We start from the raw sequence: 72,089 nt of genomic DNA, 5'->3' as shown, positions 1-72,089 counted from the left end.
GCTCCATCGCAGTCTTTAACACTGGTAGCATGCCGCGACAGCGTGGACGTGAACCGTATGTGCAGTTGACGGACTTTGAGCGAGGGCGTATAGTGGGCATGCGGGAGGCCGGGTGGACGTACCGCCGAATTGCTCAACACGTGGGGCGTGAGGTCTCCACAGTACATCGATGTTGTCGCCAGTGGTCGGCGGAAGATGCACGTGCCCGTCGACCTGGGACCGGACCGCAGCGACGCACTGATGCACGCCAAGACCGTAGGATCCTACACAGTGCCGTAGGGGACCGCACCGCCACTTCCCAGCAAATTAGGGACACTGTTGCTCCTGGGGTATCGGCGAGGACCATTCGCAACCGTCTCCATGAAGCTGGGCTACGGTCCCGCACACCGTTAGGCCGTCTTCCGCTCCCGCCCCAACATCATGCAGCCCGCCTCCTGTGGTGTCGCGACAGGCGTGAATGGAGGGACGAATGGAGACGTGTCGTCTTCAGCGATGAGAGTCGCTTCTGCCTTGGTGCCAATGATGATCGTATGCGTGTTTGGCGCCGTGCAGGTGAGCGCCACAATCAGGACTGCATACGACCGAGGCACACAGGGCCAACACCCGGCATCATGGTGTGGGGAGCGATCTCCTACACTGGCCGTACACCTCTGGTGATCGTCGAGGGGACACTGAATAGTGCACGGTACTTCCAAACCGTCATCGAACCCATCGTTCTACCATTCTTAGACCGGCAAGGGAACTTGCTGTTCCAACAGGACAATGCACGTCCGCATGTATCCCGTGCCACCCAACGTGCTCTAGAAGGTTTAAGTCAACTAGCCTGGCCAGCAAGATCTCCGGATCTGTCCCCCATTGAGCATGTTTGGGACTGGATGAAGCGTCGTGTCATGCGGTCTGCACGTCCAGCACGAACGCTGGTCCAACTGAGGCGCCAGGTGGAAATGGCATAGCAAGCCGTTCCACAGGACTACATCCAGCATCTCTACGATCGTCTCCATGGAAGAATAGCAGCCTCCATTGCTGCGAAAGGTGGATATACACTGTACTAGTGCCGACATTGTGCATTCTCTGTTGCCTGTGTCTATGTGCCTGTGGTTCTGTCAGTGTGATCATGTGATGTATCTGACCCCAGGAATGTGTCAAAGTTTCCCCTTCCTGGGACAATGAGTTCACGGTGTTCTTATTTCAATTTCCAGGAGTGTATATGGTTTCACTAGTATAACTGAACTATACATATTTCCTTATACGTTTGTGCTTTACTCGACGTAAGTGATAAGCTATTCTTTTAGCGGTTGGTTTTCAGCAAAAAATATGAAAGTATGGAAAAGCATTCGTAATTATATTTATTATATAGTTTTAATATTTTGCTGGTAACACCGGCAGATGTAATCTCACTTGGTTCAGTACTAGATAAGTTTGCTTCATAAGAGTTGCTGTCGGTATTAGGACTTCGTATATTTAGGTAGGTGATATTATAACATTTTCTTTATGTAGGGCCATGACGATGCTGAAATGGCCCACCGAAACGTATCACTTTTTCAACTGGCTCTGAGCACTATGGGACATAACATGAATGGTCATCAGTCCCCTAGAACTTAGAACTACTTAAACCTAACCAAGCTAAGAACAGCACACAACACCCAGCCATCACGAGGTACAGAAAATCCCTGACACCACCGGGAATCGAACCCGGGAAACCGGGCGTGGGAAGCGAGAACGCTACCGCACTACCACGAGATGCGGGCAAACCGATCACAATAAGATAAATAGTTAACACTGATACATAGCTCACTGTGATTTTTATTGGTTCAAACATATGTATAAAAGTCCATATATCTCATAAACATGAACATAAACTAGTGATTTACACGGACTATTTTGAAATTTCCTGGCAGATTAAAACTGTGTGCCAGACCGAGACTCGAACTCGGGACCTTTGCCTTTCGCGGGCAAGTGCTCTACCAACTTAGCTACCGAAGCACGACTCACGTCCGGCACTAACAGCTTTACTTCTGCCAGTAACCGTCTCCTACCTTCCTATCTTTACAGAAGCTCTTCTGCGAACCTTGCAGAACTAGCACTCCTGAAAGAAAGGATACTGCGGAGACATGGCTTAGCCACAGCCTGGGGGATGTTTCCAGAATTCTGACGGACTATTTTTATTTTCAGACACATACCAAGCTTAGTTTCGAAACCCATCAAACCAGTCTCAGGACTGAAGACCACAACAACATGCAGTTTAAAAAAAGTATTTATGACTATTTCACTCTTCTGTTTATGTATTTTTATGTACAATCAATCAGTCGTCAGCCACATCGAATGGAAAACTCATGCACTCTGTCTGCGACTTCATATTTTCTTATAATATTTTCTTCTCGATGTTCTGTTCAAAAATGGCTCTGAGCACTATGGGACTTAACGTCTGAGAACTACTTAAAACTAACTAACCCAAGGACATCACACACATCCATGCCCTAGGCAGGATTCGAACCTGCGACCGTAGCGGTCGCGCGGTTCCAGATTGAAGCGCTTAGAACCGCTTGGCCACACCGGCCGGCGATGTTCTGTTACAATTATTGTTTTAGCCTTATTTTAGCAGATTTTCGTGCTTACTTTCAATGTGCTGTATCAAGTTCCTCCATTATCTCTTGACGTTTATGTGAACTATTGTCAGACAGAGCAGTGTCATCATCGACAGGGAGGTACTGCAAGCTCCCAATTGCCCAGGTAGAGCGTACGCGAGATGGCGCCTGATATCTGAAGTACTCGGATACTTGAGATACAGCTTTCCTTTACTTCTGTTTAACGTACCCACTGTTTGTATGCTACTCAGTAATCCAGAGAAAGTTGTACAGTAGATATGCCTTTTCTAACTTATGTAGAAATTCTAGTTTATTTTCGGTCCCTAGAACAATATTTCTGTGCTTATTTCTCATCTTCTTAACACATGTAAAGCGCCCATTACTCCAGCAACAACCTTGAACGTGATATGGATTAACAACCATGGTCATTTCTCCATTTTAGAAGCTACAGTGTTACTGAGATCTCTCGGCAACGAGAAAACTACAAACAACATTGTAGTCTTCGGTAAGTGCCTTAACAGCATGTTTTCTTTTCGCATCAATACAGAGAAACAAAGCAAAACTAAACTGTCCCATGAGCAAAGAAGATCATTTGTTTTACTACCGGCTTTATGTTAATCAGAATGTATTTAAAAATATTGGAGGTCACTGTGTGCAAGGGCTACAGTGAGATTAAGAGGCTGACACCGGAGAAGATACCACGTCCTGATTACGTTTACCGTGATTTCCCTAAATCGATCCAGGCAAATGCCGGGATGGTTCCTTTGAAAGGGCACAGTCGACTTTCTTCCCCGTCCTTCCCTAATCCTATGAGACAGATGACCTCACTGTTTTGTCTCTTCCCCAAAACAACAACAACTTGAGAGGAAGTCGTGGCAGGCTGCCTGAAACTAAGGACGTAGCCAGAGCTGGAGTTAAGATGGTCACGACTCCCCTAAATGAAATTAAACACACCCTAAACGCCGTTAGTGAAACTGGTAGACCCAAAGGGTAACCCAAAATCTTCAGTTTGAGTGCGTCGCAGAAACGGAAACGTTACGTAGCGCGTCTCCGATGAAGGCGTATAAGGATCGACTTGTGGGCAGGGGATCTGTGTGTCATTCGCGTCTTTCCCACGTGCATGCGGTATCTACATCTACATCTACATCTACATCTACATCTACATCTACATCTACATCTACATCTACATCTACATCTACATCTACATCTACATCTACATCTACATGACTACTCTGCAATTCACATTTAAGTGCTTGGCAGAGGGTTCATCGAACCACAATCATACTATCTCTCTACTATTCCACTCCCGAACAGCGAGCGGGAAAAACGAACACCTAAACCTTTCTGTTCGAGCTCTGATTTCTTTTATTTTATTTTGATGATCATTCCTACCTATGTAGGTTGGGCTCAACAAAATATTTTCGCATTCGGAAGAGAAAGTTGGTGACTGAAATTTCGTAAAAAGCTCTCGCCGCGACGAAAAACGTCTATGCTGTAATGACTTCCATCCCAACTCGTGTATCATATCTGCCACACTCTCTCCTCTATAACGCGATAATACAAAACGAGCTGCCCTTCTTTGCACCCTCTCGATGTCCTCCGTCAATCCCACCTGGTAAGGATCCCACACCGCGCAGCAATATTCTAACAGAGGACGAACGAGTGTAGTGTAAGCTGTCTCTTTAGTGGACTTGTTGCATCTTCTAAGTGTCCTGCCAATGAAACGCTACCTTTGGCTCGCCTTCCCGACAATATTATCTATGTGGTCCTTCCAACTGAAGTTGTTCGTAATTTTAACACCCAGGTACTTAGTTGAATTGACAGCCTTGAGAATTGTACTATTTATCGAGTAATCGAATTCCAACGGAGTTCTTTTGGAACTCATGTGGATCATCTCACACTTTTCGTTATTTAGCGTCAACTGCCACCTGACACACCATACAGCAATCTTTTCTAAATCGCTTTGCAGCTGATACTGGTCTTCGGATGACCTTACTAGACGGTAAATTACAGCATCATCTGCGAACAGTCTAAGAGAACTGCTCAGATTGTCACCCAGGTCATTTATATAGATCAGGAACAGTAGAGGCACCAGGACGCTTCCCTGGGGAACACCTGATATCACTTCAGTTTTACTCGATGATTTGCCGTCTATTACTACGAACTGCGACCTTCCTGACAGGAAATCACGAATCCAGTCGCACAATTGAGACGATACCCCATAGCTCCGCAGCTTGATTAGAAGTCGCTTGTGAGGAACGGTGTCAAAAGCTTTCCGGAAATCTAGAAATACGGAATCAACTTGAGATCCCCTGTCGATAGCGGCCATTACTTCGTGCGAATAAAGAGCTAGCTGAGGGGACGTGAACTATGGCCACGTTATTACCAAATGGACCCAAACGGGATCAACGTGCCGATTCTTTTCTTGACTGCCGAAGAATAAATGCTGGCAGACATCTATATGAGAATGAAAAATGTGTATTGGGGACCATCTATATAGAAAAGCACCGTTGTGAAATTGTGTGGCAAGGGGTGCAGCTGCTTCATGGTAACGCACGTTCGCCTGTCGCAAGTGACGTAAAGCAGAAGTTGTGCAAACTCAAGTGAGAGACACTCGAGCAACCGCTTTAATCTCGCCTCATGCGATAATCGCGGCTTCAATTCGCCCCCCCCCCCCCCTCCCACACACAAGAACAGGATGCCTTGAAATGTAGTCGTTTCCTGTCGGACGAGGACTTGAAGCAGGCAAGTGTGGACTTCTTCACGCAGCGGGGCATGGTGTTTACAAACTGACTCTTTCAACCGGTGCGTCGGTGGCATGGGTTGCCTCTACGACCACGGCGATTTTGCTTGAGTGGCACACCAGTTTTAGACTGTACTTTGATCATACCTTATTTTCTGATTTTCAGTCATATGGCAACAAAGCAATATGCACTATCGATTGTCAACAAGGTCAACGATATCTTAAACTATCGATATCGACAGCTTTTTTGGAAGTCTTCTATTGCGGCTTTAACCAAGACCAACTACTGTTGCCCTTACCTGAGTTCAGTTATTGTTTTATTAATTAGTTACATTCGTACTTGTAGTTGAGTATAATGAAATGCTGCCATTTATTGTTTCAGTGCTGTTCAGATTCTTTCTAATTATGGATTGCTTTCTAACATGAAATAAAAGATAAACTTATTTCAGGTCGTCCACTAGCGTTATGGTAACTTAAAAATATATATGCACTAATATGCCTAATTGCCTATCTACATCTACATCTACATCTACATCTACATCTACATGACTACTCTGCAATTCACATTTAAGTGCTTGGCAGAGTGTTCATCGAACCACAATCATACTATCTCTCTACTATTCCACTCCCGAACCGCGAGCGGGAAAAACGAACACCTAAACCTTTCTGTTCGAGCTCTGATTTCTCTTATTTTATTTTGATGATCATTCCTATCTATGTACGTTGGGCTCAACAAAATATTTTCGCATTCGGAAGAGAAAGTTGGTGACTGAAAATTCGTAAAAAGCTCTCGCCGCGACGAAAAACGTCTATGCTGTAATGAGTTCCATCCCAACTCGTGTATCATATCTGCCACACTCTCTCCCCTATAACGTGATAATACAAAACGAGCTACCCTTTTTTGCACCCTTTCGGTGTCCTCCGCCAATCCCACCTGGTAATCCGTCTCTTTAGTGGACTTGCTGCATCTTCTAAGTGTCCTGCCAATGAAACGCAACCTTTGGCTCGCCTTCCCGACAATATTATCTATGTGGTCCTTCCAACTGAAGTTGTTCGTAATTTTAACACTCAGGTACTTAGTTGAATTGACAGCCTTGAGAATTGTACTATTTATCGAGTAATCGAATTCCAACGGATTTCTTTTGGAACTCATGTGGATCATCTCACACTTTTCGTTATTTAGCGTCAACTGCCACCTGACACACCATACAGCAATCTTTTCTAAATCGCTTTGCAACTGATACTGGTCTTAGGATGACCTTACTAGACGGTAAATTACAGCATCATCTTTGGACAATCTAAGAGAACTGCTCAGATTGTCACCCAGGTCATTTATATAGATCAGGAACAGCAGAGGTCCCAGGACGCTTCCCTGGGGAACACCTGATATCACTTCAGTTTTACTCGATGATTTGCCGTCTATTACTACGAACTGCGACCTTCCTGACAGGAAATCACGAATCCAGTCGCACAACTGAGACGATACCCCATAGCTCCGCAGCTTGATTAGAAGCCGGCCGCTGTGATCGAGCGGTTCTAGGCGCTTCAATCCAGAACTGCGCTGCTGCTACGGTCGCAGGTTCGAATCCTGCCTCGGGCATGGATATGTGTGATGTCCTTAGGTTAGTTAGGTTTAAGTAGTTCTAAGTCTAGGGGACTGATGATCTCCGGTTTTAGTCCCATAGTGCTTAGAGCCATGTGAACCATTTTTTGCCTATCTACGTTAGCACTGGAGTCGGTATTTGAGACGGGAAGAGCACTGTTGTTGTGATATTTCAGTATTTCACAAAGCAGCGGAGCATTAAACGTCATTACAAATAACATTAAAATAGAGTCAGGTCATGACACCTACAACTAAGGATAAAGTGACGTAAGGCGGAAGATTAGGGCCCATGTAACATCATGTGTCATTTCCTGTCACTACCTTATTGATACACATACCTCTGAAACAGTTAGACCTTTGGCAACCACAATTTCAGTTAATTACAACACAGACTAAGTAAGAACTTACATCTCAATAATAGGGCAATAAAAGAGGGAAGGCCTTGATTAATAAAAGTTTTAGCTAACCCAAATCATGAAGTATCTCTTAATTTAATTAAAAGGGAACAGGCACTCTATCAATAATAACAGCTACAGTTAAGTAAAATTACCAAATATAAAACAGGCAGGCCTTCAGTAATAACAGCTCCAGTTATGTAAAATTAACAAAGAGAAAATAGACAGGCATTAAATGAGAACAGCTTCAGTTAAGTGAAATTACCAAAAAGAAAGCAAGCAGGCCTTCTTTAACAACATTTTCAGTGAAGTAATACTACCAATTAGAAAACAGGTAGCGAGAATGAAAATGCTGTATTGTGAAAACATGCAATTTGGTTTTTTTTCAGTCAGTTTTAACTACCATAGTGACACATTTATTCAATTACACAAATTGTTCCTCACTTATATATTATTTCTCCTTTATATAATTTTAAACAAAAATTGTTTACACAGCAATAAGCTGTTTTGCTTTCTTCCCCGCAGTTGGTTTTAACAGGAGACAGGAAAATTGTAATTATGGCTCACTGGCTTATGAGTAGAATGCTACTAGGGAATCAGGACCGTTCTAAACTTTATCCTATCCTTTTACAGATTAAAACTATCCTCACAGATGCAGCAACTGGAGAGGTCTTTTTCATACCCCGTATACCAATTATCCCAACCTATTTGCCCAGCGTTTAAAGAAATTTCCAATGAAGGTTTTCGTTTTTAATGACAACAACAAGCATTAAGGTCAGGGAGATGGGACACGAGGAGATGGACGGAGAGAAGGAGGAAAAAATGGACCTATGGAAGTGGAAGGAGGAAAGAAAGAAAGAAAGACGATGATGGAAGAGATGGACAGAGAGAGAAGATAATGGACCAAGAAATGGGGGAGGAGGAGATGGGCAGAAAGAGGGGAGAAGGATATTAGGACGTATATCCAGTTCCCGTAACATATTTAGCAACAGCTGAGCCCCGCCAGTACTAATGGAATACATGAAGTCCATGTATGTTAAGTAAAATTAGCAAATAGAAAACACAGGCCTTCAATGATAACAGCTTCAGTTAAGCAAGACTACCAAATATAAAACAGGTCTTCATGACTGCTTCAGTTAATATACCAAGAGTTTAATTTACCTCCTCACAAGGGGTGCACTAGAATTCTTATACGCAAGGATCACAAGAATACCCCAAATAGGAAGGCTAAGTAAGTTTATAACGAGAAGACTAACCTTCCCAGTCCTTTTCGCTGGGTACAGATCGTGAAAAGAAATATTGACATAGCCAGTTTAAGTATGTGAAAGCAACAATAACTAGCCGAACGGTATATTCACGTCACTGCAAGACACAACATGGCGAAACGCCTAAAAGAAAACTAGACTTTCAAATCTAATTACATAGCCTCAGAAACTGCAGATTTGAAGACACTGGCACCCCCTAAGCCAATATAAGTAACATGGCGATGACGGCTGATATGCCCGAAGGTATCTCGAAACTGGCACCCGACTGTATTACAAGAGAAAGGTACTTATCTGGGAGGTCGGCTAAAATCATCTAGATATTGTGGGACGATGGGAGGGAGGGAGCAGGAGGGCGAGGATCCGACCACAGCATAGAAGAAACGCGTTCGGGCTCCGGATCAGGAAGCACCACCGGCTCACACAGCTTAAGATATCCTGTTAAAAAAACAACCAAGGCCAGTATCGATCCAAAAACCAACTGACAGTGAAATCGACCAGCAAAGAAATCATGATGATCGCAAAAGATCTATATGTATCAATAAGAAAATAATTGTTAAGACCACAAAATCCAAAACTTACCTGAAGCTCACAAATCGAAGCTGAAGCTTTCCAGTTCCAAAGGGGGCCCAGAATTCAGCACAGCGAAACTGGGTTCAATTCCCTCATCAGTGTGCCACGTCCCAGAGCAGACTGGCCAGGCCAAGTACGAAGACGGCACTCGAGGTCAGCCATGGATTCAAATCGGCCCACAAATATGCCCAGCAACCACTCGTCGGATTCCGTGCCCAAAACGCTTGCGCAACTGGTCGCCTTAGCCGCCGGGCAGACCTCTCACACGTCCGCCTCGCTCCGTTACCACTCCCCAACTCGCCACGCCACAACACGTCTCGTCTCCGTCAACAACCTCGAGCAAAGATCTTTGTGGCCTCAAACAAGAGGGACATCATACGACAGATCGACCCAGGAAAACTGCGTAAAAATATATTTGGATTGCCTGTGACACCTAAAAATCGCGTTTATCAACAGAAATATCATCAGAACTGTGGCGGTTGTTTTCTTTAACAGGTTTGCTGAAAAATTATTATTAACCCAAGAGGCAAAATATCGCGAAACCTGGTCACCCGTAGGTTGTTAAATAGTGAAAAACAAGTACAAGATGATGGGGAGCGCTTTCTGGGGAGCTAAACAGGTATGTGATGACAGTACTTTCTATAGCTCTTGCGTTTCTAATAGATCTTCTTAGTGGGCTGCTTGAATTCGTCCGAGCCTACTCCGTCGTGCTTCCCTCACTCCTCCCCCCTTTGTGAAAAATCTACTTACTTTTTTTAATACTAAAATAACCAAGACCATGAGTTCCTTGTACAATAAATCTTAAAATAAGCATCCATTTATGCACTATCAGACGACGAAAATACACAATTAAAGTAAAAACATGCAATTTAGTGATTCCATCCGATATTGTAATGCATTTTATTTTATTTGGAAACAATATACAACAAACAGTTTTTCCAAATTCATCACCGACAGGGGTATCTCTGCACCATGAGGCGCTGAGCTAGCAGTCCCTGGATTCGAGAGGCGAGGTGGTTAGAATCCATCCGCAGGCAAGCTTGGGAATGGTATACTGTGGTTTCCCATTTTCAATTTAAGCAAGTTCCGACGTTGGTTCCTTAATACAGGCCTCAGAAAATTCCTTCCGAGTGCCTTTATTTCCTGACAGATTCCGGTTCCCTTAAAAATGCAGCCTCTCTGTTTAAATGAAAAGAGCTACATCGAAGGAGAGACGAATACCTCTTCGGAGACACCCGATGCTGAAAGCCACATTTATATTAGCAGATTACTAGAAATTGTCATTTTGTACCACGAATCTGTGCATAAAAATGGCTCACTTGTAAAACAGCAATATATTACGTCTTCAAGTTTTACTTCACGTACGACGTTCTACTGTGAAACGTATTGTTTGAAATATCCTCAGAACAGACTGACCACCCGTCACAACTGTAATGTATTTGTAAATAAACGTCAGCGTATTTTGAGGATAAATTTATTATCATCAAAGGCTGTATAATCATATTATCGTCGATAAATTCAATCTTATTTATGAGGTCACGTACGTTAGAAGTGTAGTTGAAATGCATGTATCAGTCTTACGATTCCAAAACTGTAGCTCGTATTGAACTACCTGGCAGAATGAAACTGTGTGCCCGACCCACAGCATTTTCTCGTGTAAGGCAATGTTGCCGAGCTCGAGTCTCGGTCTGGCACACAGTTTAATATGTCGGGAAGTTTCATATCAGCGCACACTCTGATACAGAGTGAAAATTTCATTATGTAGCTCACATTATTAGTGTATTCTGTTTTGTTTTACAAAAAAATTTCGCTGCTATAATTTCAGTTTGACTGTTGAAATAATATTTGTAAAAGAAGTTTTCATCACTTAGGGAAATTGAAGAATATTAATGAAATGAAAGGTACTTTACTACAATTTGCGATTTAAATGAAGAACTTGGGATGCTTCGATGTGCTGAAGAAATGATGATTTGGTTTCAGATATGTCGTAAATTTAAATATAAGATTGTAGTACATCTACATCTACATGGATACTCTGCAAATCACATTTAAGTGCCTGGCAGAGGGTTCATCGAACCACCTTCACAATTCTCTATTATTACAATTTCGTATACCACGCGGATAGAATGAACATCTATGTCTTTCAGTACGAGCTCTGATTTCTCTTATTTTATCGTGGTCATCGTTTCTCCCAATGTAGGTAGGTGTCAAGAAAATATTTTCACATTCCGAGGAGTAAGTTGGTGATTGGAATTTCGTGAGAAGTTCCGTCGCAACCAAAAACCCCTTTCTTTTAATAAACCCAAACCCCTTATCATTTATGTGAGACTCTCTCCTCTATTTCACGATAATACAAATAGTGCAGCCTTTCTTTGAACTTTTTCCATGTGCTCCGTCAGTCCTATCTGGTAAGGATCCCACATCGCACAGCAATATTCTAAAAGAGGACGGACAAGCGTAGTGTAGGCAGTCTCCTTAGTAGGTCTGTTACATTAAGTGTCCTGCCAATAAAACGCAATCTTTGGTTAACCTTCCCCACAACATTTTCTGTGTATTCCTTCCAATTTAAGTTGTTTGTAATTGTAATACCCAGGTATTTAGTTGAATTTACGGCTAGCTAATTATTGTCCAAGGAAACTGGAACCTTTTTAATTTTATAAGCCATTCAATTAACGTTAAGTTTCTTCCGCTCTGCGAAAGTGAACCTTATACAAGAAGACTGAGTTATGTTTTGTTAGCAGAGAGACAGTACATTACATTCGAATTTTAACTCGTCTGTCAATAGAGCGAAGTTATAACATTGCCAAATCAAGAACTATTTAACCGTGGATTTGGGTGTATGAGAATATTAATGACCGGAAGTGGAAGAGGAAGTTAGCTTTTGACACTTTTCATCTCCTAAATCTATTATTGTCCATAACGCAAATATGTAGAGCGTAGAGATTTAGCAAGTTTTGTAGTATCAGACTTTCATTTTAGCTTCTTTCCAGTACGAACGATGACGAATTTAGTATAAACTCTTTCCTATTCCATCACCACACCAACAACCCACCTCCACCAAGATCCGCCAGTGTGTTATTTGTCTAGTGTGGTAGGATTTTACGCTGTACTATATTAGTGCAGTCAGGTCGTAACGATATTGGAGTCCAAATTCGAAAGCAGGGTCGTCAAAAAAGTACAAAACGTAACAGTGCAAGCATGTTTATTGCAAAGAACGACTTAAAAATGGTTCAAATTGCTCTAAGCGCTATGGGACTTAACATCTGACGTCATCAGTCCCCTAGACTTAGAACTACTAAAACCTAACTAACCTAAGGACATCACACACATCCATGTCCGAGGCAGGGATCGAACCTGCGACCGTAGGAGTCGCGAGGTTCCGGACTGAAGCGACTAGAACCGCTCCGTTACGGCGGCCGGCAGGGCGACTTACAGCAAGAACACAACTGAACTCCTGGATGGAGAGTATTGCTATTTATACAGACACTAGTGGACCCGACAGACGTTGTCCTGCAAGCAATCAGGATATTAAACAAAGTATGGAATGAAAGACAAATTATATAATTATTTCATTATTATGTAGTTAGAAATAACATCAATTTTTGTAAAAACAATTCGTTATAATCAATAATGGTTGTTTAATTTTATCTTACTGCGAGTTGATGTATAACATTTTTAGTCAATTCCTGAGGAGTATAAATGAATAAACTTGACGGTTTTCCAACGCGAGAACAAGCCACATGTAACTGACCATTTGAGAAGACCAGATTTTCTATATCCAACCCACAAATCGACATTGTTTGACCTTGTGACTTGTTAATAGTCATAGCAAATGCCAAGCGAATTGGGTTCGTGGCAGGAGAACAACTTCACCTGCAAATTTGCTGTTCAAAATTTTAGCTTCAAGAACATTGCCCATAATTTTTAAAGACTAATCTTGTACCGTTGCCTAGCTTAGGTGCATTTAAATTCCGAAGCAAAATGGTAGGTGAGCCAATTTTTATCGCAAGTTATGTGGTAGCATTCTTGATAAATCCAGCGAATTCAAAAATTCAACAGGATAGTTGACTGCTTCGTCAGGATCGGTAACAAAGTCGATCGATGCGAACAATATCTCATTGCCGGGCAATAACTGTTGTATTTTGAAGTAAATAGCGTCAACATCGATATTTTTTGCGACTAATATAGCTCGTTCACAAAGCCACGCATGATTAACATGATTAGCTTGTAAACCTAGAAATTTGCTTTCAATCAAAGCATCTTTCGTATTTACTATGGTGCAGAAATTGTCTGGTAATTTGATGCATTGTGTGTCTCCATGCAATGGTATTGTTCCATTTTCAGTGTTCAGTATGATAGTGCCAATGGATCGTTTTGCAGTTGAACACGTATGTTTGTGTTAAGACGTAATGTGCTGACATTTCGCCATAGATAAGATTGTTTTATACATGCGTTAATTTCATCCACATATTTAGTGCTTGGAATGACCGGCAATGTCTGCCTAAAATCACTGGACAGCAGCAATAAGCTAAACCGAAAAGCCGGGTGTTATTATTTAGATCTTTCATCATTCTATCGAGAGCTTCAAGTGAATGCTTGTGGGCCATAGTACATTCATCCCAGACAATAATTTTGCGTTTTTGCTAAACTTTAACCATACCGGAATGCTTTTCTATGTTGCACACTGCATGTGGATTTGTGTGAATGTTCAACGACAACTTGAGTGCTGAATATGCAGTCCGTCCACCATCAAGCGAAGTGGCAGCAATACCTGATGAAGCAATTGCTAACGCAACATGAAGAAACATTCGCATTGCTTTGGATGGACTGTGTATAATGGGCCTAATGTATTTTCCATAAATATACCGTTGTATCCTTCAACCGGAACACCTCGCTTTCGTGGTTCCCACTTTTCTGACTGTTTGTTCCATGTGAAATGTTGTCGCCCAATAGTATACATTAATGTCTCTGCGAATTGACAGGGAATGCCTGGTCGGTTGCATAGTTCGAAAAACTGAGTTGATGTGGTTTTTGGGGCAATTGATGCATGTGGTAGAGCAGTCTCTTCCGTGAAATAAAAACGCTTTCCATTTTCAAGGTGCACGGCCAAATAAATAACAGCAGGGTCTCTTTCGTGTATCGAAAACCCAGAACACGCCAAACTGCTTTATCGCTGCTGATGTATCTGCCCATTTGATACCGTGTTGTTTCATCGTTCTCACCAACTTTTTGAACAGAAAATACAGTCATATCACTGCCCTTATGGACATAGTTGCATGTATATTTTATGGACTTCATCGAACTGCAAATCTTAATGTTTATGTGTGCTTTGTAGATTTTACACAGCAATGGCGAATACGGAACCACCCAGCGATTGTCAGTGTCAACTGTTGTCCAGTTTGACATGTGTAATTGATGTGATTGCCCACCATGGTCAGGGTCTCTATGACGATACAATGGATAATCATTGTCATTAGTGATTGTGTAATTTATACTATTTTTTGGAAAACGTTTCGTACATTTTCCATTGTCCATGCACGGCGCCGTCATGTTTATAGCATGTCATGAACCATGGATCATGTTAACAACAATAATCTCAGACAATTTTTGATCGATATTCCGATCCGGAATTTCTGCTGAGATAATTTTATCAATTTATTCAGACTGTATTTTGTAGACCAACCAAATCAAAAAAGGCGCGTCTGGCAAACCTCGTTTTTGCCATTCAACAGAATACAACCAGCAACGTGTTTTGCTAAATACAGAGGAATGTGTAATCAAGTTAATCAACGATTTTAGCTTTTGTCTGAAGACACATGCAGTGATATCGTGCCAATCTATTGCAGTTTGACACTGGCAATAACGCAATTTTAATTTCATCCCATTATGGATTACACGTAAATGTAATGAACAAATATGGTCGTCCGTACCCGCGCACAGAAGTCATGGCGTCTTGAATATATTCTGGCATATAACGTGGGATACCAATATATGATGATGGAAGAATATACGAAGTACCGATGTCGTTTATATTAGTTATTCTATCTACGTTGCCAACAATAGCATCACGCAAATGAATGTATTCCCCAGCTCGAAGTTTCGCTTGATTATACCTGATGTATCGTAATCTCTAGCTTTCAATTTTCGCATCCATATCAACAATATGTTGATGAAACAGCTGGCGGCATCGGAGAATATCATTGTCTTTATTGGCACGAATCGTCAACCGACATGTGTAGAAGTACATCGCGCTCACTTTCTTGCTGGTTTCTGCTCCTGCAAAGTAAAAATATAAATAAGAAGAAAAAAAGTTAAATGTGTAGATTGTACCCGTTGCTGGATTTCTTTCTATGATATTTAAATGATATCCTTCTTCTCTTTCCCAAATATCAATGGATATTGCAAAGCGTCGAAAGAGCGATGACTGTCTTAAATCACATGCACTGTGTTATTTCTGCGTTGGATTCGTATATCTCGACGTTCACATGCGTCGCCAGCCATAACAACTGCAACTTCATTAATGGTCGGTTCATTATATCGGCCCGCGTGCTGCCCAGATGGTACTTTCTCTGCTTTGATGACAATCGTATAGTTGTCTTTTTGCAGTGTGTTTGAAACTGTATTGAACAACTGGTTGTGATTCCGTAAAACCGGTTCTAAAATACCCACAATTTCTCGCTCCTCCATCCGCTCGATATGGTTGTATTGGCAGCGTGCGTTTATTTGCTGCTCCCCATCCCGTATGAAGTAGATGTGCAGAAATTTTGAATCGGTATCAGGCATCGGCAATAAAGAACCAATTTGATGATGCACTTGACCCTGAATCTTAAACGTTGATTGAAAATTGCGGCCATCCATATTCTGAACGATTTTTGTTGCTCCAAATGACGTCATTTTAAAGGACGAATTGAATTTGCGAATTTACGCAGAAACAATTTACATTGAGATGCAGCTCCTGCCATTAGTGTTTTCAATGGTTCTGGCGGCGAATTCAATGGTGGCATTACAACTTTTCCAGACGCGTAGCAGAAACTGGCCGATTCCCCATTGTATTTGAGTACATGACAGTGTTGGCATTGTTTGTTCATAGTACCGATTACAATTTGTGACTGTGACGAATAGTCGACGTCCGACTTATATTGAAACGCAAGGCGAAGAAGTGATGCACGTGTCAATGCGCGATACACGTGCAAACGCTGTTCTTCACGTGGTCTGAATGTGTCGGTGACTCGTTGACGGGCCAGTCTTTGTCTCAGTGCATTAGCTCGAAGCTGTTCGTTGCGTTGGTCTTGACCTTCATTAGAACGTCTGATTGTAGAATGGTTACTTAAATTTACATTGTCCGTCAACTGATCTACTGCCGATCCACTTAACCGACGGTTCTGGACTAATTGTGAATTCCGAGTCCGTCGAACAATACTTCCTCCTCATCCACGAAGGCGTGGCATTGTTTTATGAACTTAACTTACAAATGAATATAAGGCACTTAATATTCACTGAAATGCGACACCTGAAATAGCAAAAGACACCGTACAAAAAAATTAAAATATCAAAATAGCGAAACACACATAATACAATACACTCAAATTAAAATGTCGAAAAATAAATGAAATCCTAGGCACGTAACTTACATCTGAATTAATACGCTCAATATTGCACACAAAAATGCAACGCCACCTACCATGCTGCTTTAAGAATGTAAATTTTCCTGGCCCCCACTTGAATGCACACACAAAAATTCATTCAAGTTGATCCAGCCGTTTAGTTGCAGTATAGATAAATAACCCAGACAGCGACTGCAGCGCCATCTGCGAGGCTGATTTGTGAATCTTAAACCATCCAGGGTGACACCCAAACGCATACAAAAAAATTCATTCAAATCGGTCCACTCGTTTAGGAGTAGTTCAGTGACATACACACGTTCAGTAGAAATATATATATATATATATATATATCTCCAGGAATACTAACGTAAGGAATTTTTAGTACCTCCCAGAAACTTTTGATAGAAAATAATAAATTATTTATACTGATCGTGAATGGAAAGGCGACCCACATCACGCCGGCCAGCAGCACTAACCGTTACGCCACGCTGCAGGCGCAGGTCGTAACATTATTACTTCCGTTTGAGAAACAGCGACGCGCTTTTCCGGAATGTCTCGTTGGGGTCGACTTCAGAACCCTTGGTCTAGATCCTGTCAGCGGCCCTCTGTAGGGCAGCGCTAGCGGATCCTCGCATTTTGGTCGTGTTCTTACATCCTGTGCAGATAATTATAGTTTACATTGCACGAGGTCACTCCCCAACGCGCCATAGCCACTCCCCAACACCGTGTAGAGCCACAAGCAGCTCTAGTCGCCAAATTCAGCAGAAATAAGAGAGGTGACCATATGTGGAAATGAGGCCGTCATAGTTGAAAATCGCCATGGATGACAGTCACAAACATAAAATTATAAATAATGTACCAACCAGTCGCGGAAACATAATTTTTTTAATCTGTGCAAATCGATTTCGACTGATATCAGTCATCGTCGGTGTATTTTTATAACCGATACATGACATAACTGGAAGTACTATCCTTTGCAGATTTCTATCATGATATAAGTACTGCCCTTGGCATGAAAGAAATCTGCCAAGGGCAGTACTTCTACTTATGGCATGTATCGGTTATAAAAATACCCCTACTATGACTGATATCAGTCGAAATCGATCTGCAACAAGATAAATAAATTATGCTTCCGCGACTGCTTCCGACATTACTTATAATTTTATATCCCACGACCGCTGCAAAGAGAACCTTATGGAGCCCAACATTCAAAAGTCGCAAACATGTTTGTAAATCTCACTGACGTCGTCATTGGTATCCAATCTGTTCCGGTTGCTAGTCGACTCAGGATCTTCCTCTGTAATGCCGAAAAAATGTCGTCGTGAGCTAAAGAATACCACGTTCCGTGATACGAAAGCAACTGTGCTGACAGCAGCACGTGGGAAATACGTCCAACTGACAAGAATATGTGCTGCAGGAATAAGTATCAGTAACTGAATGCAGCAAAAAGTAGTCAAAGCGGGCCCGAGTGGCCGAGCGGTTCAAGGCGCTACAGTCTGGAACCGCGCAACCGCTACTGTCGGAAGTTCGAATCCTGCCTTGGGGGTGGATGTGTGTGATGTCTTCAGATTAGTTAGGTTTAAGTAGTGGAAAGTTCTAGGGGACTGATGACATCAGAAGTTAAGTCCCATAATGCTCAGAGCCACTTGAACCAAAGTAGTCATAATGCTATTTTCGGATGAGACTTCTTGCAGGCATCGTCACCGTCACATACTGTGGAAGATCAAAGTTCAGGACTGACAAATCTGTTCGAACAAGCACACGTAACAATGATAGCTTTGGGCGGTTGTTTGACACTGAAGACGTTGCTATCCCGCTGTTATGAACAACACGCGTTCAGTCGTCAGTTGGGTTGCACAGCTAAAATTTGAAAGTTTAGTTTATTGCATCCCGAACTGCTTAGGTAAACAAAGGAGGGCGCTAACTCTACGCCAGAGTTCGTGTTAATATGGCATGTCTAGTGCACAACTGAGGCTAAACCCAAACGAAGATTTACCCCTGTTTCGTTCGACACAACATATTTTGTTCCCTGTTCGTCGCAGTCTTACAGAAGTACTCATTTTTGTTTACCTTAAGAAATAATACACCCACTGAGTATTAAAACAGCTGGTACGGGTGGTAGCTCAGTACTATGTTTCCTGTTGTCGGCTAAAACAAGAGTTGTACCAAACTGGCTAACAAAAAGGTAACTGCAGCACCATAATTGAAGAAAAGGAGTGACAATACTGTTGCAATATTTTTCCAGTTTGAATGTTAACCACCAAGTACGCAGTTGTTTAAAGAAGAGAGCGGTGCACTGAACCTGTGTAACGTCACTTTGTCCCGTCCGATGCTCGGCTGGCGAGCCTTGCGCGCAAGTGCCCGGGGCGTGTTTAGCCGCTAATGTATACCTGCCTAATAACTTCCATCCTGCGGGACACTTTCAATTAAATCCGGCGCGCGCCCGCGCCGGCGGGCGGCACACAGCATTAATACGGCCATAAAGCAGGGCGGCCGCCGGCGCCCTCCATCACACGCTATCAGCGCTGATAGGCCGCAGCCGCCGGGCCAGCCGCCGTTTTTTTTCTGCTCGCCCACGATGTACAGCCACGGCCAGCGGTTTGTCCTGCGATGTTCCCCCAACACACACCACAAGGGCAGTCTATCGTTTTTTTTGCGGGGACGCACGTACAGACGTGGTGTGACAAAGTCGGTTGAGCAGTTTATCATACCCCTGAGATGCTGCAGATTATAATCCCTGTATCACGCACAGATAGAAAGCTACCCACAAGATCATGCGAATTAAAAGAACACAAGGTCGCCCTATGGAAAACGGCTTATCTAATGAAAATTACTATGGGTGACCCTATTAAGCAAGGACATATGTGGTATCACACCTCATACGAACGTTTATAACGAGATCCATCAACTTGGCATCACTAAAGCAATCTAATTTCTTACTAAATGGTATCAAAAATGTTTTATCCACTGAATTAACAAAATTAGCAGGAAAAGGGACAGATAATACGTTCTATAGTATTATACGTTTTGTGTGTGTGTGTGTGTGTGTGTGTGTGTGTGTGTGTGTGTGTGTGTGTGTGTGTGTGGGTGGGTGGGTGTAAAGGCGAGGGGGAGAGGGGGGGTGGTGAATAGTGAAAAAACGACATAAATCTGTGTCACGACGTTCAGTAGTTCAAATGGCTCTGAGCACTATGGGAATTAACAGCTGAGGTCATCGGTACCCTAGAACTTAGAACTACTTCAACCTAACTAACCTAAGGACATCACACACATCCATGCCCGAGGCAGGATTCGAACCTGCGACCGTAGCGGTCTCGCGGTTCCAGACTGAAGCACCTAGAACCACTCGGCCACTCTGGTCGACACGTTCAGTGGTTGCAGAAAAAGTTTATGAACAAAAGAATCGTCCCTCAAAAAGATGAATACACCAGTACGTTCGTCCAAGTACGTGGCGGGTGTAGCTAGCTGGCTGTCAAAATTAGATTAGCAAAACGATTCTTCGAAGCAAAGTAAAATACCTTGTGCTCGCCTCGCCTTGATTCATGCAAATACGACCAAGACAAATAACCATTTATAGATGTACAAGAGCAGAAGACTGCTGTGATAGCAGCAGAGAATTCTAAGTTCGGTACCAGTGTCTCTGTTCTGCTGTATGCTGTAGAAATCTCACACTGCACCTCTAATACCAGCTCTACCTCCTTCCCACGTCCTTTCAACAAGTGTTGTTTATGATGCACTTTAGGAGGTGTCCTCCAATTCATAGCTACAAAACATAGTCAGATCTGTCACCACCACAATCTCTTCAGCCAATTGCAACAGACCTTGCGAGTTCCAGCCATTAATAAACAAGCCAACATCTTTCCTACTCTTTAGGGTTTTGCCATGGTTAACCGACGAAGTACATTTCTCCCTTTGTGTGGACAAGTAGGCAGAAAATCTCCTCCACTGTGTTCCAGATTACTAGTTACAGCCCATAAGAAGGTTATTGGGTTAGGTTGTTTTTGGGGAAGGAAATCAGACAGCGAGCTCATCGATCTCATCGGATTAGGGAAGGACGGGGAAGGAAATCGGCCGTGCCTGGAGCGATTTAGGGAAATCACGGATGCTCCTCCTCCCGAATGCGGGTCCAGTGTGGTAGCCACTGCGCCACCTCGCTCGCTCGCTCATCTAGAAGGCATCCACACACACACGTGTAGTAAATCTCACGAGCTATCAAAATAATTACTTTGTGCCAACCACAGCACTCCTTACTACCTAACTAAAATTTAAACAAACATTCCAGGTAGCCTCCTCTTGGCTTAAAGGTCACATGTCTTCTCCTGTCCTTTGCAATTTTATCTCTGCTAAAATGGATTCTTTCCACTTTACTCATTATGAAACTTTACAATGGATTCTCTGCGCTCAATGGCCGCTAGTGGTGTGCTGAGCTGTTTTGCCCTGCAGTTTACCCGAATCGTATTGTCTTTCGGCAGAAACGTCCCTGCAATTCATACATTTCCCTCTAGTGTCGGTTCCCTCTCGCCAGCCAGCTAAAAACCCCAAGCCAGCCATAATTACAAGCCTCCTTCACCGAATCAAAAGAAAGTCCTACAGTCAATTATAATTGCAGTCACTCTCAGTAGTTATTATTTCTTGCACTTTTCATACAGTGTTAGTGATCTGACGTAATTTACTGTCATATGTCCATATTTGATTAATAAACACGTTATTTAACAGTTTTTGTAAAAAGCTGCCACATGAGTCTGAAGGCGAAAAAGACGTAACTCTCACACAGTGTTTGTCATTCATTCCACAATTTTATTTCAACATAAATCGAAGATTCTTCATGTCAAAAGCTAATAACAATTAAAAATTGCGTGCTTCTCTCTAAACAAACACGAATGAAACACATGAACAAGACTTTCACATTCTGATCAAAAGTTTCCAGTCACCACTGTGTATATTCGAATTGTCCACGAGATGTCACCAGATGCTGATACGTCAGAATAAAAGATAGTGGGGAGTACTGTATAAGTAGACATGCAGTAATGGCGAAGTAGGTGGGTGTGGAAATTCAGTGAATTCGAACGTGGACTAATCGATAGATTTGGCTGAATATCAGGTCCATTAAGGACTCTTGAAAAAGAAATGGCTAAAATGGCTCTGAGCACTATGAGACTTAACTTCTGAGGTCATCAGTCCCCTAGAACTTAGAACTAATCAAACCTAACTAACCTAAGAACATCACACTCACCCATGCCCGAGGCAGGATTCGAACCTGCGACCGTAGCGGTCGCGCGGCTCCAGGTGGTAGTTCCTAGAACTGCTCGGCCACCCGGCTGGCTAATTGCGAAGGAACGGCTACATCCAACCAAGATTGGTCAGATCTCATGTGACAAACAGGAATCGTCGAGCGGAAGCAGTGTGTCGTATAATATATCACATTACATTATCGGAAGCAATAAGCCGTGACTTCCGAAGTGTTACCAGCGGCCCAGATAGCGCAACTATTATGCACAGGGAGTTAAAAGAATAGGATACAATGGTCAAGCAGCTCTACATAAGGCACAAATTTTTGTATTCAATCCACGTGACGCTTGAGATGGTGTACAGGGTGACGCCATTAGGACAGCATATAACTAAGTGGTCAGTAGTATCCGGACACCCACAAAACCATACTTTTTCTTATTGCGTGCATTGTGCTTCCAACTACTGTCAGGTAATCCATATCTTGAGAGAGCAGAATGGTACGCTCCGCGTAACTCACGGGCTTCGAACGTGGTCAGGTGATTGGGTGTCACTTGTGTCATACGTCTGCACGCGAGATTTCCACACTCCTAAGCATCCCTAGGTCCACAGTTTCATGTGTGGTAGTGAAGTGGAGACGTGAAGGGACAAGTACAGAACAAAATCGTACAGGCTGACCTCTTCTATTGACTCAAGAGACCACAGATATTTGAAGAGGGTAGTAATGTGTAATAGGCAGACATCATCCAGACCATCACACAGGAAATCCAAACTGTATAAGGATCCACTGTGGAGGTGAGAGAACTTAGATTTCATGGTCGAGCGGTAAATGCCAAACGACAACTCGCTCGCTGTAAGGAGCGTAAACATTGGACGATTGAACAGTGGAATAACGTTGTGTGGAGTGACGATAACGGTTCACAATGTGACGATCCGCTGGCAAGGTGTGGGTATGGTGAATGCCCGGTGAATGTCGTTTGCCAGCGTGTGTAGTGCCAACAGTAAAATTCGCGGGCGATGGTGTTATGGGGTGGTCGTGTTTTTCATGGCGGGAGCTTGCACCTTTTCTATTTTTTTTTTTTTTTTTTTTTCTTTGAGTGGCTATATTACAGCCCAGGCGTACACTGATGCTTCAAGCACCTTCTTGCTTCCCACTGCTGAAGAGCAATAAGGGGTTGGCGATTGTATCTTTCAATACGATCGAGCAGCTGTTCATATTGTACAGCCTGTGGCGAAGTGGTTACACGACAGTAACGTCTCTGTAATGGACTGGCCTACACAGAGTTCTGATCTGAATCCAACAGAACACCTTTGGGACGTTTTGGAACGCCTGCTTCGTGCCAGGCCGCACCGACCGACATCGATACCTCTCCTCAGTGCAGCACTCTGCGAAGAATGGGCTGCCTTTCCCAAGAAACCTTCCAACACCTGATTGAACGTATGCCTGCGAGAGTGGAAGCTGTCGTTACAGCTAAGTTTGGGCCAACACTGATATGGGGCGCGCCGCTTTCCTGTGATCTGGTTTAAAGAGCCCGCGATAATCGATTATAGTTCGCTGTACCGGTGCGGGTTGCGCTCCGGTGGTGATTTGCTATTACGTCGTTGGCGTGTGTTTGCGGTGGCCGGCCGAAAGCGAGAGGGTAGTCGGTTTCCGGGTATTGCACGGAACGTGAAGTTCGCTATACCTGACCTGCTGGTGACTAGCGCTAAGGTGGTTGTGTCTCGCAATATGAGCAGAGTGGCCTGGGGCGGAGGCGACTCGCCGCTGTGCTGGCCATGCGGTGGTGATTAATTGGAGTCGGCGTATGTAGTGTCCCTTTTGCAATATTCACCTTATCGAGGTGAAACATAAATAAAAATGACTGTATGTGACTCAAAATGAGCTGCAAACATCTATTTATCTGCGAAAGGTAATAACACTAACAGTAAATACATGCAATATAGATCGATAGATGCAGAAAAGTCATTATTTTTAGTGTATGAGATTATAATGTGTAAGTAATTAAAAAAGGACTATTATCTCTGTAAGAGTATAAAACACAATGCAATGCTCATTCTTCGGTCTACTCTGTTTTGTTCTGTTCGTTCTGGTGTTAGCTGGAATAAGGTACGCAAGCTATTGTGCTGCGCTAGCATTTGTTTCTGTCGTAACGTAATTGCAAATATTTAATGGTGTAAACTGTGTCCAAGTAAGAATACATTAGTATAAAGTAATATCCGTATGTTATTTGAAGAACCTACGCCACATTTATCTTATGAAAAGAATATTTAATGAAAATTATTTACTATGTTCCCAGCTGCTGCGGAGCGAGTAACAGTGATCTCTGACTGTTAACAATTAGCCGCCATTACGCGGTACATTTAAAAATATTTTTTCACAGCACGATGTCTGATAGCCGGAGCGGAAGAAATTATGTAAAATTTTCAGTGAGATTAATTGAAGGAATCCAGTGAAATAATATTATTAAAACTTATCTATTTTCTGCGATAGTGAACTGGAGCTGAGTACTACTACGCTATTGCATTTACAGTAATTTGTAGGGAGCCTGGCGCTCGATAAAACCAGATATAATACGTAATTGGAAACCTACGAAATTCATTATTTTGCTTATTATATCTCTTTCGTATTTTTTTGAAAGCTAAACGTTAAAACTAACTTTACTAAAAATCAGTAACATATCACGATAAATCAAAGGACAAACAAATTTACTAGGAGAGTGTTTCCTCTAAATAAATAGTTACTTTTCTTTTAAGAGATATAATACGTACTTGTTCTGCCTGCCTGTCTGATGTGGAGGTCCGGTTGGGTCCTGTGATACTTTGGCCCAGAGACAACTAGTTGCTGAATTTTGGAGTCGTCCGCCGGTTAGGGTTTGGGCTCGGTTGGTTCGTCAGATTTTCCGCTGGAAGCTCCAGTAGCGGTTTCTGAACTTCATTGTGATGTTGGACGGCGTTGTTGGAGGTTTTTGCCGTGTGTGTGTGTGTGTGTGTGTGTGTGTGTGTGTGTGTGTGTGTGTGTGTGTGTGTGCGTGTGCGCTCAACTGGAGTATCTTTTGGTTATTCCACAGGGTGGGTCGTTGTCCACTCGGTCTGCTCAGCGTTACCTTTGTTCCTTTTTGAAGGAATTCACGTAGGTGGTTCCTGATAGCTGCCCGGAGTTGCGTTCATGTATGCTATATTTGGCATTTGATGTGTTAGGTAAAGTCTGCCTAAGAAATGCGGTTTTGGACAGTATATGCATAGTGAATTACTGCTGCTTGGTATACGTGGTCTTCTGGGACCTGAACAATACGATATCGACAATTTGGTTTGTGTAACAAAATTTAGTGATATGTTCTGTATTTTTATCTCACTGTGTTATTAACTTGGTGGAACAGTCTCGTTTGGTGTCGTTAAGGCACTTCTGTGGTTTGACTATTAATGTGCGCTTGGCTTTCATTGTTTTGTTTTAAGAAGCGAGAATTCTTTATTAAGATTTGTCTGTGTTGGCTACCGGCACTTGTTAAGAGCGCCAGAGTTCACGGCGCCGTGGTTTTCTTGTGCTGTCGGGATGTTATATCGTTACTTGACTTTTGAATTTTATCTTGTGTTGATATTATCTGTTGCGTGTTACAGAGCATAACCAAGGTGCGTAAGTGATGGGCAGTTGTGGGAGGCATGTCGGGGAGCTCTCAGCGGTTTATTTCGGGGACCATTTCTAGCGGGAAGGCTCCGAAGTGTTGAGAGCTCGCTCGTCTGTGATTGCTGACGTCTCCTCCCGCTGACGACCAGACGGCCGACGAGACGACGAGGAAAGTGTATGACACAGGATCGCCCTCACCTGTCACTTTGTCTGATTTTGACAAACCCGATTGCGCTCTCTCGGTCAAACAGATTACAAGCACAGCGCCCACCGTTGGTACTCAACCAGAAACAACTCTGAATTCACTCTTAGTCACTTAGCCCGCAAATGTCCTACCGCAGCCACCGTTAACTTACGGACCTTGGGCGGATGACATTGAAAACGATTCTATGCCCACTATGGTGTATGAGGAGAGTGGTCTCTTCTCCCACACCTCGGCCCCTTCCGAGTAGCAACAGATGACGGCGCGCACGCGGCCAGCAGATTACAGGCCGCACCTTTTACGGCGACACTGATGGCGACCCCGAACAGCAGGAGACGATCTACAGACCTATCGCTTAACGATCATCAACATTAACACAATTCGGCCAGGTACGAAATTTTCGCTGCTCCAAGACATGCTCAATGCAGCAGACGTTGACCTTGTCTTTCTCCAAGAAGTCATCGTTGTCGATTTCCCAGGTATGTAAGGTTATACGGCTCATGTGTCCCATTCCTCGCCAACTAACAGTGGAGTCGCAGCTCTCCTCAGAGAGGGCCTCGAGGCGGACGAAGTCCGATATCTCCCTGACGCTAGAGGAATGGCCGTAACGGTGCAAGGCGTCCTGTTTATCAATGTGTACGCCCCTTCCGGAACGAGTCGCCGTCGTGATCGATCACTCTTTTTCGCAGAAGGAATAGCACAGCTTTTTCAGTGCAGGCAAGATGACTTGATATTAGTGGGCGATTTCAATAGCACTCAAGCACCTATGGATCAACTGCCACGCCATTCACCGTTCCCCGAAGTTGGGAAGCTCAATGGCGATCTCCAGCTGGTAGATTCATGAGGACATGTCCGAGGATATCGACCGTGATACACTCATTTCACGAGTCACTTTTCTAGTCGCGTCGATAGAATCTATGTCTTTCGTTCTCTCGCGGCAACGGTGAGTGACGCGGAGGTGTGGCCAGTAGCCTTTTCTGATAACGAGGCCTTTGTATGTGCCATCGCCCTTCGTCGCCAAAGGGTGTGGCGCAGCCGACATCCCTGGAAATTAAACCTTGCTCACTTCGCTTCTCCGGATTGTCGAGGCGCCATAGAAGACACGTTGAGTTTGTGCGTCCGCCGCCTCACAACGTATCCAACATCGATTAGTTGGTGCTCAGACTGCGCCAAGCCGGCTGTATGGAGAACCTTTATTAAGTATAGTCGTGAGACTGCTGCTTAGAGGCGGCAGACACTCGATTTTTATTTCTCCGTCCTTCACGAATCCGTGTCCTTGCCACCCACACCGACACCAGAACGACAGACGACAGTACAGCATGCGAAGGCGCAGATTGTTGCCCATATGCGCCGACACCACGAATGGACGATCGTCCGAGTGCGAACACAAGACAGCCTCGCAACAGAACGACGCAGCATGCACCATGTCATTCGAGAAGAGAGAGAGAGAGCAGAATGGTACGCTCCGCGTAACTCACGGGCTTCGGACGTGGTCAGATGATTGGGTGTTACTTGTGTCATACATCTGTACGCGAGATTTCCACACTCCTAAGCATCCCTAGGTCCACTGTTTCATGTTTGATAGTGAAGTGGAGACGTGAAGGGACAAGAACAGAACAAAATCGTACAGGCCGACCTCTTCTATTGACTCAAGACACCACAGATATTTGAAGAGGGTAGTAATGTGTAATAGGCAGACATCATCCAGACCATCACACAGGAAATCCAAACTGTATAAGGATCCACTGTGGAGGTGAGAGAACTTAGATTTCATGGTCGAGCGGTAAATGCCAAACGACCACTCGCTCGCTGTAAGGAGCGTAAACATTGGACTATTGAACAGAGGAATAACGTTGTGTGGAGTGACGGTAACGGTTCACAATGTGGAGATCCGCTGGCAAGGTGTGAGTATGGTGAATGCCCGGTGAATGTCGCCTGCCGGCGTGTGTAGTGCCAACAGTAAAATTCGCGGGCGATGGTGTTATGGGGTGGTCGTGTTTTTCATGGAGGGTGCTTGCACCTTTCCTTTCCTTTTTTTTGAGTGGCAATATTACAGCCCAGGCGTACGCTGATGCTTCAAGCACCTTCTTGCTTCCCATTGCTGAAGAGCAATAATGGGATGGCGATTGTATCTTTCAATACAATCGAGCACCTGTTCATATTGCACAGCCTGTGGCGAAGTGGTTACACGACAGTAACATCTCTGTAATGGACTGGCCTACACAGAGTTCTGATCTGAATCCAACAGAACACCTTTGGGACGTTTTGGAACGCCTGCTTCGTGCCAGGCCGCACCAACCGACATCGATACCTCTCCTCAGTGCAGCACTCCGCGAAGAATGGGCTGCCATTCCCAAGAAACCTTCCAGCACCTGATTGAACGTATGCCTGCGTGAGTGGAAGCTGTCATTAAAGCTAAGTTTGGGCCAACACTGATATGGGGCGCGCCGCTTTCCTGTGATCTTGTTTAAAGAGCCCGCGATAATCGATTATAGTTTGCTGTTCCGGTGCGGGTTGCTTCTCGGTGGTGATTTGCTATTACGTCGTTGGCGTGTGTTTGCGGTGGCCGGCCGAAAGCGAGAGGGTAGTCGGTTTCCGGGTATTGCACGGAACGTGAAGTTCGCTATACCTGACCTGCTGGTGACTAGCGCTAAGGTGGTTGTGTCTCGCAATATGAGCAGAGTGGCCTGGGGCGGAGGCGACTTGCCGCTGTGCTGGCCATGCGGTGGTGATTAATTGGATTCGGCGTATGTAGTGTCCCTTTTGCAATATTCACCTTATCGAGGTGAAACATAAATAAAAATGACTGTATGTGACTCAAAATGAGCTGCAAACATCTATTTATCTGCGAAAGGTAATAACACGAACAGTAAATACATGCAATATAGATCGATAGATGCAGAAAAGTCATTATTTTTAGTGCATGATATTATAATGTGTAAGTTATTAAAAAAGGACTATTTTCTCTGTAAGAGTATAAAACACAATGCAACGCTCATTCTTCGGGCGCTGATATAGGCCATCACCACTGAGGACGGCCGTCATCACACCACACAACGCAATATTGGTACAGCCTTCTTCGACCATTACGCACGACTTTATTCTGCTCAATGTTCCGACCTGACGACGGTGACAGGAGTCTCACGTTTACGGTATTGTGTCACAGGATTTACAAACTGAATTATTGAACGACATTACACGAAGTTATCGACGCCATAGATAAAGGAGTGGCGAATAAGCCTCCTAGCTCCTACGGGATCCCTGTGGAGCTTTATAGGAATTTCCGGTATTTACTGGCTCCCAAGTTGACAGACATCTTTCGGGAGCTTTTGTCCCCCGCGGTGCCGCTCCCCTAGCCCTTCGCAGAAGGAATAATTATACCGGTCCAGAAACCTAAAGATAGGGCTCGAATACGAGGTTACCGCCCGCTGACATACGTCAACTGCATGAAGATATTCATCAGACTATTAGCAAATCGTCTACGACCGACCCTACCTTACGTCATCTCACCAGATCAGACTTCGCTAGTGAATATCACCAACATCTACACAGTACTGTATCGATGCCGTGACATACTAGCCCTAGGCAGGGCACACTGCATTCCGGGAGCGCTGGCATCACTAGATTTTAGCCAAGCTTTTGATCGAGTGGATCACGCGTACCTAACGTTCGTTCTCCAGCATATGCAGTACCCACAGCAATTCACAAATGTTGTGATGCGCCTCCTCCGATGTGAGACTTCCAAAGTGCTCGTTAACGGGCGTCTCTCGCAGTCCCTCCCGACTTTCTGATCCGTGCGTTAAGGCTGCCCCTTGTTGACGTTGCTATATGCTCTGGTACTGGAACCGCTCCCCTGTGGCCTCCGTCAGCGCATCACCAGTCTCACCTTACGTGACGTCACATTTCGCTGTACAGAGTATGAAGACGACCTAGTTCTCGTGTTCCGCATTCGCGACGACGTAATCAGCGCACTAGGATGGATTACCGCGTACGGTGTGGTTTCCGGCAGCTGTCTCAACGTGACGAAATTGGTCTCCATGGGCATGGGAGACGGGTTGACCCCAACATGTGTCGAACCTCTACAGCTATCAAATGTCTTGTAATAGAGTTTCACGACGACATACGGTGCACTGCGGTGCTTAATTACCGCCCCTTACTACAACAAATTCGTGTCCAGACCCTCGACATTCTTCGAAGGGCACACTTTGTCAATGTTCACCTCGCATAGCGCCTTCCACAAATAGCGCGTGTCCTTCCAGTACTGGATCGTCGTCTATTAGCGGCATTCGGAGCTTACGTCAGTACAGGGGTGCACTTCAAAGCAAGTTATGAAGTTATGAGTCTCTGACCCTTCCCCCAGAAAGGGGAGGTATTGGTCTAGCCCATGTCCACGACAGAGCTGTGGCCCGGTATGTCAACGCACACGTGGAGTTGTGGCACCACCACCCGCGAAGTCAGACAATGTTGCTGCTGTAGTCCTTAGCTCCGCCCTCTCTTATGTCCCTATTGACGACGCAAGACATACCCCCACCCTTTTACTACTTCGGGAACTTTTACATTAAACACAGTTATGTCCATATCGCTGTACCACTGACGAAACAGGCGTCGGCGCTGTCCTACAGCAGAGGCGCCCACCAAACATAGTGGAGACCAAAAGCCCTCAGGTTAATTGTAAGGTGGTCTGGCGGATGATATACGCGGTTACACTGCATACAGACGTCCTATCCACATGGTACATCACAATCAATGATAAACAGATCACCCGGTCATGCCTCCACAAGATAAATATCTGTGTGTAGACTGCGGGATGACAGTAATGGACGAACACCGTCTCACATGTGACGCGGCAGAAGACGTATGGCGCCTGGTGCGACAAATTTTGTCGTAGTTTCTACGAGTGACCCCGGAACACATTACACCTAGGTTTCTAATATTTCCGGATCAACAGTATTTCCCACGCACCAAAACCAATGCAGTCACGTGGGTCCGTGGGCATGCGGTACACTACTTATTTCACGATGGGCCTAAATATATATTCGACTTTTTTAACTACCTACAAGAACGTCATTGCAAGATCGTACGGAACCCAAATTATTTAGGGAGTGCCCTACGCGACCCTCCACGCAACTGGATCATCAACAGGTAGGAGATGACACCCACTGAATGAGCTGACAAGACTAAGCTCGATTCTCGGTGGAATAACATACGGCATACGTGAAGACGTACCTGGACGATGAAGCGTAAGGAGAGTAGCGACACACCCTACTGCATCATATACGCAGCAATTTTTTTTTCGTTTTCCCATATACATTACCTCGGTGTAGGAACGTGCCGAGATTTTGTTTTATTTACTCAGGGCACGATGCGGTGCTAGGTACATTTATTTTTGTTTTGGTATAAAGTAAAAACAAATTAAGAATATATTAAAGACAATAAATAAAAATAAACAAATAAATAAATAAAAATTCCTACAAAAGATTTCCCCTTAGCATCCTTGATTCCTTGACGGGCGAGGGAGACACTGATGACCCCTAATCACACTGCCCTCCCCACTCTCCCTTCGAAAATAAAAGAAAAAAAAATGCTTCGTAGTTCATATCTCTCCCGTGCCATCTTTTTTTTTCCTCGTTAGTAAAAAGAAAGTGGTTATGATACTACGCTGTTGCATAGAGGGTCGTAAGTTCAAAACTCACCTGAACTGTAAAATTTTAATTTCTATATTCGGTTCGAGTACATTCAAGGAGCATCCACAAATCTCGAGAATCGTTGTACTGGATGTTCTGTAACTGTATATGTACCGAATGTGTTCTGGCCAGAGGCAGTTCGCTCCGCGCTCTAGTATGTGCAAGTACTGAATAAACCTTTGTTAAGTGAATGTAACCGTAGGCTTCCGCGGCCGTTGTCAATGTCAATAAAATTCTTCTGGGTTAGAGACCGCATTGTCATTTATAAAATTCCAACGTTTCGGCGTCTGTTGCAAGACGCCTTCCTCAGGGTGTGTTGCTAACTGCTGAATGAGCGCAAGTGTGGGTACATATATACTATGGAAGAGTGTTGTGATTGGATGTGAGGATGAGGAGGAAGGGTACTAGGAGTTCATTTTATTGGCGTTTGCATTGCGTCTTGTTATTGGCGGAAATAGGCGTTTTCCATTGGAGTTTCCTTTACTGCCTGCCATTGGTGGAAATCGGCGAATAGGAGACTTTGCGGCGACTGCAGCGTAGCGTTGTTTACTAACTGCCTAGTATCGACTAGGCCGCGTCAGCGCTCTGTGTACCATCCTCCGCTGTGGCCTACCGCACGCCTGTTGCTTTGCGCGAGCTGTCCTTCCGCAAAGCTGTCACAGCAGGCAGCCAAGACGCTGGAAGTCTGTACCCGTCTTCTCTGTTCATATTATCGGGTCGCTTGGCTATTTCTATAGCCCCTCTAATCTTCCTCCTCAAACTAAACGGCTGTTTCGCCAGTACTCGGGCCTCTCGAAATTCGATGTTCATCCTGCACTGCTCATGATGTTCTGACACCGCTGATTTGCTATATTGTTTGAGGCGGATATATCTCTCATGTTCAGTTAGCCTCGTGCTTATTGGACGCCCAGTCTCACCTACATACACCAGTCCACATTCACACTCGATTTCATAAACTCCGGCGGCATGAAACTTGTCAATTGTATCTTTTGTCGAGCCCAGAATGTCTTTTATTTTGTTGTTGCTACGAAAAATCGGCTTAATACCTGCCCGACGGAGAATTTTGCACAGACGTTCAGTAACCCCTTGTACATACGGTAGCACGGTGGTGTTCTGTGCTTCGTTCTGTATTTCCCTGTTGCCCTCCTCCTTCGGCGCCATGGTTTTGCGTATCAGCCTCATGTCGTAGCCATTAGCTCCAAAAATGGTCTTGAGGTTCTGCAGTTCAGCTTGCAGGTTGTGTTCATCGCTGATCCTGTAGGCTCTCTTAGTTAAAGTTCGCAGGGCCGAATTTTTTTGCATAGGATGGTGGTGGGAGGATGCATGCAGGTACCTGTCCGTGTTGGTGGGCTTCCTGTAAACTCTGTGTCCAAGCTTCCCGTCTGGCTTACGATAAACTTCTACGTCGAGAAAAGGCAATACCCCGATCTTTTCAATCTCCATGGTAAAATGAATTTTGCTGTGCTGCTGGTTAAGATGTTCGTGGAAGTTCTGAAGCTCTTCTTCTCCATGTGGCCAGATAACAAAGGTGTCATCCACGTATTGTAGCCAGCATTCCGGGCGTAATGGCGTGGACAGGAGTGTTGTTTCTTCGAATGCTTGCATAAAAATGTCTGCTGCAGCAGGCGAAAGAGGGGAACCCATAGCAACACCGTCCGTCTGCACGAAGCACAGAACACCGCCGTGCTACCGTATGTACAAGAGGTTACTGAACGTCTGGGCAAAATTCTCCGTCGGGCAGGTATTAAGCCGATTTTTCGTAGCAACAACAAAATAAAAGACATTCTGATCTCGACAAAAGATACAATTGACAAGTTTCATGCCGCCGGAGTTTATGAAATCGAGTGTGAATGATGACTGGTGTATGTAGGTGAGACTGGGCGTCCAATAAGCACGGGGCTAACTGAACATGAGAGATATATCCGCCTCAAACAATATAGCAAATCAGCGATGTCAGAACATCATGAGCAGTGCAGGATGAACATCGAATTTCGAGAGGCCCGAGTACTGGCGAAACAGCCGTTTAGTTTGAGGAGGAAGATTAGAGAGGCTATAGAAATAGCCAAGCGACCCGATAATATGAACAGAGAAGACGGGTACAGACTTCCAGCGTCTTGGCTGCCTGCTGTGACAGCTTTGCGGAAGGACAGCTCGCGCAAAGCAACAGGCGTGCGGTAGGCCACAGCGGAGGATGGTACACAGAGCGCTGACGCGGCCTAGTCGATACTAGGCAGTTAGTAAACAACGCTACGCTGCAGTCGCCGCAAAGTCTCCTATTCGCCGATTTCCACCAATGGCAGGCAGTAAAGGAAACTCCAATGGAAAACGCCTATTTCCGCCAATAACAAGACGCAATGCAAACGCCAATAAAATGAACTCCTAGTACCCTTCCTCCTCATCCTCACATCCAATCACAACACTCTTCCATAGTATATATGTACCCACACTTGCGCTCATTCAGCAGTTAGCAACACACCCTGAGGAAGGCGTCTTGCAACAGACGCCGAAACGTTGGAATTTTATAAATGACAATGCGGTCTCTAACCCAGAAGAATTTTATTGACTTTGTTAAGTGAAGTTGGTGTTCGTAATTCATATAATTACACCTTCTTCTACGTGGCGTTATTCCGGTGGAGGCGCTGCGTACTGGAACTTCTGATATCGCACATGATCGACGACACAGCGGCTCCCATCAGGCCATGGCAGAGCCGCCGTTTACGTGGCGAGAAACCCGAGTGCGAGCCACATTCAACAGATTGCAATCTATTGGAGACTGAAGAAGAAGAGGACGTTACCACCACATGAGACATCTTTCCGGGTTCTCTGGTGACGATGGCCAAGATCCAAACAAGTGTCTTAAGGTATATGAGCCTATAGCCAAATTTAATATGGGATGACACCGCATATTTGGCTAAAGTAATTATCTACTTGAAGGGCACTGCCAAACAATGGTATGAGAACAACGAGTAAAATTTCAAAAGCTGGGAAGTATTCCAGGTCGAACTGCACAAGTATTTCGTCGACACACAACGACACAATTGCAAGGCTGAGGACAAATTTAAGTATAGGGCACAGCATTATGGAGAAACTACGGCATCCTACATTCAAGACGTATTGGAGATGTGTAAAATAGTGAATCCTAGAATGAAGGAAGCAGATAAAGTTGCACGTCTCATGAAGTGTGTTACTGACATCATGTATCAATCCGTACTACTGAAGGAGGTTTCGGCAGCAGACGACTTCATAAAATAGTGCCCGTATATCGAGACAATGCATCAAAACAGAATTACACGCAAGAAGTATGAACAGCTTCCTAACGTCGTATCGATGTCTGTGATGGAGGAAGGAGCTGATTTCGCAAGTGTTCTTCGTCAGATAGTGAGAGAGGAAGTTCAGAAAGCACTTGGATTGCAAGGCGAGCAAAAAATCGAGACGCTTCAAGAGGTCATAAGGGAAGAAGTGGAACAGACATTGAATCCAATCTCTCGTCCTTCATTTCCCTTTAAGACGGTCAAATAGTCGAGACCCAGGCAAAGTTACATTCCTGCAATGCAGCATGAGGAACCTGTTTGGGCGCCAAGGAAGACTGACGTCTGGAGGACCGAGGATAACCAATCAATATGTTTCCACTGCGGACGACCGGGACATGTGGCCTGCTATTGTCGAGAAAGGCGGCGGATATTTAATGACGCCCGCGCCAGAAGACAGGAGACAGAAGACAGAAGACTGATATTAGCCTACGCCAACTCCGGGACGACGAAGATGAACAAGAAGATGTGGGTGCAGGACCATGTACTCGTAGCCGATCACCTTGCAGCCGCAACCTGGAAAACTAAACGGTGCGACCTTCCTTGGAGGTGAGGCCACCGAAGAGAAAAATCCTCCGCCGCCGATCACTACAAAAATGATAGGAAACTACGTCGAGTTCCTCATGGATGACCGACCGGCCCGAGCTCTTGTAGACTCTGGAGCATCATATTCAGTCATTTCGGAGAAGTACTGTCGCCAGTTGCAGAAAACCGTATTCGTCGACAGCAAAAAAATCTTTACTGAAGGTTGAAAATGGGAAATATGTAAAACCTACAGGAAGATGTGTCATTCATGTTGGTATAAGTGGCCATACACAGCCCTTAGAATTCATCATCTTAGAAGATTGTAGTCATGACGTCATTCTCGGATGGGACTTCTTGAAAGTTTCTCAGGCAATTATAGATTGTGGTCACTCGAAGATTATGCTAGACGAGATGAGATACTATGGACAGGAAGATGCTCATCCGAGTGTGTGGATGATGATGATGATTGGTTTGTGGGGCGCTCAATTGCGCTGTTATCAGCGCCCGTACTAATTCCAAACCTTTGCTCAGTCCAATCTCGCCACTTTCATGAATGATGATGAAATGATGAGGACAACACAAAAACCTAGTCATCTCGAGACAGGCGAAAATTTCTGACCACGCTGGGAATTGAACCCGGGACCCCGTGCTCGGGAAGCGAGAACGCGACTGCTAGACACGAGCTGCGGACTGGAGTATATGGAGACTATATGTGCTGGATGAAGTGATCATTCGTGCAGTCAGCGCTAGAAAGATAACTGTCATGTGTCATGTCATGCATCAACCCATGGATTTGGTAGTGGTATGTAAGAGAAGCAGAACCGAAGATCCTTCCTAGACGCATGTGTGTAGCAAAATATGAGCCGTTAATTTCCGAACATCTGAGCGCCATAGAAACCCCCCATGGCGAGTCTGTGGGAGAAATTAGCGCTACCACTACAAGATCTTCTAGCTCGACTATCACCATATCTCACTAAGGAACAACAGAAGAAGCTACTTCCCATTCTTGAACAGTTCTCTGAATGCTTAAATCCACAGATGAAGAGCAAATTAGACAAATCGACGGTGAAGCACTGGATTAGTACTGGAGACCATCAGACAATGAGCCAGGGAGCATACCGTGTGTCAGCTACGGAACTTTGAATAATTAACGACGAGGTAGAGAAAATGATGAAGAATGACATCATTCCGTCTTCGCAGAGCCCATGGTCGTCACCAGTGGTTCTCGTTAGGAAGAAGGATAGCAGTTACCGTTTTTGTGTGGATTACTGGAAGCTTAAAAAGATCATTAAAAAGGACGTTTACCCCCTTCCACGAATTGACGATACACTAGATTGTCTGAAGGAGGATAAGTTTTTCTCAGCCATGGACATGTACTCGCGATACTGGCAGATCGAATTATATGAGGCTAATCATGAGAAAACTGCATTTATCACCCCTGAGGGCCTGTATGACTTTAAGGTAATGCCTTTTGGTTTGTTGAATGGATGATGTGTCTTTGTTATCTAGATGACATTATAGTGTTCTTAGAGACTTTGGATGAACACGTAAAAAGACTGAGGTCCGTTGTTAAGTGTCTCCAACAAGGTGGACTGAAACTTAATCCAAGAGTGTGTCTCTTTGGAGCAAAAGAGATCAAAATACTTGGACACCTTGTGCCAGGTGTGCGGCCTGACCCAGAAAAGGTGAGATCTATAACGGAATTTCCTTTTCCTAAAAGTATTGGAGATGTGAGAAGCTTCCTCGGATTATGTTCTTATTACCATCGTTTTTGGAACACTTCTATATCAAAGCCAGGTAACTCCAAGAGTTGTTAAAAGCCGAGACTAAATTTATCTGGGATGGTGCTCAACAAGACTCTTTCGATGTGCTGCGAAAATCTCTGACGACTGGCCCTGTTACTAGGTCTGTAAGATGAGAGAACACCTGCAGAACTACACACAGATGCCAGCGGGTATGGGATCGGTGCAAATTTCGCATGGGAAAGAGAAGGTTATAGTCTACAGTTCTAGGACTCTTACAAAAGCCAAGAGAAACTACTCAACTACAGAAAGAGAATTTCTTGCTGTGATCTGGGCCATGTGCAAATTTCGACAGTATCTGTGTGGAAGGTCATTCACAGTTGTTACAGATCATCATTCAGTTCGTTGGTTGACAGGTCTTAATGATCCAAGAGTCGACTCGTCAGGTGGGCACTACGTATTCAAGAGTATGACAACACTGTAGTGTACAAAAGTAGAAGAAAATACCAATGTGCCGACTGTCAGTCAAGAAACCCTGTGCAAGACCAAGATTTTGATGAATACAGTGACTGTCTCGCTCCACTCCAGGATCTCTCTGCTCAGCAGAAAATCTACGCCAATATATCTCAAATTATGCTTGCCTTAAATTGGTCAGAGGATGTGAAAGGGCAATTTAAGGTAGTTAATGGATTACTCTGCAAGAAAAGCTTTAATCGCTTTAAAAAGAGGTGGCTACCAGTTATTCCTAAACACATGCGGTTAGATATTCTACAGAAATTCCATGACACACCTGAGGCTGGACGTTCAAGATTTTTTAAGACATACCATTGGATCCGCAAGAGATTTTTCTGGCCAGGTTTATGTAGGAGTGTCCGTCACTGTGTGTCGCACTGTCGAGAGTGCCAAATGAGAACGGCACTTCTTCAGAAAACACCTGACCGACTCATACCAATTCCACCGGCCGAAACGCCATTCCAGTGTCTTGGGATTAACCTCATAGGACAATCTCCAACGTCTGCCAGTGGCAATAGATGGCTTATTGTTTGCACTGATTATCTGACACGCTATGCCATTACAAAAGCCGTGAAAACTGCCGAAGCATTCGAGGCAGCCAAATTCATCGTGGAAGACATTGTATTAAAACACGGTGTCCCAAGGATCGAGGGAACGTTTTTCATACGAATCTTGTGACAGAGATAAACCGTCGGTGCAACATTACTCATCACATGACGACTGCCTACCATCAGCAAACTTATCGGGCTTACAGAACGCCTTAATAAGACCTTGGACGACGTGCTATCAGTGTCCGCCAATTTTGAGCAGAGCAACTGGGAAGAGGTGCTACCTTTCGTTACGGTTGCCTACCACATCGCCAAACAAGACACCACAGGATTTACACCATTTTTCCTGTGTGCGTGAGCGTGAGGTGACTACGACGATGGACACTGTGTTTCCGTTATATCCTGATGACGTGGACGACGACGACTACATTGGCCAGATATTAACCAGAGCTGAGGAAGCTCGACTCAGCACGCTGAAGGCTCAAGAAAACGAAGGCATGACGCGGAGGGGGCGACAGAAGTCGCAGGAGGGGGACGAGAAACAATTTGGAATATTATTACAAGGGAGACAGGACAACCAAGAGTACAGGATGACAGCATCAACCATCAAAGTGAATGGAAACTTGATAAAGAAAAAGCTGGAAGTCGAAAACATTTTGAATAATCATTTTTTCAATGTTGTAGAGAAAACAGGATCTAAATGTTCATTAGAAGAAGCAAGGCTGTTAATGGAAGAGGCCTTACCCACACCATTTGATATAACTGAAATTCCACCCACCTCTCCTCCTGAAATTAGGAACATGATAAACTCTCTCAAGAATAAAATGGAATTGATGGCGTTTCCAGCAGGATAATAAGTGGGATTCCTAGCCACATATGTAATAGCTCTCTGAAGCAGGGTATTTTTCCAGATAGACTGAAGTATGCCATTGTTAAACCACTGCATAAAAAAGGGGATACGTCTGGTTTCAACAACTATAGCCCAATCTCTCTTCTGACTGCCTTATCCAAAATGCTAGAAAAAGTAATTTATTGTAGAGTAGCTTCACACCGTTTTAAAAATAAAGTTTTAACATAATGTCAGTTTGGTTTCCAGAAGGGTTTTTCAACGGAAAATACTATATATACTTACACTAATTAAATTTTAAATGCTCTGAGTAACCGGAAGTCACTCGTTGCGATTTTTTGTGATCTATAAAAGGCTTTTGATTGTGTAAATCATGGAATACTACTAGATAGATGGTTTAAATCATGCCTAACTGGAAGAGTGCAGAAAGTTAAAATAAACAGTTCACATAATATGCAAAAAACTAGTGATTTCTCGAACTGAGGACAAATCCAGAATAAGGTGCCACAAGGTTCGGTCTTGGGTCCTCTGCTGTTCTTAATATATATTAATGACTTGCCATTCTATATTCACGAAGATGTAAAGCTGGTACTTTTTGCCGATGATACAAGTATAGCTATCACACCCAACAGACAAAAATTATCTGGTGAAATTATAAATGATGTTTCTCAGAAAATGATTAAGTGCCTCTCTGCAAATGGGCTCTCATTAAACTTTGACAAAACATACATATATATAGTTCCACACAGTAAATGGAACGACCCCATTAATAAATATAGACTTAGATCAGAAATCGGTAGGTAAGGTAAAATATTCAAAATTTCTAGGTGTATGCATTTATGAGGGGTTGAACTGGAGAAAACGTACTGAGGATCTGATGAAACGTTTGAGTTCAGCTACTTATGCTATGAGGGTCAATGCAAATGTTGGCGATATACATCTGAGTAAATTAGCTTACCACGCCTATTTTCATTCTCTGCTTTCGTATGGCATCATATTATGGGATAACTCATCTTTGAGTAAAAGAGTGTTCATTGCACAAAAGCGTGTGATCAGAATAATTGCTGTAGCTCATCCAGGATCATCCTACAGACACTTATTTGAAGAGCTAGAAATCTTCACTGTAGCCTCACAATATATATATATACATATTCACTTATGAAAATTGTTATTAACAATTCGAACGAATTCGAAAGTAATAGCAGTGTACATGACTACAACACTAGGAGAAAAGATGATCTTCACTACTCAAGGTTAAATCTAACTTTGGCTCAGAAGGGTGTAAATTATGCTGCCACAAAAGTCTTTGGTCACTTACATAATAGCATGTAAATTCAGACACATAGCCATATAGCATTTAAAAGGAAATCAAAAGAATTTCTGAATGGCAACTCCTTCTACTCATTAGATGAATTTTTGGATATAGTAAGTGGGTAATTTCCCAACGCCCACAAAAAAATTAAAAACTAAATAATATCAAATAATATTGAGTGTAATGTAATATTTTGTCCAATGTAATATCTTGTATAGACACCTTTTATTAACCTGACATGTTCCACATCATTACGAAGTGTCGTATTCACGTTCTATGGAACAAGTACTTATCTAATCTAATCTAATCTAATCTAATCGACAGGAGAAGTGTCCGAGAGGACCGGAGAAGACACGTGGGAACCGGAAGCAAGTTCCTTCACGGGCGTCCTTGAAGGGGCGGCCGCGACAACAGGAACAACGCCAGATAAAGTGTCAGGGATTTCCTGCACAGGCATGAAAGCACCTGTGGCGACCTCATCCACGATTTCAGACTGAGAAGGAGGGTCCTTTACGGAAGGCCCATCGGAAGGGCGAGCCAATAGGGAGGTTCATCTGCGGCACCATACCCTGTTCGGAGACGCTTGTTGTGAGAAATCATGGCGGGCACATCGGAAGTAACGGCATCAACGTTCCTAAGCAAGGACAGCGATGGAAAATCACGGGCGTTGTCGGACAACGGATTACTGCATCTCTCAGGAACACGGGGCGATTCAGAGTGATATTCCTGCGGGAGAAGATCAGCTCAAGTCAATGTTTTACGTTGTTCGTAAGAAGTTTGTAATATCACCACACGCCGCCGACAATTAGTACGGAAATAACCGGTTTGATTACAATAATAACATGTTCCTTCTTGGCCACTGTACGTAATACGGACCCTGTAACCACATTCCTGTAGATGAGAAGGAATATGTATTTTGGCAACTATCTCCACCGACCGAATACCACTATAGCGCTGTAAGCGTTGCTAAGCAGACCAGTGTTCCTTCCGAATATAACGTATTTCCCCATAGAGAAGCAAAACGGGCCTCAGAAAACTGTCGTCTACCTCGGGTGGAAGGTTAAACACCCTGACATTCGTAAATTTCACTTCTGAATTTGCCAGTAGAACCATACTAGTGGAATCATCACGGTGCATAAAGAACAACTGAGAACTGTGACGAGAAAGTATCATATCTACTTGGAGCGGGTCAAGAAACTTAACAAAAAACATATAATTCGCTGTCAAAATACGGGGGGTGCACCTGATCAGTAGTGACTTTAATTCTATCGACTAACCATTCATGCATCTCCAAAGAACCGCACTGTGCGCAACGCGTGGATTTGTCGAAGGTGAAGCTGACAGTACCTGTACGTGGAAATTTCGTGGGAACCATGGTGGAGCGAGACGACGCCGCGACAGGAAGGGCTCCACGAACACCAGACACTAACCGACAACCAGCGATGCGACGCGCACGGAGACCAACACGACACTACACGGACACGAGGAAAACACGCAGCGCTACGGTAGAGGCGGAACTAATAGTACAACCTAGTCGCCCGACGCGCGAAGCGGCAATACATTGCAACGTCCCCTTAGAAAAATTATTGAAGTACTGTGCTGGTAAACTTCTACGTTATTTGATTTCCAAATACCTCAGCAGAACTGAACGTACTCAGACATTTCGCTCTTTACTTATTCTGATCAACACTAAACCGGCACACAATATTTTTAGCGCAACGCAATCTGACTTTTAACAATCCCTAAAAAAATGGCCCTGACTAACAATAACCTATACCTTTCATGAATCTCTTACCTCACAAATATCTTCATTACTCGAACTACTGCAATACAGCAAGCGCCAATACTGCCAGCTAAATAAAAGATTCTAACTACTGAAGGCACTAACTACTGATAGGCTTAGTTAGCAAATGAAGATTTTGATCAAGAACAAACAATGTATTTCTCTTAATAGTGTTCAAAAGTCGTAATATATATATATATATATATATATATATATATATATATATATATATATATCAGTTCATAACATCCAGTCTTACAAATTTACTGTCTCTGATGGACACACGTGCAGATAATCCACTCTCAAAACTCCGCCATCTCTCTCCCACCACTGCTGGCGGCTCACCAACTGCGCTACGCTATGCGCTGTTCACATCCAACTGCCCAACACTACATTAGCGACTATTCCAACAATGCCACCCAGCCACAGACTGCACACAGCACAGCCAGTGATTTTGATACAGAGCGATACGTGGCATTACCAATATAAAAACCGAAACAGCCTACTTACCACATCCATCTGAGCTACCCAAGTACCTCGTCTCCTACCTTTCAAACTTCGTAGAAGCTCTCCTGCGAAACTTGCAGAACTAGCACTCCTGGAAAAAAGGATATTGCAGAGAAATGGCTTAGTCACAGAATGACATTTTCACTCTGCTGCGGAGAGTGCGCTGATATTAAACTTTCTGCGAGTTTCGCAGGAGAGCTTCTGTGATCTGTTACTGTCATAGTAGGTCATTTACCTGAAGAACATATTACAAGTTTATGTGCTTTTCTGCGTCTGTTACGTGATGCAAGAGTAAAGTGCACACTGGACAGGTGTGATTTTTTAAACCTGAATTGCTGTACCTTGGTCATGTCGTAAACAGTCAAGATGTACAGCATCCTCAGTCTCATTTCTCAGCCATACGAGATTTGTCAGTTCCTCGCAATGTCACAGAATTGCAGTCAGTCTTAGGGAATGTGAACTATTACATTCGGTTCATACCGAATGCTGCACAAATCGCAGCTCCGTTGCATCGCAAGAATGTCTCCTTTGTGTGGACAGATCAGAGCCATGTAGCTTTTCAAAAACTTAAAGAGGCATTGCTCAGTGATCGATGCTAAATTCAGTTTTAGCCTGAAAAACCTATTTTATTGCAAGTCGACGTCTCCTCTTACGGCATCGCACACAATAGGTGATCAAGACAGACCTATTGCTTTCGCATCAAAAGTGTTGTCCAAAGCTCAGTGTAACTATTCACATATTGAGAAAGAGGCTTTGGCTATTGTGTGTGGTGTCACCAATTTACAACACTACTTGCATGGCACAAAATTCAACTTAGTAATGGATCACAAGCCTTTGCAGTCCTTGTTTCATCCGACGAATCCCGTTCCTGTAAGAAGTGCCCAAAAACAAAAAAGATGGGCTTTGTTGTTGTCTCAGTTCCAGTATGAGATTGTCCATCGTCCGACAGCTCAACATGGCAATGCGGACGTACTTTCACGTCTTCCGATTCGCCCGATACAGGTTTTGATGCTTCTGCTGCTCCATGTTGTCATATCGATGCTCAGGATTCTGAATTGCTTCAGTCTTTTCCGCTGAACAATAAGAAAATTGCACAGGCCAAGGAAGCTGAAACAGATTTGAACTTTTTGTTAACATACATTCACACATCTTGACCTCGTTCCTTGCACACCATAAACAAAACTGTTGTGTGTCGATACTTTGCCTGTCGGCATAGCATCGGTGTACAGAAAGGTGTAATTCTAGTTCAAAATGACACCTGTGGTCGTCCCTAAAGCTTTGCAAAAGAAGTTTTACATTTACTTCCCCAAGGATACTGGGGGGGGGGGGGGGGGGGGGGCTTACAGCAAGTTTCCTTTTGCTGTGCCAATGAACTCGACTACGTCACGTTGTACAATTCTGGTGTTGTTCTCTAATTTTTGCCACGAAGGTTTACCTGAGGAGTAGAGTGTCAGAGAGTAGACCTCAGTTCATGTCAAGTGGATTTGAAACACTCTGTGAATGCAATCGCATACAGCATCCACAATCAAACGGCCAAGCGGCACGTTTTGTCAGGACCTTCAAGTAGCAGATGGCTAAACTTCGCTCCGGACACAGCAGGGACCAAGCATTGCAGCTGTTTCTCGCCTCGTATCGTTTGCACCCACGAGGTGGACCATCGCTGACGGAACAGCTTCACGGTCGACGCCACCAGACAGTGCTCCACCTGCTCCACCCCCCTCAGCATCTGGCTTCGAAGGAAGGCCGCAAGTATCGCTTCGCACCGTACGATATAGTATATTACAAGGTTTTTAGCGGCAGGAGACGATGGGCGCGAGGAGAGATCGTTCGTCGACGTCGGTTGTATCTTATTTCAGGTCCAGATGGCTTGCAGCGCGGCCATCAAAATCAACTTCGCCTGTGTCATGTGCACGATGATCTTTCAGTCTCTCTTCCTCCAGATTCTAGGATCGATCGAGCGGACAGCGCGGCCACAGCAACCGCCAGAGGGTGTCCTCACGACACAGCAGGACAACCCTATGGAGACGGAGCCTTCGCCTCCTCTCGTCCTACCGGTGTAACTGGACCCTCCCACACTGCAGCCGTCGCCGCTTTCTTCATTTGGTTCTTGGCAGCAGCAGATGAACGCTTCCGCCAGAAGGAAGGCTGGATGGCGGAGTACGACCGGAAGCTGGACGTCCCCTGCAGCCAAGCCTCCGGTCCAACGATGCGCCCATTCTTCTACCACCCTTGCCGTAGTCGAACTCCCTACTCGACGACGGTCCGTCACTTTGAGGGAGGGACGAATGTTCCGAAGTATCGACGAGCGCGGGCATGAGGAATACAAGAGCAGAGAAGGCTGTGAGGCGACGCCGGCCAATGGTTCGCCAACTAGGACCGCACCACGACAGGAGCGGCCTCTACCCGAGGAGAATGTTAGCGCTGCTCCTGCCTGCCTCGGTAGATAGTGGATGACGGACACTAGTAGAAACCACGCCTTAGTAGAGAGCACTACGGTAGTCGTTATTGGTAATCCATATCCGTTGCTTACTGGTACACTGTGTACAGGGTTTTACGAAAAGGTACGGACAAACTTTCAAGAATCATTCCTCACACACAAATAAAGAATACATGTTATGTGGACATGTGTCTGGAAACGCTTAATTTACATGTTACAGCTCATTGTAGATTTGTCAGTATGTACTGTAATTCCTCGATTCACCGCCAGTTGGCCCAACTGAAGGAAGATAATGTTGACTTCGGTGCTTGTGTTGGCATGCGACTCATTGCTCTACCGTAGTAGCATCAAGCACGTCAGTACGTAGCATCAACAGGTTAGTGTTCATCACGAACGTGGTTTTGCTGTCAGTGCAATGTTTACAAATGCGGTGTTGGCAGTTGTCCATTTGGTGTATGGATTAGCACGGGGCAATAGCCATGGCGTGGTATGTTTGCATCCAGACAGATTTCCAGAACGAAGGTGTCCCGACAGGAAGACGTTCGAAGTAACTGATCGGCGTCTTAGGGAGCACGGAACATTCCAGCATGTTACTTGCGACTGGGGAAGACCCAGGACGACGAGGACACCTGCAATTGACGAGGCAATTCTTCATGTAGTTGACGATAACCCTAATGTCAGCGTCAGAGAAGTGGCTGCTGTACAAGGTAACGTTGACCACATCACAGTATGGAGAGTGCTACAGGAGAACCAGTTGTTTCCGTATCATGTACAGCGTGTTCAGGCACTATCAGCAGCTAATTGGCCTCCACGGGTACACTTCTGCGAATGGTTCATCCAACAATGTGTCAATCCTCATTTCAGTGCAAGTGTTCTCTTTACGGATGAGGCTTCATTCCAATGTGATCAAATTGTAACTTTTCACAATCAATATGTGTGGACTGACGAGAATCCGCACGCAATTGTGCAATCACGTCATCAACACAGATTTTCGGTGAACGTTAGGGCAGGTATTGTTGGTGATGTCTTGATTGGGCCCCATGTTGTTCCACCTACGCTCAATGGAGCACGTAATCATGATTTCATACGGGATACTCTACCTGTGCTGCTAGAACATGTGCCTTTACAAGTACAACATGTGGTTCATGCACGATGCAGCTCCTGCACAATTCAGTCGAAGTGTTCGTACACTTCTCAACAACGGATTCGGTGACCGATGGATTGGTAGAGACGGACCAATTCCGTGGCCTCCACGCTCTCCTGACCTCAACCCTCTTGACTTTCATTTATGGGGGCATTTGAAAGCTCTTGTCTACGCAACCACGGTACTAAGTGTAGAGACTCTTCGTGCTCGTATTGTGGACGGCTGTGATACAATACGCCATTCTCCGGGGCTGCATCAGCGCATCAGGGATTCCATGCGACGGAGGGTGGATACATGTATCCTCGCTAACGGAGGACATTTTGAACATCTCCTGTAACAAAGCGTTTGAAGTCACGCTGGTATGTTCTGTTGCTGTGTGTTTCCATTCCATGATTAATGTGATTTGAAGAGAAGTAATAAAATGAGCTCTAACATGTAAAGTAAGCGTTTCCGTACACATGTCCACATAACATATTTTCTTTCTTTGTGTGTGAGGAATGTTTCCTGAAAGTTTGGCCGTACATTTTTGTAACACCCTGTATACTGAAGGACATTGGCTCTTTGCATGTCGCCCATCGCTTGCGACAACTCGTTGCAAATCCATGGTTCAGTGCTGTCAATCACTTTTATTGTAAAAGAAACTGTTAATGGGGGTTTCTTGAATTGTTGTATAGCTATTCGAGAAAGCACCATCCTTTAGGCACCCTGTAAGAGACGAGTGGGCAGTATTCCACAGTATTAATGCTGATTGACTATAGGTCTCGGTAAGGTGCTGATTTTGTCGAACGATGTGATCAAAAAACTGTGTAATGTTTGGCAAGTTAGAATTTTGAAAGGACGGTAAACTGATTGATTGATCTTTAATTCCTCGTTTTGTAGTTTATGACCAATAAGCTGACAAAAAGGCATTTTGAAATTCTTCTAATGAGTAGAATTGCCTTGTAATGGGGCGAATACTGGTGCCGGGCTCGCCCTTCAAAAAACTGCATATGAATTCCAGTTTATGGATAATAGGCCATTTAGGTGGTAACGAGAACGAAAACTGTTGTACTCAGTCTAAGCGATGGAGATCTGTTTTGTTATTACGGAATACTTTGAACTTACGTACTCACAAGAGATGCTTCTTATAGAAACCATGTTACCGAAATTTGATGTCGGTTCATTACTGTTGAAATATGTGTTTTGTGGACGTTATTCCGCGTCTAATTACCTCACACGTCGTAATCTCCAAGATTGTACTCTAGCGGTTTAGTGTGAAATTGTTGCCGGCCGCAGTGGCCGAGCGGCTCTAGGCGCTTCAGTCTGGAACCACGCGACCACTACGGTCGCAGGTTCGAATCCTGCCTCGGGCATGGATGTATGTGGTGTCCTTAGGTTAGTTAGGTTTAAGTAGTTTTAAGTTCTAGGGGACTGATTACCTCAGATGTTAACTCCCATAGTGCTCAGAGCCATTTGAACCATTTTTTGTGAAATTGTTCTGCCTGATTATATTTGGCGTTACAATGTACTTGATTGTATGATATTTGACATTTTAACGTTGCAGTTTCATGCTGCTAACTGTCAACTTTACGATTCAGTAATTGCTTTGTGATTTCACCTCATTAACAGCATGTTTCATAGAATGAAATTGTACAGAGTGGATGAAAGGCGAAGGCAATGTGTCTTCAGATTTAGTAGCGTTATTAGTTTCTAAAATTTCTACTCTGTTCGGAAAGTCATCACGTTTTCCTGTATGTGATGATATTTGTCCAGTATTGTTGGTGTCATTTTAGTTTAAGTGTTTCTGAAGTTTCTTTGTATGTTTTTTTAAGTCTGCATATGTCAGATTTGACTACAGTATAATCAGTATCAAGTTCTAATTGTTAAAGTCTACTGGTGACAGTCTGTATGTCTTCTTAGAGTTTTTTGTGTTACTGAGTCTAACTAGTATCTACTTGTGTTTTATGCTCTGTAAAATCACTTTTACACTGTATGTTCATGTCTTGTACGGGTTTAAGCTCATATGAAACTTTACTACAGCAATTGTTTATGTATTTTTTCTACGTGAGCTACTACTTTTTCAGTGATTTAATGTTGCTTGTGAACGAGAATTTCACTGTTGCTGTTCGATCTTTTTGTTTTGTTGGTAATGGTCTCATTTAGTATTTGCACTGAAAGTGTAACTTGCTCTTGAAACTGAGTTCATGTCCTTGTGTGCTGACTGAGGCATTCATTAAGTCGTGTTTCTTGTTGTTCAAAACATTCGTTAATTTGTTGCTCTATACTGTATGTCAGTTCCTCTTGTTTTTATGCCTATTGGTTCATCGCGTCACTAGCTTGAGTGAAACGTTAGCCCTGTTTCCATTGTGACTATTTATTGCCATCAATGATTTGTTGAAACATTATCATAATGGCATTATTCGATAATTGACCATCAGAGTGTAGAGCATTTTGCGTGAACTGTTGACCAGTGCCAGCATTTGACTTGCCTGTTGCGGTCTCGGAACTACCATTTTGATTGGATTCTAGAGATAAATGATCAGAGAGCAAATTTTGTACTTGGGAAGTATGTGTATCAGAGTCTTCTGTATTTGTGAAATGTGCCGGCTGATTAATTGGGACATCGGTAGGTAAACCAAAATGCAAGATAATTTGACTGTTTGGCATGAACTTCCATTGACTGTCGTGAGATACACTGTAGTCATTTGTCGTCAGTGCAGTATTCTCAGAATTGCTATACATTGTAACAGAATTATTTGGTAAATGATTATATTCGGCGTTGTCCATGACTGTGCTACTCGTAGTGCTACTAATGGTTTCACGCAGAAATATGCGCAAATACAATCAAGGAACAAACGAATAGACAAGAAATAAAGAGCACTTTTCCATTGACCTGTTAGGAATAATTGACACCGATTGGTAAACGCGCAAAGCAAAATTGCTAACTACACTTGCTAAGTAACAAAGAGCGGAGCGTATACCTGACTGCATTACTTCAAATGATTCCAAAAAGAATTTCGATCTGTACAAAGTTGTCGCCAAGTGAAACGTGTACGTTCGAAATGCGATTGAAACTGTGTAATTGACAGTAATCTGAAACACAATTGTTAGAATGGGAATGACATGTGAATGTGTATTTTATGTCGTCGCTTACAATCCTTGCCCTGTACTGAACTTTTGTGTCTCTGATAATGAAAATTTAATTTAGCTGCGAGAATGTAAACTGTCAATAAATTATAACCAAACCAGAACTTCATGAACTTCCGTAACATAAAAATTGAATCTGGTGCAACTCTATTTATTTGAAATTGGACCTGGTAATAAATCAAAACTCGGTCTATTTCAAAATAATGTTCCATGTGGTTAATGAATGCTATCACTGAAATATTAAAATTTCTTGCCTTTATCTCTACGGAGGTAACGGTCTTCGTACTGCTGTCATTTAGTTCTTTAAATTGTATAGTTATCACGTTATTGTGTAAGGCTGTTGCTTAGCACACGTTTTCACTAAATAGAATATAACGGAGACAATAACCTCTTGACAAGAATAGTTATTGAAAAATGATATGGATCTGAGAACTAGGGGTAAGTAACAATATTTATTTAACTTTTTGACTACCTGAAAATCAATAATGCTCACAATTAACATACCCAGTAAACTGATTATACTTTAACAAGTAGGTTTATAGAATCATTGGATGTGAGTGCTATAATTGTCTCAATCACCACTTGGTTCAAATGGCTCTGAGCACTATGGGACTTAACATCTAAGGTCATCAGTCCCCTATAGCTTAGAAACTTAGAACTACTTAAACCTAACTAACCTAAGGACATCACACAAATCCATTCCCGAGGCAGGATTCGAACCTGCGACCGTAGCGGTCACGCGGTTCCAGACTGAAGCGCCTACAACCGCACGGCCACACCGGCAAGCATTAGTAACAAAACACCTTTCTTTATCTTCATTATTTCCAGCTTCTTTTAAGATTTCTTTTACAGCTAACAAACAAAATAGTAACTTGCAAATAAAAAATCATTGAAATTTCCTGGCAGATTAAAACTGTGTGCCCGACCGAGACTCGAACTCGGGACCTTTGCCTTTCGCGGGAAAGTGCTCTACCATCTGAGCTACCGAAGCACGACTCACGCCCGGTACTCACAGCTTTACTTCTGCCAGTATCTCGTCTCCTGCGCAGGAGAGCTTCTGTAAAGTTTGGAAGGTAGGAGACGAGATACTGACAGAAGTAAAGCTGTGAGTACCGGGCGTGCGTCTTGTTTCGGTTGCTCAGATGGTAGAGCACTTGCCTGCGAAAGGCAAAGGTCCCGAGTTCGAGTCTCGGTCGGGCGCACAGTTTTAATCTGCCAGGAAGTTTCGTATCAGCGCACACTCCGCTGCAGAGTGAAAATCTCATTCTGGAAAAAAATCGTTACTACCCGTAGCGAGTAAGTATAAATCCAGCTCACGTCAGATACAAAAAAATTCTTTACACTTGAGAGTCTTCCATACATCACTCGATCTAAAGTTACTCTAACACATTACTGATAACGCTTTCAATCAGTGATCGCTGTTGAGCAGCGACGCTTCTACACGATCGATACTACTACATTTGGCCTTCTCTGATTCAGTATAATATTTTGCTATAGAACTTCAATTCAGAGATCACAGGTCTCCTTTGTGCTCTAGACAGTATAAAGAATTGATTACCTCTTCAGAGAACAAAAGGTAATCAAAGCAGAGAATATGTCTGTCTGAACACCATTTCAGTGACAGTATTTACCAATGATTTAGCAGGTAAAAGAATCTCATGTCCAATTTAATAGTGCTCCACCATCAATAATCTACTGCATGTAATGAATATTAGTTTTCCCAAGTTAATCTGCAGATAGTAAGTGTTACTGTGAGCCAGTTGTTTCCGAAACGGTTGATGTTACTTCTGTTAAACCAGTGTCACATTGCTAACTGAAGGGGGCTAATGTCTCGTATGCTATTTGCAAAACAGAATTTCACTATCCAGTAAAGTTCATTCCACTTGCTAACTTTCTTTCTGAACAGTTCTAGTACTTGGTACAAATTTGGCTAATTAGGATGGAGATCGTTTTTTACGTAATTCAAGAGTACTTTATAGCTGATAGAATCTTGATTCGAGTCCCGTTACTTCTGCATCTGTTTCCTTTCAATAGAAATCATTCGAGAAAGAAAAAGAAACAACCTGATATTTTTCCATTACATACAGTCACGGTGAAAACCTAATTCCTATCATAAATGTAATGTTATGTAAACTATACTCAAGAGTGGATAGATTTAGTAAGTTCTGAGCCACTACTACTTTGGATGAACTGCAACTTATTAGGATTCTCTGATCCTGATATTTGGTGTTATCTGGTCAATCCACAACGTACGGTTACAGCTGCAGATTTTGCGGTAGTTAATACTGTTTTTCGCAGATGCTATAACCGAACACTAGTGGAACTCTTCGATAATTTACACGCAGTAGGTAATGTTTTTTAATACAACGTAGTCTGTCTGTCACAGCCCCAGATGAAGTGAAACGTTCAAAATCACTGCTATAAAAAAGTATCGCCCTTTTTACAGAGTTAATAGTTACAGTGGGAACGAATAGCTTTGCTGAAATTGGTGCGACTGAAACAAAATATAAACTAACGGCATTTATGAAGCGTAGAAGTTAAGTGACAGGCCACTCACATCTGTCTAATATTACGTCGCGATTGCTATCCATCAGTCATCATGCGAACCGCTACCAACAACAAACCGCACAGAAAAAAAAGAAAATAAAATCTGTGGACACCGTAAACGCACTTTTACCCGTTTACATCTTTCAAAGAGGAAGCAGGGGTAGGTGGAGCACAGTGTAACAGAAAATTTATTTTGTTAAACCTTGAAAAATGTATTGAATATCTTGTTTTATGTATTTTTCCTTAAGGATGTATTAAAAACATATAAAGCTCCAAGACTCAGTGTGGCTTTGAAACTGTTTTATTTATTGACAGCATTAAGTAGGAAAATAAACTGTCAGAGTGTTCACCAGTGGTAACACACACTGGGATAGAGTGTAACAAGTATAAAAAAACTGCGTTTATTTTGGAATAACTTACATTATTCAACTGCTTAAGAACGCAAACTACGATTAAATACTAGACAAAATTAATTTTTATAATCTTAGAGAATAGTTTCATTGAATGGTAAAATTTTTGGACTGAGATAAAATTTAAGCATCCATTCTGTCTTGTGCCTTTCCCCAAGTCAACAGCTTTTGGTAGTATGAATAACACAATTTTTCTGGCAAATGTATACAAATGCATTTTGATTTTTGGCTCCCCTACTAAGAAATGGCACTTAGTTGTCACAATCATCCACGTTCCAGATTAATATGCGTATAAAGTGGTTTCTTGACAGGGAACCCTATCAAAACATGATCGTCTTAAGCGGCTGTCATAATGTTTTCATGCTTGCCCTCATTTGGACCTTTAATATCTTCATTATCTAAATGACATGAAGGATGATGCGTTTTATCTACCACTATTGGAAACAAGTCGGGCTCTTTCCAAGACAGGTTTCTCTTGTCGGTTTTAGTGTTCTTTTCCAGTTCCTTCTTCCCTTGTTTTCAATCAACTTCAGTTTTTAATTGAACTATCTGTTGCAAAACAACACAGTTCTTTCTTTCTAGTTTTCAGATGCTCGTTCCTTCATAGGTCTCAGGCAAACCACTAAAAATAGTGGGACCAACTACATTATTTCATCTACATCTGCTTAAATACTTCACTGGCCACCGTATGGCTCTCGTGCATGTACTATGGCGCATGTTCCATCTTTGATATGTTAGATGGGTCCTCCTGTAACTCATTTTGATGTTGAACATTGCCAGTGGTTACTAGAACATCTTTTACACTCTTCATATCACTGTAACAGCGTTACGCTACACTGCACGTTAAACTGCTACCCTGTGCTCCATGTGAGAGCTATACATAAATTTACAAGTTTCGGCAAAAATGCTAAACATTAAAAATTCTTCGCAACGCAGTGTGATACAGTAGTACAAGTTTATGGCCACAATAGAATTTCATCAGTTATTGATAACTATAACGAATACAGAGAATATTTCATTACGATAAAAATGTACTTCACATAGCTCCAAACAAATTTTTTTTTTCATTGTAATCAAAGACGAATGTTTATCTGTTTCAAATGACACTGTCTGAAAGTGATAACAAACGATAACAGGTTAAACCAAAATAATAACTTACACAAAGAAAACGTGACTCTGTGTCCCATGTTGCACTGTTAGCCACCTATCCCCATTTTAACACAGCGCCAATATTGTACTCCTTGGTTTCCGGCCGAAGTTGACACATCATAAGTACATTTATAATAATCCCATTACAAAACATTGACCGTTGGAGAAGGATTTTTATGTTTACTTATTGGCATATAAGGCAAAGCGCACGGGGAACCAGCAAAACGTTCCACTTTTTCTTCGCGTTACTCTTCGCACCGTTTGGACATTGTTGTCTTAATAACACTATTACGTGCCGTGCCACGATTCTTATCTGAGGAAACGGTACCGAAAGCTGCACAAAACCAGCAGTACGTAAGAAGAGTATTAGAAAACTTGGGTAAGATTTTCGACTTCAGTACGCGTACCGCATACTCCTACCACACTAACGAAGCTACGGATAAGTCGTATCTGGTACATGTGACAATACGCACAACGAGTAATGGTTGCTTCCACTGTGTGTGATTTATCCTGTGGTATTTCATTAACTAAGAACAATCTGTTAATTCTAACGTTTTCACAGCAAAGAAGGCGCATTATCACAGCTAAATAGACTTCTTTAGAGTTTTTCATCAGCATGGAAAAAGCTCCCGTGATCTGTCATGTCATACAACGACATCGCAAGAAATACCTATATCTAACTTCGTTGTGGAAACATACGACATTCCTCCGAGAAATAGCTATGACATCGTGAACTGATGTCCAAATTCCGGAACTATTATGCCTTATAAAACGTCTCATAATTCGTAGCTCTGTATTTTGATCCGTATTTTACCGTGTGTTATGCAACCGAGGTGTATTACATGACATGCTTACGTTACCTCATAAGCTCTAAGCGACTATGGATAGTTGTAGCCAGGCTGCCACGCTGCCCTCCATCCTGACAGAAGTTTACTTTGAAGGCAACTCACTCTGTGATCTAAATGTTACCACAGCTGGTCTCTGTTCAACAGCAAGAGCCGTCGTTCTGAATTTAACCATCAAATGCTTTGTTTGTTCGATTAATTATTCCATTAGGCGTACAGTGGCAATTTGAAATTGGTTTTGCATTTCTGTTATGTCATAATACAATGCATCAGGATTCTAATTATTCTCGTGTTACCACTAACAACGGTCATTCTGGACGCCAGCAAACATTTGTATGAAGAGCTGGGTGCGCCCGTACATCGAATGGGCCGTCACAGTTGAGATGTGAGACTTTCTGACATGTGATCCACGCAAATTTATTGCATGGGCAACAGTAACGCAGCAGACCGTGAAGGTGTAGTCACTATTGTCTGATATTTTTAACTGAGATTTCAAATTAAAATTTCTAGAAAATTTCTGAAAATTTCATACGTATGTGAGAGAAGCACACATATAAGCCGGAGCAGCGTCCCAGTTTCGATTCCACCTGTCCCTTATATTTCGAATTAAAATAATCAGCAATGTCACCCATAAACTGCAAGAAGTAATCACCGTCATTTTGCTAAAGGGCTTGACAGAGAGAGAGGAGAAGAACGCATAAAAGTCTTGGGACCCTCTTCTACTTGAGGTGCGAAACGAAAGGATAATATTGTATACGTTGGAGTGTGAAACGACAGAAGTTGAATCGTGGAAGAGACGCTAGAAATTTGAAAAGGGACATGGAAAAGTTTCAGTCTAGATATAGTGACGGTCAGTGTAGTGAAAAGCAAAGAAGACAAAGATTTCTGGTCAGATGAATGTAGGGTAACATCACCAACAGTAAAAAAAGTCGTTACTATGCAAGATTCAACACGTGTGCGGACGAGACTTGTCGCTTTCAGTGTCTGGTGCCAAGAGGACTTCACGGCATTCAGAAATGCTTCGAACTCATTGAGATACGTAATATAAAAAAGCAGGAGGCCCTAGTAAATTAATAAATTAAAAATATGTGCAAGCTTTGCAAAATGAATAATATCTGGGACAGTGATTACCTAACATAGAGCCGGCCGGTGTGGCCGTGCGGTCTAGGCGCTTCAGTCTGGAACCGCGTGACCGCTCCGGTCGCAGGTTCAAATCCTGCCTCGGGCATGGATGTGTGTGCTGTCCTTAGGTTAGTTACGTTTAAGTAGTTCTAGATTCTAGGGGACTAATGACCACAGATGTTAAGTCCCGTAGTGCTCAGAGCCATTTGAACCATTTGAACCTAACATAGATTCAATAGAAAAAGTTCCATTTATTATCCTATTTACTTGATTCGAATTATTACACACATAGAAACTGGACATAAAGAAAATTTATATTCACATACCAGAAATACATATGGAAAAACATGAAGTTGTATGAATCAGACTATAAAACACTTATGAGCCGACCGCACGGTATAAGGGAACGGGTGGAAGAGTTGCCTATAAGGTTTACTCTGGAATCTATTTTCATCTATAGCACAGAAGTAACTGCATAGATCGCGGTTTGGGTGAGAGACAGCATGCAAGAGAAGTTTTCAGTATGATACTGACGTTTTAACAAGCAATTAATTCGTCCAAGAATCGAGGGTTAGCCCCACCAAAAAAAGTATTATCATGCTGTATATTAAACCATACTCAGATTTGTGTCAGCAGTATTCATAGTCACGACAGGAATTTCGAAAACTCTGGAAGAAGACAGATCTGATCCCCTCTGTGACGTTTCCCTGATGTACGAAGAAACGCAAGGATAATCATCATTTAGGTCGCGAAGTTAATACAAAGGGAATTCACTATAAAAGCAAGAAAGTGGTGACGGGAGGCACAGACAGACATGTACGACTGTTAAACCTTCTTCGGCACCACGTGTTCAGGAACCAGAAAACCATGATTAAACTTGAATTTACCAGAATAAAAATAACTGGAGGTGATAACGTTCACCAAAAGAATGATTTTGACTGATAGAAAGTTGAAATGAAACGGCTGAGCCGACAAGAAACTTTGAAGAATCCTTCATGACACATGTGCCTCCAACCACAATGAATAATATAATATAGGACAAAAATGAAACACGCAGCTAAGTCTAAAGTGAAATGCAGACATTAATGCGACGAGAACTCGGACGGTGAAACGCTCTTTTAGCACATCTTAAAAAATTCTCTACAAATCCAGCCGGCCACTTAAAATAATGTGCAGAAAGACTCACCTAAAAATTGAGATAATGTTTATTTACGAATCGTCAAAAATTAGTAATGCGCTACTAATAAAATGAGATATCAACGTAAAAAGTCTAAAAATTAATTTGTACCTGACTATGTTATCTACAGCAAAAGCAGCAGTACCCTGGCTAAATGTGGGCTCCGCCGAGCTGACTTCCAGAGTAACGAACAAAACTTAGCATCCCGGCACCACTGCGAAAAAAAATATAGAAAATGAGGACACAAACTGGTAATGTTGACCGGATGCCACATCGGAGTGACTGACGATGAACACGAATAGCTATCGTCGTTACATTGTGAGACTTTTAAAATTACCTTCGAAGGATATGTACTTAATTACACAGAGATGGGCAAAACGTAAGGGAGATAAGTATTTCTCACTACAGTTACTTCTTTAATTATTTCCTTTCCTTGCATTCATATGTAGCCAAAGTGACGGTAGTATAAGAGGAAACGAGTCAATCAGAATACTGAAGGAAGGCAGGATGATTAGGTTTAACGTCTCATTGACCTCGAGGTCTTCAGAGACGGAGCAAAAGCTCGGACTGTGTGAAGTATGGGGAAGGAAATCGACCATGCCCTTTGAAAGGAACAATCCAGAATTATGCCGATTGGTTGGTTAATTTGTGGGAGGGGACCAAACAGCGAGGGCATCGGTCCCATCGGATTAGGGAAGCATAGGGAAGGAAATCGTCCATGCCCTTTCAAAGGAACCATCCCGGTATTTGCCTGAACCGGTTTAGGGAAATCAAGGAAAACCTAAATGTGGATCGCGGGACGAGGGATTTGAACCGTCGTCCTCCCATATGCGAGTCCAGTGTGCGAACCACTGCGTTAGTTCACTCGATAGAATAAGGTGGACGCGATTCAATTGTTGTACAAAGGTAGGCCAGGGAGCGAGTTACTGTGGACAGTTCAGTGATAGTGTTGTTCTAATCGGACTCGACTGGAAACCAGCGCTAACAACAATAGTCCAGGTACACATACCGGTGTCACAGGCAGAAGATAAGAAAGTATGTGAGAAAAACAACTTTCTAGAGAAGGGAACCACATCTCAGAGAAAGTGTGAGAATAGCAATAAAAAGAACTCAGAATTGAACAACCATTTATATTATCACAAAATTACTACAATAAAAAAGTCAGGAATGATATGGTGTTTCCAAAAGCAGCGTGGTTGAATGACAGTGCTTTATTTGCAAGTAACGATTCCGCGTCTGCGTAGACGTATCTTCAGGTATGTGATGGAATTCCAGCATTCGGGAAGTTATCCACATTAAGTGTCAAGAAACACGTTGGTGAGTTGTCAGAATAAAATTGAGTACATGCAAAACATCGTTGTGAAAATGTACAAAGAATGGCTGCTGAATGAGCCAGGCTGGATAACATCCCATAGGACGTATTACATCGGTTTTTTACAGTTGGCGTCTACCATATCTTGCAACATATTCTGCGGGATGCTATATAGCCTGGCTCATTAACAGTCATCATTTCTACATATTCACAACCATTCTTTGGGTGTTCTCAATTTTATTATGACAACCTACCAATGTGGTTTGACACTTAATGTCAATAGCTTCTTGAATGCTAGAACTTCGTAATTTTTTAGCTATGTTATGGAAATGTAGCCTTTATAAACGTTAATATTCGTACATATTGACGTGAATCCAGTAGTGGCGAATTAAGCACCTTCATACTGCTATGCAACTTTCGAAAGCACATTATCATTCTTGACTTTTTTCAAATGTATTAATTTTTGTGTTAATTTAAACTGTTATTGAGTATTGAGAGATTTTTATTATTATTCACAAAATGTGTGAGAACACTGAACGGTTAATCTAATTGATAAGAAGCGGGAAAGCACAATTTGCACAAAGAGCTCTAGTAATTTAGCCTTCTGGAGAAATAAAACTATAAAACACAGAATTTATAAAAAAAATTCAAAATTTAATAAAAAGAATATTTAATAAGCAATGAAGGACTCGAATGACGAATGGAGGCAATTAAATAGTTTACATTTTACTTCAGCACATTTCTGAGGGTTAATATACTCGTAACAAGCCCAATGGTGTTGTTAAATAATGAAAATAATTAGTCAGGGTAATAAATGACGAACACTGTAACAGAGAGAGGAACACAGTTTTAAAAGAAAATAATTGCATCGTTGAAACACGAATATGCACAAGAAATAAGATTTGGCTGCAAAAACAACAAGGACAGGTTTATGAAAGATGCCCCAGCTGAACTGCTAAATTAAAACATTAGTGTTCTCAGCAGTTACCAGTCTTACACATAGGGAGACAAAAACGTAACCAAAATTTTAACAACGAAAGGCAGGAAAGGTAAATGTTGAGTGTCAATTTCCACGTGGGATCGGAAGCAAGTTTAATACAAAGTTCTCACCGAATAATTATCCTTCCGTGACCGTCCGGGAGCAACGGAGTCATTGCCTTGTAGGCCGTGTGTCAAACTTAGTGCGCTTAGGCTAACTTCCTTGTGAAGGCACTCCACTAAATTAACAGCCAGGCCTGGGCTGTAGGAACGCGTTAGAAATACCAGGCGATTATAATTAATGAACAGCTTCTCACGGAGGTCCTGTGTGACCTGTAATTATCATATTGCAGCGAAACTTGCTGGGTAGGCTACTGCACACATGTGGAAACCGTTTACGCTGGAAGAAAATTAGTACCGGTTTTGGACACCAGGTGCAAATCTAACACCGTACATCACCTCGTCTCGTCTCCGATGCTACTAATGAATAATTCTGTAAGCGGCGGTTAATAACAAAATCAACAGTATACCTTCCCCAATTGTTTGACCTTTTATGTCTACGTGCCGTTGCTAATCCATTACATATGGAGACATTTCTGTACGTCTTTACTGGATTCATAGCGCCAGATTTGCGCTAGGTGTCGAAAATTGGAACTAACTTTCGTTTTTCACGGTAAATCGTTACCGCATTAACTCATTAGAATATCAACCAAGGTTTGCTGTCATACGATGGTTACAGCACACACTGGAACTCTGCTGGTAGCTGCACTTTAATTACAATCACCTGACGGAAGGGCCCCAAGACAGCCACAAAACTGTCACATGGCGATGTATCACGCCTAGCTTATCACCCGTGATTCTGTCACAAGTGACTGCAGCTCAAAACTGCCACGGAGAGCTCGACCGATCAGCTTCGGCCGGGAATGTGTCGTCTGCCCATTGCGGGCACGGCAGATGAAAAACTTCGTGCCAGATATACTCGCATATATACTTTTGACCAAGCACATCAACAAGCGTCCACAATATATAGCGCGTAAACACTAACTGTTTAAATGTACCACAGTGATGTAGGAAAAATCGGGACGAATAATTTGATAACAGACACATGCGATGTATCAAGTACCTCAAACTGGTCTACAACAGCAACCGAAGACATTGCGCGCGTGTGCTGTGTGAGGTTTTCAATATCTTCTCGGTTTATTAGGCCACGGCTTAGTTGGCTATTTTGTTTACATTATAAATTTAAACTTTCCTTTGAGGGAACTGAAAAAAGGAAGACATTTGTAAAAGGCATAGAAAGCTAAATATTTTAAAATTCTATATAAACTTAATCCATGCAAGCATAATAATGTAGTAGTAAAACGACCAGAAGAACAATATTGTTTAAACAGACCATATTTTCAGGTATAATTTACACGAACGTCAATTTCACACTCTGTAACAGCGATAGCAAAGTGTTTTAAAGTTACCCAAAATTTCGCACTCGTCGGTTTTGTAGGGTAATTTATCGGTTTTGTAGGGTAATTTAAGGATATTTATAAGTACTTATGCGAAAAATAAAACAGTAATCTTAATGGAATATATTGACATTAAAATTAAAACAGTCTGCATCACAATAGAACCTTTATTGAAAATGGCAACCGGTTTCGGTCAAATAGTGACCATCTTCAGACCTTTACGCACCATTATGTTAGGCAGCTAAATAAACGGATGCATGAACGTTAGCTGCGGAGCAGAATCACATCATCTCTGGAACGGATGAACAGTCAAATCTGAACAGAAAATTGGTTGATGGTAATCCGAATAAGAATCAGAAATTGAGATTAGCAACAAATTTAATCTAAAAAATTGTGATCCCGAAGTACGTGGGCTATTTGGAAAGTAAGGAACGATAGGTCGTGAAATGGAAACCACAACGAAAATCAAAACTGTTTTATTTGCAAACAGCACAACTTCCAGCTACTTATCTGCATAGTCGCCGATGCGACTTAGACATTTGTTATAGCGTTGTAGCAATTTTTCAATATCCTCGTTATAGAAGGCCGCCGCCAGTGCTTTCTGCCAATTCTCTACGATGGTCTACAGCTCGTTGTCTGGCCAAAATGTTGTCTTCATAGTCAGCGGTTTATGTGAGCAGAGATAAAACTCAGAGGGAAACAATTGCGGGCTGTATTGTGGGCAATCAAACATTTCCAATTGAAAACGATGCAGGAGCATCTTCATTGTCCCTGCAGAATGCGGCCGAGAGTTGTCTTGAAAAAGAAAGCGCACGACGTGTAATGTTGGCTGCATAGCTTCAGGCGAAATTTCTCACCGGGCCCACTATTGTTCTAGGTATCTCTATGTGCTCCCTGTGTGCTCAGAACTAAAAAGGACAACGTAACGCGATCGGCGGGTTTATTAGAGACACTGCCCAACACACCTGTGCAAAACTTCATAGGGTTTTCACTATGGTTTCTATTTCGAGAGCGATCGTTCCTTACTTTCCGAACAACTCTCGTAGATGAAATGAAAGAATTGTCCCACCTTGGAAACGAACATAACACACCACATGGTGTGGACATAAATAGCATATTGGCAGAGGTAAAGTGAGTATTCCTGTCCAAAAAATTTTACTGCTGTGAAACATAAGCCTTATTTGAAAGAAGAAATTATTTTATTCTGTAGTAGTAAATAGTTAACCTTGGGGAAAAATGAGAAAGAAGAGGAAACGTTTGAGATGTGGTGCTATAGAAGCATGGTGGAAATTACCAGTAGGTGGACTGATAAGTTAAGGAATGGGGACGTTTCCAACACAATCTGCAAAGAAAGAAATATATGAAAAACACTGACGAGAAAAAGGGACAGAGTGATAGGTCATGTGGTGAGACATTGGGAAGTATCTTCCATTTAACTAGATGCAGCCGAAGATGGTAAAAGCTGTAGAGGAGGACACAGAGTGCAGTACATCAAACAAATAACTGAGACGTTTTCTGCAAACTCTATGCAATGGTGAAGTGGCTCTCTCGGATTTTCAGCAACATACCTCTCTGTGGTGCACTGCGTTTCCCTTGTAGCATCAGACTCTGGAGCTTTTTGAGCGTCCCGTGACGAAACGCACCCCCCCCCCCCCCCTCCCCACCGCCCCCAAGTTAGACCTTACCTATTGGATCTTCTCTATCTCTTCTGTAATCTTACTTGGTAAGAGCCCCAGACTGATAAACCATAGGCAATATTTCTTTTCTTTATTGTCAATTTAACACCTTATACAAGGCAGGCCGGCAGCGGCAATACTACGCCGCTCTTCGGCCACAGATAATACAAGTAGAACAGAGGAAGCGATAGAAAAACAAAACAAAATGACGGACAAAAGCCAGTAGAACATTAAGTAAAAAAAACATGGAGCCGTTCACAGGTGTAGTAAAATAAAAAACATTCAGTACTGGTACACGAACATAAGCGACTGAAATTACACACGTGAACGATGGAGCGTGGAAGGTGAAACAATAAGGCACTACGTGATGGCTCACAAAAAACCGATGCCGATGATCTCTGGCGCTCAAATGTTCACTGTACAGGTACGAGTCTGGGGACCTGCCAAAGGGGAAAAGGGGAAGGAGGAGGAAGAGGAGAGGGGAGGGTGAGGAAAGAAGGTAGGGGGTAGGGGAAGCTCATGGGAGAGGAGGGAGGTAGGAAGGGAGGAGGGAGAGAAGGGAGAGAGGGTGCCTTTGGGAAAAGACAAAGGGGGTGGAAGGGGATGATCGAAGTTGGTAGCAGGGTAGATGGAGTGGATGAGTGCTTTATCAGGGAGAGGGAGTTGGCGGAAGCCACCTTGGGAGAGGGTATATAGAGTGGAGAGCTGGTGGGACCTGGGAATACAGCCGCGACAGCGGACGAAGGTGAAAGAGGATGGGAGAGACAAGTGGGTGAGGGGGATCAAGCTTACAGGGGGTGCAGAGGATCCATATCCGTTCGAGAAAAAGGAGGTGCGGGAACGGAATGAGTTCGTACAGAATCCCCATGGGGGAGGGGAGGCGGATGCGATAGGCGAGGCGGAGCGCATGGCGTTCTTGGATTTGAAGGGATTTGTAAAAGGTAGGAGGGGCAGAGATCCAGGTGGGGTGGGCGTAGCAGAGGATAAGGCAGATGAGGAATTTATGGGTGTGGAGGATGGTGAAGGGGTCCAGACCCCATGTGCGGCCACAGTCAATAATAGGCCTAGATTAAAATTTCAGCCTCAACAGGTGCTTAAAATGAGATGAGGTTTCGACAAAGTATTCCTTGGCCATTGTCATTAGAATGACGTCAGATGGGCTGCTGGTACGTCATTAAATACTCTAATGGTTAGGTGTGACATCATTGCCACGTGCAGTATCTTCATATCTTGTCATTATTCCTGAGTGTAATAGCCGTTAGATGGGGTGCGGAGTATGATGTAGGTATAGATGAACGTCTCGGCTTGAAGAATATGTTCAGCCCATGTGGATGAAATTCCAACAGTGTGAACTAAGAGAAATGGGAGAAAGGAAGACGATAATCACTTCACGTGTAGGAACGGACTGCACTAACTCTTCTGTAACTAGTTGTATCACCTTCATCAGGTGAGAGTATTAAGTGATGTCACTTGGATGAAGTGATTCGTCGAGACATCTGTTTTCAAATAGAAATGTTTGAGATAGTATCATAAAAGAAATCATTAAGAGAAAGATTTGGGACAACACCCTCATTGAAGACCGTGCTTTGTAGCACCGACCGTAGGAAGGCTAAAGCAGGTGCGGCGGTTCCACAACGAAAACATTTCAATTTCTCGGCGATGTAGGAATCCCCAGCGACGTAACAAAATCAACAAGGCTGTATAATGACGGCACTAGCAATCACGTGACGGTCACTACTTGACCACTGGAGCACTCGGTCGAAGTCAGGTGCTTTTTACGGTAAATCACGTGACTCTGCTGGAGCTCATGAGCATTTTATCAATATATATATATCGCCTCGAAACCATGCATTTGCGGAATGCATTATTATGATAGTCTTAATTTCATTCATACGGGATTTAAAGTAGTGTGTAAAATATGTTAAGATTCAGTACAAAAAAGTACAATTATAAATGTTCTATTTAGACGAAAATCTCCAGTAAAAGGCATCTGCTCCTTAGTTTTCACTAGTACTTAATCGATGGGAGAAAGGATAACACCAGAATTTTGTGGAATACACAATTTCTCCGTTTTATTTATTGCCAGGTACCGTTAAAAATTTTGACAAGTACTAAAAGGATTAATGAAAAGAGGCCTTCACTAAAAAAGAGAAGAAATCATCTTTTACTGGACCATTAATAAAGCTTAAGAATTGCACTAACTGAAAGATGCAAAATACAAAATATTCAAACTCTCAGCGTATTTGGCACCCTCTGAATTCGATTCATCTCGATTTGTAAAGAAACTTGTGGCTGGAAACGGTTTTGAGTAAAATGAAGAAAAATGAAGGCAATAAATAATGCTAATATTTTATTATCTTCTTACTGGAAAAAACTCTATATGAAGTATTTGGTCCGAAAAGGAGTATACCTCGAAAAATAAATGATTGCTGAGGAGGTAGTACTTTAGGGTTAAAAATATTGTCCCTGACTATGTTAATTCCACAGTTACAAATCATTATCATATCTGGGATTCTAGTAAAACACGGGTTCGATCCCCGGCCGGTTTGGGATGTTCTCTGCCTGGGGACTAGGTGTTTGTGTTTTCCTCATCAGTTCATCATCCTCATCGTTATTCGTAACATAGCCTAAATTGGACTGTGTAAAAAATTGAACTATGTCAAAATTGGGACTTTTTATGGGCGCTGATGGCCGCGGAGTTGAGCGCCCCACAAACCAATTATCACCCAGTAACACCCCTTTGACGACTATGCATGGAACGATTTGAAGGGTCAGTCGCTTTTGTTATCTTGGTGAATGGGTCCATCCAAATGGCAGAGACGTCGTCTTATAAAGGCGTAACAAACTCAACGCATCATACCATCTGTCCCACAATCAGTACAACACGATCTGCATTTCGAAGAATGCTAAGGTCTCTCATTACAGAACTGCTGTCAGTCCACAGCTTATGTATGCCACAGAGACCCTCTTGATGAACAGGAAAGACACGATGGATGACGTGAAGAAAGCCTAAAGAAGGATTCTCAGAAAAATTCAAGGCCCGAGATTGCTCCCAGATGGAACCTACCGATTGAAGTCTAATTCTGAACTGTATCAACAGTTATAATCAGCCAGTATGTGACGTAGGAAGCCCAAGTTCTATGGGCCTATACAAGGAATGAACAACAACAGGCTTACCAAGAAGATCTTCTGATTGGTTAAAAGCTACAAGGCTGGAATCCTATGGGTTAATGAAATATTAAGGATTTGGATTCGGATGGGATCGCTGATCTCGAGGTAGAAGATGGTTCCAAATTTTGTGCTATGGTAGAGTCTTGGACACCACCACCTATTATCCCTAAACGACTGAATCCCTTTTCACAAGAGAGGAAGGTAGGGCCAAGATTTATTGGGAACGGAAAAGAGTATCGAAGAAGATCTAGTCATAAGCGATACTTAGTCGGCTTAAATGAATGATAATAATTATCACATACAAAATAAATCAAATTGCATGAGGGAATAAGGCAACTCGTATTTTCTCCATGAAGAAAAAGGAGTACGTCTCTATATTATTAGCCCTGTCTGGAGTGTCACTTGTGTCTAGGAAAACTTTCAAATCCTCCTCCGGAACCACACTTTAACATACGACACCAGGACCTCAGTGCGTAACAATTTTGGATTCTAGATAAAGTACAGCAATAAAGCACTTCATTAATAATAAATCATACCACAGATAATGTAGCACCTAATCAGTTATTACTTACAAACTGAAACAAAAATTTTCTATCAACGTACCTAAAGTGGTTTAGTCTTTTTTATTACGATTGCGACGCTATTGACGTTCCTGGATCAATCGTCGACGAGAATTCTCTATCGTTTTCCAGATAGTGAGTACTGTTTGATTCAGAGCAAATGGCTCTGAGCACTATGCGACTTAACTTCTGAGGTCATCACACACATCCATGCCCGAGGCAGTATTCGAACCTGCGAACGGAGCGATCGCTCGGCTCCAGACTGTAGCGCCTAGAACCGCACGGCCACTCCGGCCGGCAGCTTCAGAGCAAATTGCTTCCATATTTTGTATTTGTATGTTACTGTAAAGACCTGTGGTGCATAGCTGTTTGATGAAGTCTAGCAGTATGCGAGACCTACCAGTTTCGTAGAGTAATAGGTAGAAGCAACTGACTGTTCAGCAACATGGAGAGAATAAGAAGGCTACTATATTTCTTTCGAATTCTTTCCAAATATGTCAGGAAAAAGGTACAGACAATATTCGTTTCGTATCTAACGCTGAGGTCGATCACTTTTAAGAATAATACAGATATTGACAAAAGTGACTGAATAAATAACTTACAAAGTACCAAAATGATAACGTAAAATATAGCACGTGATTGGGTGCATAAGTGAGAATGAATACGGGTACATTGGCTGAGCAGAAAAGAAGTTATGTATTAATTATGGTTTGTTATTCTGGTGTGAAGATACAGTGTCGCAGTACTAGCTTCCTGCAACATGAAAAATGTTACTTGTAGACATAGTTTTGTAACAGATGTGAATACGAAGATACTGGAAGTCAACCACGTCTGAAATAAATGCCCCAGAAGTTAGGAAGCTTACTCCAGCAACACTTTTGGCGTCAGATCCGTTTCCATTTCATTGCATGTCATTCTTTCTCACGACATTCCTGCTCCCCTTGTTTTCGACGAACGTCTCTACATTTCCTTCTACGGATGACTGATGCCTGTAATTTCCTCGGAGGTCCTAGAAAGCGTAGCAGCTCGCAGGAGTTTCCACATTTTACATGAAGCATCATATCGCAAACTTTTCACTAACTCAGCTGGGACCTTTGCGGAGCTGGTGTAGGTCTGTCGTGTTATCGCTTTTTCTTTTAATGCTCAGGTCTACCATGAATGTGAACTTTTCTCTTGGGAAACAGAGCGCTAGGGGAGAACTCTGCGCATTTACTTTCGGCGACTACGTAGCTCCACATTCAGATAAAATTTAACGTTACACTATGTAAGTTGCACTCCCTATCTCGTGAAGTACAACTTGCGTATTCATGCAAGTTTAAAACACATGTCCTAAAATGTACCATGATGTGTAAGAAACAACTTAACGGCAACGCGATCTGAATTGTATCGCGACAGGGACAGCAAGGTTAAGCAAAGTCGCAACAGCAGGGGTAGGGTGGGAGGGAACGAGATTATTTTGTGGTAGTACCTTTCTGAACATTAATTAAAAAATTGTGAAGTTTGAGCTATTGGCGTCATAGATTCAGTATCTCAAAACGAAGCGAATAGTGCATAAATCGAGTCTGTAAACCCCTAATATGTGCCTTAATATCAGTTGACCATTACGTCTCAAGAAATTGAAAATTCCTGTTACTTTCTTAGTACTAATGAGTAAAAGTCTTCGCCACTTGATTTTATCCAACTTACTGCATTAACGCCAAATATATCTCACGATTGGAAAATCTCTTACGAAAGATAGGTTCAAAGGGAACACGACAGTCCATTGTGCCCCTCACGTGCCAGAGGCTGTGGATAATATGATAATACGAGTTCGTTGCACGAATTCATTTAAAATTCTAATTTGTCCGTCGTACACATGGTAGGTTTGTGACTCATAAGAAGGAGAAATAAATTAATGAATGTTCGTATGAAATTTAAATTGACTGAAGTTGTAATTGAAAATCGAATAAAGTACGCAATTCATCCCTCATGGCTGTGTTCATATATTGAAATGGACTGATTTCAGATTAGATAAAAGTTATCGGTTGGTATTACTTACGATTTCTGATGTTATTAATCCATATGTTTCGCCCCATGGATGTATTTACTCGGTCTAGGTATTACACATGACTGATTTCGTCGTTTTTTCGATCACATGTATTTCATTACTTTCTTCCACTTTTCACTGTGTCTTGAATGTGTTTGTTTACAGTGTGAACTGTTGCCAACTGCCTTTTTATGTTTATCCTTCTCTGTTCTGTGCGTAGTGGTGTGTATGTGTGGTGTGATATTTATTCATTTGTTATGCACATGTGTTTCTTGTTATGTGTACACATGTGTTGTCATGCATGAGTGTATTGGTGTTTGTGCGAGTGGCCTTGTATGTGTGTGAGGGACAGAGAGAGAGAGAGAGAGAGAGAGAGAGAGAGAGAGAGAGGGAGGGAGAGAGAGAGAGAGTATGTTTTTCGTCTCTGTTCGTTATTGTTTTAGTGTTCAACATGATCAGCGAATTATTGACTTGGTCATTAATTACTTTCTACTCAATTGCAAGGGCTCTTTGTAGGTTAAAGTTCTCCTGTAATGTAAGGAGTTTATTGTTGTAATTGTTCCCTATAATAAAATGTGTATCAAATTCCAAGTGACATGTTTCATGTCCGTGTTTTGTCAGGTGTTTGTCAACGGTAGAATGGCAACTTAAAGACTTCCAGCATCTTATATGTTCTTAATGCTTAGTTTAGGAATATCTACCTGTCATTTCCAGATACACTGTTTCACATTATTGACACTCTAACAGGTATACGCATCCTTCATATTTATCTGGTTTTCTGTTTATTTTTGTAAATGTGACGGGAGAATGTTACCTGTTCTGTAAGCAATGTGTAATCCTAGTTCCTTTAGTATATGATTATATGCTTCTCTTTGTGTTGTTATATGTTTGTATCTTATAGTGTTCCATTACTTTGTGTTAGTCCTTGCATGAATACTACTGTTCCGTGTTTCTATGGCTACTGCAGCGGGATATTGTGGTGATTGTGTTCTCTGCTTCTTGCCAGTTTTATTTAGTTATTTTTTTTTTTTAATTTGTGGTAGAGTCTTTGCTCTATATAAGTGTTCTAACCAAAGTTTTGAATGTAAAGAAAGCTTTAGATTTTGCCTTGATCACGTGTAAGTATACTGGATTACTAGTTTCGGTAGCAATCATAGTAATGAGTTCCGTATGATGGGATAGAAACAAACGAGCAGTTTATCGCAAAGCATGATTTCATATCTGCTGCTTTGTACTATCTAAACTAGTGATATACTGTACTTTTATGCGATCGAGGCAATCTACATCTACATCTTGAACTATGTGATTACGCTGCTATTCACAATAAAGTGCCTGGCAGAGGGTTCAATGAACCACCTTCAAGACGTCTCTCTACCGTTCCACTCTCGAACAGCGCGCGGCAAAAGCGAGAACTTAAATTTTTATGTGAGGGCGCTATTTTTTCTCTGATTTTATCGTGATGATCATTTCTCTCTGTGTAGGTGGGTGCCAACAGAATGTTTCCGCAATCGGAGCAGAAAACTGGAGATTGCAATTTCATGAGGAGATCCCGTCACAACGAAAAACGCCTTTGTTTTAACGATTGTCACTACAATTCACGTCAAAACGAGCTGCCCTTCTTTGAACTTTTTGGATGTCATCCGTCAGTACCACCTGCTGCGGACTCCACACCGCACAGCAGTACTCCAGAATAGGTCGGACAAGCGTGGTGTAAGCAGTCTCTTTGGTAGACCTGTTGCACCTTTAAAGTGTTCTGCCAGTGAATCACAGTCTTTGGTTTGCTCTACCCACAACACTGTGTACGAGAGCATTCCAATTTAGGCTATTTGTTTTTGTAATCGCTAAGTATTTAGTTGAATTTAGAGCCTTCAGGTTTGTGTGACTTATCGAATAATCGAAATTTCGCGGATTTCTTTTATTACTCATATGGATAACTTTACACTTTACTTTATTTAGGATCAATTGCCACTTTTCGCACCATACAGATATCTTATATAAATCATTTTGCAATTCGTTTTGGTCATCTGATGACTTTACAAGACGGTAAATGACAGCGTCATCTGCAAACAATCAAAGACGGCTACTCAGAATGGCTCCTAAGTCGCTAATATTGATCAGGAAAAACAGAGGGCCTATAACACTTCCTTGGGGAACGCCGGATATTACTTCTGTTTTACTCGATGACTTTCCGTCTTTTTCCACGAACTGTGACCTTTCTACCTTTCTAACAGGAAGTCCGAATCCAGCCGCACAACTGAGGCGATGCTTCATACTAAGGCAGTCTGGTTAGAAGACGCTTTTGAGGAACTGGTCGAAAGCATTCTGGAAATCAAAAATTATGGAATCAATTTGACGTTCCCTGTCGATAGCACTCATTACTTTATGACTTTAAAAAGCTAGTGGTGTTTCACAAAAACGATATTTTACGAATTCGTGGTATGTGCCAATAAATAGTTTTCTTCGAGGTACTTCATAGTTTTCGAACGCAGTACAGCTCCCAAAACCCTACTGCAAATCGACTTAAGTGATATGGGCCTGTAATTACTCCTACTTTCTTTTTTGGGTATTGGTGTGACTTGAGCAATTTTGAAATCTTTAGGTACGGATCTATCTGTGAGCGAGCGGTTGTATTTAATTACTAAATATGGAGTTATTGTATCAGAATACTCTGAAAGGAGCCTGACTGTTATACAATCTGGACGGGAGTCATTGCCTTTATTTAGTGATTTACCTGCTTTGCTACACCGATGATGTACTGTACTGTAAGACTTCAAAGTGATTATCACGTATTTCTCTAAGTGATTTAATTCAACTACGTTCTATTACCTTTGTTCTGCTTCTGTTGATGCTCGTCTTATACCCACATTTCAACACACTCTCCATTACGTTCATCTACTCTTCCAAGTTCTTTGCTGTCGGTGACAGAATTACAATGTCTTCTGCGGACCTGAAAGTTTACATTTATTATGTCTGAACTTTAACTCCTTCTGCAAATTTTTCTTTGGGTTCCTTTCCTGCTTCATCAGCGGGCGGATTGAGAAACATCGAGAATAGGCTAGAACCCCGTCTCACTCCCTTCTCAATCACTGCTTCCTTTTCATGTCGCTCGACTCATAATTGCCGTCTTGTTTCTGTACAAGCTGCAGCTAGCCTCTCGCTCCCTGTAGTTTACTCCAGCCACCTTCAGAATTTCAAAGAGAGTATTCCAGCCAACATCGCCAGAGCTTCCTCCGAGACATTTGATTTTCCTAACCTATCTCTTAAATAAGTCGCAACGTCAGAGCTACTAATTTTTGATTCTGAGTGTGATTTGAGATGGCATGTATATTTGTGTCTGTTACTGTTGGCTTTGTGAAGGTGTCGAAAATGTGCTTACTGCTGCCTTTCTATAACGTTACATAAAAGAAATGTGTTTGCTTTTATATTTCTTTTTCCACGCTGAATTGAATGTATTATGTATATCGTTTACGTCTGTGTGAATTTTATCAATTTTGGCTGTTGGTTCATCAACCAAATTACAAAACTAGATGTGAGGAACATATAATAATCTGTTAAATAGCCTATGTATCATTGCCGACCACCATGAACCATTCAACATGGAACACGCTATGACAATTATTGTAGTGAACAGCTACAACAAAAAACTCATGATATTGGAGGAAAATTTTGATGTATGAAGAGCCCTTTCGATGAAGTAGAAACTGATTAATCGCGAAATCAAAATAAGCTATAACTCAACTGATTTTGTTAGCCATTAAGACAATAAGAAAAAGAGAGTAAAGACGAACATCCAGTACCTCGTCTAACGTGGAAGTGGGTGTTGAAATAAAGGTGATAATACAAATGCCAAAAACCGGCCATGTCGAGCATGCAGACTGCGTAATATACATGAATTAACAACATCAGAAATAGTATGTAAAACCCAATGATAATTTATCCCCAAGAAACTTGTGGTGCAAACTCTGTTTCTAACCTGAAAAACAGAGAAAACATAATATAGTAACATATTTGTAATTAGTGTATGATGCATTTGTTGCATACGCATTTGTTATAATAAAAACAAACCTGTGCTTTACGCAAATAAAAGAAGCGAAATACACACGACAAAAAACAAACTGACTTTCATTTAGTTGCAATCACGGAACACATTTCCATGAACTTTGAGGCAACTAGGGAACTAAATAAAATGGATAAAATGATTCACATGTAGCACTCTAACTTGCGAGCTCAATAATTCTTTGAAGCTCATTTGAAATGAAGATAAATGCACTGTGCTGCACCCATCCAAGAAATGCCGAGACGGTATGTGCATTGTGTGCCACCTGGCATTCTGATTGGCTGACCGGCTCTCAGAAGAGATCACATTCT

This window comes from Schistocerca gregaria, chromosome 7 (assembly GCF_023897955.1).
Source record: "Schistocerca gregaria isolate iqSchGreg1 chromosome 7, iqSchGreg1.2, whole genome shotgun sequence".
Taxonomy (NCBI): domain Eukaryota; kingdom Metazoa; phylum Arthropoda; class Insecta; order Orthoptera; family Acrididae; genus Schistocerca; species Schistocerca gregaria.
Note: the sequence above shows the minus strand (reverse complement) of the source record.